Source organism: Molothrus aeneus, chromosome 4, assembly GCF_037042795.1.
Source record: "Molothrus aeneus isolate 106 chromosome 4, BPBGC_Maene_1.0, whole genome shotgun sequence".
NCBI classification, from domain to species: domain Eukaryota; kingdom Metazoa; phylum Chordata; class Aves; order Passeriformes; family Icteridae; genus Molothrus; species Molothrus aeneus.
This window is the reverse complement of record NC_089649.1, coordinates 13,321,133-13,391,332: the sequence shown is the minus strand read 5'-3', so window position 1 is coordinate 13,391,332 and position 70,200 is coordinate 13,321,133. Positions and strand designations below refer to the sequence as shown.

The 70,200-nt window shown below is 40.5% G+C and overlaps 5 protein-coding genes across 8 annotated transcripts in view; 2 read left to right on the top strand and 3 right to left on the bottom strand.

Moving 5' to 3' along the window:
* LOC136555367 (glycerol-3-phosphate acyltransferase 3) overlaps positions 1-10,427 on the bottom strand; it is a 22,134-nt gene extending 11,707 nt beyond the window's left edge. Inside the window, exons 1-2 of the mRNA XM_066547959.1 lie at positions 10,224-10,427; positions 1,037-1,109 (exon numbers count right to left, since the gene is read on the bottom strand). Coding sequence (XP_066404056.1) covers positions 1,037-1,109; positions 10,224-10,364 — 214 coding nt within the window. The 5' untranslated portion in view covers positions 10,365-10,427. The remainder of the gene's footprint in view (positions 1-1,036; positions 1,110-10,223) is intronic.
* A 10,308-nt stretch (positions 10,428-20,735) lies between these two features.
* On the bottom strand, positions 20,736-42,259 carry LOC136555364 (glycerol-3-phosphate acyltransferase 3-like). Of its 3 annotated transcripts, none has more exons than XM_066547955.1 (13): positions 42,153-42,259; positions 41,416-41,591; positions 27,995-28,067; positions 26,218-26,488; positions 25,759-25,833; positions 25,361-25,450; positions 24,945-25,038; positions 24,537-24,652; positions 23,746-23,801; positions 23,316-23,401; positions 22,539-22,667; positions 22,046-22,125; positions 20,736-21,604 (listed from the first exon to the last, which is right to left on the bottom strand). In XM_066547955.1, the coding sequence occupies exons 3-13, from the start codon at positions 28,020-28,022 to the stop codon at positions 21,490-21,492; spliced, it is 1,140 nt and encodes a 379-aa protein (XP_066404052.1). In that variant the 5' UTR covers positions 28,023-28,067; positions 41,416-41,591; positions 42,153-42,259; the 3' UTR covers positions 20,736-21,489. The 3 variants fall into 3 exon arrangements, with proteins under 3 accessions (XP_066404052.1, XP_066404054.1, XP_066404053.1); XM_066547957.1 differs by having other exon boundaries at positions 25,759-25,812; XM_066547956.1 differs by having other exon boundaries at positions 41,416-41,594; positions 42,153-42,208.
* On the top strand, positions 42,080-48,772 carry ABRAXAS1 (abraxas 1, BRCA1 A complex subunit). Of its 2 annotated transcripts, XM_066547953.1 has the most exons (9): positions 42,080-42,183; positions 43,250-43,340; positions 44,229-44,265; positions 44,702-44,768; positions 45,420-45,613; positions 46,203-46,322; positions 46,634-46,718; positions 47,190-47,298; positions 47,449-48,772. In XM_066547953.1, exons 1-9 carry the CDS (start codon positions 42,097-42,099, stop codon positions 47,874-47,876), a joined length of 1,218 nt encoding a protein of 405 aa, XP_066404050.1. In that variant the 5' UTR covers positions 42,080-42,096; the 3' UTR covers positions 47,877-48,772. The 2 variants fall into 2 exon arrangements, with proteins under 2 accessions (XP_066404050.1, XP_066404051.1); XM_066547954.1 differs by lacking the exons at positions 42,080-42,183; positions 43,250-43,340 and having other exon boundaries at positions 44,249-44,265; positions 44,702-44,760.
* Positions 48,547-50,989, bottom strand: MRPS18C (mitochondrial ribosomal protein S18C). The gene is made up of 6 exons (XM_066547958.1): positions 50,907-50,989; positions 50,741-50,802; positions 49,609-49,692; positions 49,120-49,177; positions 48,748-48,807; positions 48,547-48,666 (listed from the first exon to the last, which is right to left on the bottom strand). Exons 1-6 carry the CDS (start codon positions 50,956-50,958, stop codon positions 48,590-48,592), a joined length of 393 nt encoding a protein of 130 aa, XP_066404055.1. The 5' UTR covers positions 50,959-50,989; the 3' UTR covers positions 48,547-48,589.
* Positions 50,990-51,188: 199 nt separating this feature from the next.
* On the top strand, positions 51,189-65,677 carry HELQ (helicase, POLQ like). Its single transcript, XM_066547952.1, has 18 exons — positions 51,189-51,356; positions 51,725-52,463; positions 52,813-52,991; positions 53,537-53,737; positions 54,768-54,840; positions 55,356-55,453; positions 56,023-56,121; positions 56,795-56,940; positions 57,616-57,855; positions 58,546-58,687; positions 58,989-59,093; positions 59,604-59,823; positions 60,551-60,708; positions 61,081-61,179; positions 61,466-61,639; positions 62,167-62,280; positions 63,940-64,074; positions 65,478-65,677. The coding sequence occupies exons 1-18, from the start codon at positions 51,204-51,206 to the stop codon at positions 65,562-65,564; spliced, it is 3,162 nt and encodes a 1,053-aa protein (XP_066404049.1). The 5' UTR covers positions 51,189-51,203; the 3' UTR covers positions 65,565-65,677.
* Positions 65,678-70,200: the final 4,523 nt, after the last annotated feature.

The following is a 70,200-nucleotide window of genomic DNA, read 5'->3' as shown; positions in this document are numbered from 1 at the left end:
AGCACTGAGCTTGGGAAAGAAAGGTGCTGTCCAACAAACACTTAGACCTCTTCAGAGAATATTTAAGTGCACTCTAATGCTGTTAGGACTGAGATAGCTTGCCAGCAACCCTAGAAGCATCAGGGTAAAGACAAATTTCAAGAGGAAAACAAACCTCATATTTAAACACAAAAATTTCCATCAACTAGGAACAGTCTCCATCTTAAGCTCTACTTTGTTTTGTTAAATTTCATGTTGTTTCATGCCCTTCATTTCCTCATCCCCTAATTTTTTAAAGACTCAGTATGAGCCAGTAAAGGCAGCATTTTATACTGCAGGAACTGTTTGCTAGCCAGTAGCACTGCAAAACAATTAGATATGTAAGTGTGCTGGTTTTCAGTGGGGTAGAGTCAATTTTATTCAGAGTAGCTGGTATGGGACTGTGTTATGGATTTGTGCTGAAGACACAGTTGATAATATAGGGATGTTTTTGTTATTACTGAGCAGGATTTACAGAGCCAGGGGCTTTCCTGTTTTTCCTACAACCAGGCCGATGAGGAAGCTGGGGGTGGCTTGGGAGAGTGGGAGGAGACACAGCTCAGACAGGTGACCCAAAGCAACCTTCCAGACCATATGGCATCATGCTCAGAATATAAAGTGGGAGGAAGGAGGCATGCAGGACACTGATGGTGTTTGTCTTCCCAAGTCACTGTTACCCATGATGGGGCCCTGCTCTCTGGCCTGCCCATGGGAAAGCAGGGAATTCATTCCTTGTTTTGCTTTGCTTGTGTGTGTGACTTTTGCTTTCCCTGTTAAATTGTCTTTATCTCAACCCATGGATTTTCAGGCTTTTATCCTTGCAATCCTCTCCCCAGTCCCACTGGGGCAGTGAGTGAGCAGCTGCCTGAGGATATACCATGACTTTCAGTGAGCATGTAACACCCACCTCTTCTCAGATTATCTCATGCACACATCTAACTGCTTCATTTGAGAAGGCCTCAGTACTCCAACATCACAACATTAGTCTCATCAATGTGACTTCACCCCAAGCTCTCACCATTGGCAGTAGGAGTCCGTGGCACCTGCGGCTGCGGCTTTTTGGCGCCTTTTTGTAACCGGATAGTGGCCCACTGTTGAACAGAATGAAAATATTATTTCACAAATGCAGTATTCACTTAAGGAAAAAAGTCACCAAAAAAAACCCCAACAGTTAGTCAAAGACACATTGTGATTTTCAAAGAATATCTTCATCAGGTAATCATCATTCATCCTCCTCAGATGTGTCCACAAACCCCAACCCATACACAGTTCTTATGAAGAAGCTCAGAGTAATTAATAATAATTAAAAAAACCAAACCAAAACACTCAGTGCTAGTCAGTACTTCTCAGCTCTGCTCTCAGTCTTCAGAGAGCCACACCTATTTCAGTTCCAGTTCATAGCCACCAAGAGCCTGAAAGGCCTTACTCAGCCTTACTACTGCCACAGCAGCCACTGAGTCCAGGCCACATGGAAAGCCCCAGAAGCTGAGCTAGACCCAGGACACACACAGTACGTGTTTACAAAGCTGACAGACATATCACAACCCAGACTGTCTACTTTCAGAATTTCATCATACTGAAGCAAAAAAAAAAAAAAAAAAAAAAACAAAAAAAAACAAACCAAAAAGTCCTAACTAGCTTAAGTGAAACTGAAGCCTGCACACAGCTGATTTCACTCAAAACCAAAATCAGCATTTTCAGTCATAAGAAATTTCAATTAAATTCAGACTCAACCCAAAAAGGATAGCACCCAAGAACTTCCCAAGCTGAACAAACCTGACATTTCCCTTGACTCTGCAATTGCTTGTTTCTTGGCATCTTCACAGAATCATAGACTGGTTTGAGTTAGAAGAAATCTTAGAGATCACCTAGTTCCAACCCCCTTCCATGGAAAGGAACACCTTCTACCAGATCAGGTTGCTCAGAGCCCCATCCAGCCAGGTCTTGAACACCTCTAGGGATGGAGAGTCCACAGCTTCTCTGGTCAATGAGTTCCAGGTGCCTTCTCCAGGCTGAACAACCCCAGCTCTCTCAGCTCTCATTTTGAAGCTCTGAGCAGCAGGAAAACAGGCCAATTCACCAGCTTTGGGGTGAGCTACACATAGCCCCTTCCTTCTCAGTTCTGCTGCTGCTGAGGCAATAGCTCTTCCAGGAATTAATTTTAACTGGATACATATTGAAGCTGCTCCCCTGACATTTGTTGCCTCCTCACTCCTGGAGATACAGCTGCCACAGTCCCTGAGTTTGTTGGACTTGCCCATGCCTCCTGTGCAGCAAACAGTAGGAATAACTCAGTTTTTCTGTGGTACTCAAGTACTTTCAGTAACCTTCTGGCTACATTCTTATCAGTATTGTGACCATAAAAGTTCTGGGAAATACCAAACCAAAACAATGTTCAAGGACAAACCTATTCAGAGCACTGTCATTTTACATTTTGTCTATGGAATGGATTTGGGGGTACAGAAGGACCAGCAAATACATTCACGCAATCATTTCTGACCAGACTTGAATCACTGCATTCAACAAATTAATATCTCCACAAACAGCTAAGTCACTTATAAGTCACATAGAAGAACAAGAGCATATTTGGCTAATGGTCTCAGCCATACACAGCAGCAGAAAAAAAAAGTTTTCATCTTCCAAATCCTCTCAAAGGGATAATTAAAACCTGGAAGAACACTTTGGTGCTCAGAAAGAGAATGCAACACTACCTTCAGAAAGCTCTTGCTACAGAAGTCCTGCAGTTATGGATTCATTCTAGACTGTGTCAAAGCTTGAGCCTCAGTACAAATCACGAGGACACATGTTATTGAGACAGGCCTTTGTAATGCGCAAAAGCTTGCAATACCCCCTATACTGCAGTATCTTGACATTTTGCTATGCAAAGGAGGCAGTGCAATCTTCCCAAAGCAGAGAAATTGCAGGGTCACGTAACTCAAGTCAGTTTCTACATTTATCAACCCTATTCAGAAAAGCCCATTTCTTCTTCCGAAGTGGTCTGACCTTTGCTCCTCATGTCCATCTAACTCCAGAAAGGTGCAGCAACCCACCTAGGGGATGGAGGAACAGTGGCAAAGAGAAAGCCTGGAGAGGACAGTCCCCTTTGCACTCTACCTGTGCCTTCCCAGGAGATGGGAGCACTGGCACAAGCCTGACAGGAGCATAGCATCATGTACAAGGGTTGCACAGTGTATTCCAGAGGACAACTGACTTGTGCCCCACAAGTCAGTGGCTGAGGCATTTTTACATTCCATGCCAGGTCTCTTAGGGGATTTAAGCACACTTAATAAAATAAGCAATGATGAGACCAGCTCTCCCTCTTAGTCAGGAGCATTTGGGCATTTCTAAGGACCCACATCTATCAGATGACACAGCAAACAAGTTTTAAGTTCTCTGTCAGCTTTCTTCTTACCAATCCACCATATTTCCAAAAACTATCTATGTTCCAGCAACCAAGGAGTAAGAAATTAGAAATTTTTAGTTAACATCTCATTCTTTCACATATTCTCAGGCACCTGAATTAAAGGCACTACCATCAAAACCAGAATCTCAACTTTGATCAAGTGAAAAGCTTGTTTATATCCAGGCTGGGAAACAAAAGAGACACCACCCGCACTAATGTGAGTAATTCTCCTTCCTTCCTGCTAATCGGGGATATGTGCCATCCATCGCTGGTTCCTCTGCTGAAGGACAACAAGGTTATGCTATAAAGAGCTATCACAATGTCAGCTGATCCATCCCACAGAGGGGAAAACAACGTGTTTGTGTATTAGAGATCAAAGCATGAAACAATTACAAGCCATAGTCTCCCTTCTACTCAGGAAATGAGCAAAAAGCAGACTGGCAAGGCTTTTGGATCTCTCAGTAACACTGGCACAAATATAAGTGGCTTCTTCCAGCTGGTGCTGAGCTGGCAGTACCAAGGACCTTGGTTCAGACCTGTGTTTTTAGTAGGGTTTCTTGAGGCAGCTTTGGGGAATAAGTATAAAACACCAGGCTCCTGAACAGATTAAAAATAGTTCTACAGTGGGGCTACCCAATGGACTGAAAATGTAAAGTTAGAAACAGCATGATCCCAGAACTACAAGCATCACCACAAGTCTAATTTTGAAACTTTAGTATCATAACTGCTAATAAGAAAGTAGCTTGAATGCCTTAATTACACAATGCACAATCTGAAGATACCACACTTCACTAGGCAAGGAAAACATCAACTTTTCAGGGGAAAGTTCTCCCTCCTTATCCTCCTAGAAAAGTCCTCTAATTTACCAGCACCTTTAAAATAAAATCTAAAGTGGCCAAAAGATCAAATTCACTTACACATCACTAAGCAACTGCCACATATAGAGGACCTGTGCAGTACTTGAGAAAGATATTTAGCAACTGTCTTATCTGGAGTTAGGAAGGGTTTTGGATATCTCTTGTGAATGTGTGATTTTTGCCTCTGAGGTCTGACTATGTCCAAAGCCAAGCCTGACATGTCATTTCATGAAAGCACATCTAGACATTTTTTGCTGGGATCAAAATACAAACCATTAGGAACACCTCAAAGTGTTGCCTCTCCCCCTAAGGAATGGGGCTCAGCCTTTCACCTCATTTACCACCTTTACACTACTTCTGACTTAACAATGTTCAACAATTTCTTGGAAGGGAGAGATGACTGAAATCTGCAATCACATAGAGACAGACCACTGGGGTTCCTCTTTTAAAAGCACCGCTGGATCAGAGCCAAAAGTTTATGTGTAAGTTTAGGTGAGCACTCCTCCTTGGAATCTCTCCAAACCTCAGTAACAACAGAAAGATTGCAGAGCACATCCCATGCAATGCCACCTTGTTTAACACAGCAAGATCTGCATGCCAGTTACTGAGTTGTTCTGTGTGAGGAAAGAACACCAACACCACCAAGAGGAGCAATCATTTCCGAGTCAGGGCAAAACGTCCTCTCTCATCTCCCATGCACTTCTTATTCTGATGGGACACCCTGGCACCGCCTCCAAGGAGCTTTCCAAATTCTTCCACACACAGGAGTTGCATAGCAAGTCCTTCCTGGTGGACAGGTATCCAATGAGCAATTAAGAGTCCACCAATGGCATCAGCAAAAGGAATGCCAAGCAACTTCTTTTACAGCAGCTTCACAAACTCCTACTTCAAGGCAAGCTCTGAATAGAGCTGCTGTTATTTCTTTTAACAGCATTTGATTATTAACAGTGCTCACATGCTGTAAAATTGAGAGCAGTTTCAGACAAGAGCTGTTGATCTGGAATATGGCGCATTAATTACTGATGCAACTACAGCGAAGGGCCACCCTCAGCTCTGCCAATCTTACTGATATACAAGGACTCTTGATTTTTAGATCTGTGGTAAACATATATAAAGGCCTTCAAAGGACTGAGGTCTACATTAATACAGGCCAAGGATTTACTTCAAGATTCTGCACAAAATTTGCTAAAATATTATTCCAAAAGTCAGCATGAGCCCTTGTTTACAGGGTGCATCATTCACACCAGGCATGTCTCCAAGACATGCTTCTCATTACCATCTGAGCTGGCAGCTTTCAGAGCTCTCTCAGATTCTCCTCTGCCCAGCAGTCCTTGAAGGATATCAATTACACAGACAGAGGCCTTCACTGACTCTGTGCAACGACATTAGTCAGCAAAGTTTGCTGCTGAGGCCAGTGAGTTACACAAGCAGCAGTCAAAGCCCACAATGATTCATCTATTTATCAGCTTCCATCCTCTTCTTCTCCATTCCCTACCCTCACGCCCAGCACCACACAGAATCCTGATGGTGACTTATGGGAAGAAGCTGCAGCCTTGCATACCTAGGACAAGAGTATCAGTCCATCCCACCGGCCCTGCACAGCTGCAATCTCCAGTTTGACCAGAGGCACTGAGAGTCCTTTTTTCATCATATCTAGGTCCATTCATATTGCCAAGGTCATCTGCAACACAAGGAACTTGGGCTTAGCCTCCAGCTACAGAATAATACTACACTCTTGTCCAGCAAAAATATATTCTCTACAGGCAGCATAATACAGTATCAGAAATTGCTTCTGTTACAAGGGGCTGCTGTTAAACCCTGTTGGGTCAGTTCTAGGACTCGAACAACACCTATAAGTGCAGCATCTGCTGTGCATTACAGCCAGCAAAACCAGCCACACAAGAATCACTCTCTCTGCTCACCACAAGCCCCCACAAAAAGCCTCGAGAGACTGGGAAGGGGAGTGCACAAAAAGTGCTTGCAGTCATCAACAAACCATTAGTCCAGAAATGGACAATAATGTGATGTTAGTTAATAGCCAAGTTGTTTGTTTCCTGACTCAAATGTGACCTGAACACCTCACTTCCCTCAGGCTTTCTTGTTTCTTCATGTTTCGCAACCACACAGTTTTAAAAACACATGAATTTTTCCCATTAGAAAGGGCAAGAAGGGCAGTCTTTACAAAGTGCTGCTGACAACTTTACTGTCTCAGACAGCAAGGCACACCCCAAAAAAACCCCATCAGACTGGAAAAAAAAAAACCCAGTATTTAACAAGGTGAGCTGCAATCCATCCAAGCAGAGATCATCACTGGGGGGGGTGCACTGCTACTGCCAAATATATAGACACACTGTCCAAACTAGTCCTCCAGATTTTCTACAATCTGATGGAATTAGACAAACTGATCCTATGCGACAGTGACTGCTCTATGGGCCTCAATGAAAGACAAAGGACTTGCTGAAAGGCTGCATTCTCCAGTACTCAGCAAGACACCTCCAATGGCATGTTTGCAGGGGCCTCGGCAGCCCCAAATCATACTAAGAGTTCACAAGAGGAATGGATTAAGACAGAGCATAAATGAGACCAAGAGGTAAAAATGCACTAAATTTAAAATTGGAAGCAATCTTTTGATGTTGAAAAACAAACAGGGAGCAATACAGCATGCTGTGATGACTGCAAGAGACAGTCCCCAGCATTTCAGCAGTAGAGAATATTTCTGTGGCAAGAGACTTGACAAGCATCAGGACAGCAGGTGCCTAGTCCAGACTAGCTCCTCATAAGGTCAAACAGCTGCTAGAGATCTTTCTGCAGCAGTACTCCCACATTTAAAAAAACTATATTAACATGGTGCCAGAAATCCTTCTATTAACACTGGAAGGAAAGCCACAGACAAAAATGAGCAAACTCCTAAAATTTTGTTGTGTTTGGTAAGGCAATTCAGAAGCAAGTTTTCAGGAAAACCCACATGATGGGAGAAGCAGGCTTTCAAATAGCAAGTGCTGCCTGCTGTACTTCTTCAGCACAACTTTCTACACATTTTACCTTATCACGTGGAAAGAAATACAATCACATAGGAAAAAATATATCCATATAAGGCTGGTAATCCCTAATGCAGTACTTAAGGGTCAAATGCAACCCAAGAGCAGCACATCCTCATCTGTACATGCTGTGTTTTCTTAGCAGCAGGTGCTTGCTGAGGCAGCTCAGCAGAGAGAAAAATCTATTGTGCACCAACTGATGTCCCTTGTCAGAAATGTCAGATGGTCAAAGTACAAAAACACTTTGTTCCTAAAAGGAGCTTCCCCCTCCCTTTTCTCAGATCATGCTTGCAGCACCAAGAACAAGCTTCTGCCCTCCTGAAACAAGCAGAAAAAGATATTTTTTTTAATTGGCGGGAAAAAATTCAAGCACAAGCCCCCATCATCTTAACTTGCTCCATCCCACAGCCTACACAACTGAACACCACAGACTCATACTTGGATGTTTTGTTTTGTCTGATATGACCTGAAGAATCACAGCAAACTCTAGAATTGTCTCTGAACTGTGGACAGACTTGGACCCTCAAAACAGACTGACTTGAATAAAGCAGACGCTGTAACCTGACAACACAGGCCATGTAGGAAACAAACCACAGTCACTGTGTCCTTCCACTACAGCAAGACATGGGATATAAACAGGCAAAGCCAGGGTATCCCCTGGGATGCACAAACAGCCACCACTTTTCAGACAGTTCCTGTAATCCAGCCTATTAAAGAGGCACCAAAAGCAGCAGCATCTTGACTGAACACTGTGCAGGTGCAAGCACCCACCCTCCTCCTTGAAAAGAGGGGAAAAGGCCTGAGGAGATCCAGGGCTGGGAGTGGAAGAGGAAGCTATTAAGTTAACACTGCTGAAAAAGGCCTCAGCCATCAGAGACTTCAGCATCCTGTGACTTCACAGAGCCAAAAAGCTCTTCTCAGGAGAAAATGTGCACACTCAATTCAACATCCCAGGGAGTCTCAGACACTCAGCTAGCAGCACATTTCACTGTTAACACGATAGCTATTAATAACTAACCCCTATAAAAGAAATACACCTTCCCAAATTATTTAAACAACCTACTTCTTAAAAGTCTGACATGCAAGGATACAGTACTTTTCCCAATATTACTCTGATTTATTTCCACAGTTTAGGTATTATACATCAGGCCCTCTTGCAGGTGCTGCTCCAACCTGGCTGCAGACAGTCATCCTCTGTCGGGCTTCTAACCAAGACAGACCTGTGAGCAAATGAAGAGGAAACATCCCACAGCAAACCACTTCCTTTCAGGGATTATCCCCATGCAAGTATTCTGAGGACAAAGAATTCATAGGCAAAGCAAGGCCAAGTTGAGATAAGCTGAATACCTGGGTGGATTGAGCTTCTTCACTCTCCCATAGCAAGTCAAATTTAGCTGACTCTTCTCAGAATACTTTCCAATTTTTCATTGCCTTTTCTTTATGGATACATTATTTAAATCATATCTATGTCCAATATAATTATGTATTAATAAAATTTTTAATATATTGAGCAGCATGCAACTCCAGAAAGTATTTAATGCAAAAGTAATGGTAACTCGCAAGGTAAGTCATTATTTCCTCCCTTAGGCAATAGGAGAGCTCTCACAATCAACCACCATCAATATGCTGCCAGATACTTCTCCACAATTTTGCCCAAAACATTTTGAGTCACCTCTTGTTGCAACATTTGATGACACTAAAAAATAATGATTAATGATCTACTAATAAAGAATGTAAATTGTGGTTATTCAAAGGTGAAGGCAAGTCATCCAAACAAGACTATCTCACTAGGCCATCTGAATTGCTCCCTGAGGCCAGGGTAATCTTTACCTCCTCAGCTCCTGCTATTCAAATCTTTACTCCACTAACAATTGCATCTTCTCTCCTCAACATTTATCCTGATACCATTCACAGTCCCAGAAATTACTTAGGGCAGATTCATTCTCACCCAAAAGCCTAAAAACATTTTGCCTTAAGATGTATTTAACAAAGGCTGATTTAATAGATGGATTTTTTTAGCCAGGCACTGAAGTACACAAACAAGACTTGCCTAAAAACCTCGAAGAACAAGATGAAATTAGACAAAATCTACTTTCCATAGTCACATAGTGATGCACATTGCATAGCCACTGACTGTACTGTGAGTCATTTAATTTTTCCTCCTTACAGCTGTTTCCGTGGTTTGGGTACCCCTCCTCCTTGGAAAAAGCATAGTAAAGATTCAAATCTGATCACGTCCAGCAACAATTTAAAAACACCCTTGCTCACCACTACCATTAGCTTCAGAAGGAGGGTTTTCACACACATACTAAATATGTCCCATGCAGAAAGCAGTTCCTCTGCGAGAAACTGGCTATCCCTGAGAGAGAGAGAGAGAGAGGCAGATGGCAACTAAAGCGTTGGACATGCTCAACTTGGATGGGAGTCCGCGTTTCTGAGCATCAGCCCTTCTGGCATCAGACCTTTACACCCTCCGAGAGCATGACCCGGCATCATTTTCCCCAGGTGGAGCACAGCTGCCACAGCGACAGCCTCGCCCAGGCCATGGTACAGCCTTAGGTAACAAGGTTTATTCCGCTCTCCTGCGGGTCCAGGGACAGCACTCCAGAGCCTACACAACCAGAAATTTAACCAGATCTCCAGTTTTACTTGAGGGCTTTAAGCCCGAAGCTACAGCCGGGCAGAGCTGATGCCAGTCAGGACGTGACCCACCCGCTCTCCTCTCAGGAGGACACGATGGGACCGGAGCGCTCAGACGCCCCTCCGGGATATCCACCCCCGCACACGCCCCGGCCGGAGGGAGCCGTGCCCAGCCCGCCTCGGCCCGGGGGCAGCGAGCGAGGCGCAGCCCCGCGGGGAACGCAGCGCCAGGGACACCCCCCCTTCCCCTCCAGAGCTCCCGCCTACCTCCAGCGTCTTCACCAGCACCCACATATAGGCTTCAGAGATGCCCAGCGAGATGCCCAGCGCCGAGGGCAGCACGATGAGCCCGAGCACCACCGCCAGCCACACGGCGCCCACCTGCCCCACGGCCCACACGACCTCCATGGCGCGCAGGGCCAAGCGACTCCAGCGCCGGCAGCGGGGCCCGGACAGCGCCGCCTCCCGCCGGCCCTAAAGGCCCGCGGCCGCCCCGGCCCGCCTCGCCCCGCCTCGCCCCGCCCTGCAGGGCACCGTGCGCCCGGCGGCCGCTCGGGAGCGGCTGGGCCGGCTGGTGCAGGTTCGGAAGCTGTGCGCCTCGGGAGAGGGCGCCCGCGGAGCGGGAAGCTGCCAAACCCGGGGTTAGCGGACGGCTCGGAAGGCTCCTGGTGTAGGAAAAATGGCTCCAACGGGTGCGGGCGGGAGCGCGGCGGCGCTGCTGTGGCCAGCCGGGGGCCTCGAGGCAGCAGCGTGGGCTGAAAAGCCGTAGGAAGGCCGAAACGAGCAGCTCGGAGGGCAAAAATGAAAAGGAAAACTGGGGAAAGCTCGTGGGTGTGTGAATATCAAAGAGGACAAGGGAAAGTAAAGAAAGGAAAAGGGGCAAGATCTGCACTCGTCCACCTGTGCTTTTTTCCTGACTTGAGCAGGGAAGATGGATTCACTTGGAGTCCGGCTCCCACCCCGGCGTTAGGCCCTCTCCAAGAGAAAGGAAACTTAGTGGCAACTGCCTGGAGGAGGGTTTGCCTGCCCCGGCCTGCGCACAGCCCGTCCCACAGCACTTGGCGTGACACAATCCAAGAAAGCGGTGTTAGCAGAAAACGGCTGAAGAGGGATGTCAGCCCAAAGCATCCCGGGGAAAGGGAATAACACAGTCCTCCTAGAAAAAGGCAGTCAGCTTATTTTCTGTGTGCGTCTTTCATAACTGCTTCAACAGAAATGGGATGTTTGGTGTGCCTCTCCACATTTGAGTGATCAGAAATATATCTGAGAGCCAAGTGCTTAGGATTCAATGAAAAACCTGAACTGGAGTCCAAGGAGAGTTCCAGAAGAGTCATGTGGACAAGGGCATTGCTTTCTGGCTCCTATTTTTGGCCCTGGTGTCTCTCCTCCTACTCTTTGCCTCATCTGGTTAAATAATTTCTCTGAGGCAGAAGCAGGATGATCCGTGGTGAAGCCTCTAGACACAACAACCACAATTGTCCAGCTAGATCTGACATTGCCAAACAGCACTTCAATGTCTTCATTATTCTAAGTGTTTAGGTATGATCATGCCCAAAAGGCCCAATAAGGATCAAGGCCATACCTGTCAGTGCCATACACAGGATAATAAAGAATTCTTACTATCTGCACTACAAGTGCTTTTTAAATATTACAAAGATGTGTGGATTCAAGTCAATTAAAAGTGCCCAAAGCCCGGAACAGAAACAAATCAAAAGAATATTACTTTCCAGACTGACTGATATTTATAACATACACATGGGTAAGATATTTTAATTTTGTATTTTGTCTGTTGCTTCCCAAGCAGAAAGTGATATAGGTTTTTTAGTACTTGCTTGTGAATTTTCATCTGGGGTGCAAATGACAGAGGCCAAAGTCTTGGTTAGTTTGTTTTCATCTGGTGTTAAGGAACAAAATGCTTCATCCACAGGACAGATGTAGCCCAAGCAGCAACAGTAGATGTTGTCTAGATCCTGAAGAAAACAGTACAGTTCACAGTAATGGGTCATACAGTTTTGTATCTCCCTGACATTTCAGTACCTTTATTTAGACAGCAACTAATGGCATCTAATATTGCCATCTGAAGCAGGAATTGCAATACAGATAATCCTGTGCAAGGCAAAGTATTGCCTTGTGGGTTTGTTGAGAAAACAAACCTTGAAAACTGAAAATAGTTTGACTTAGTCTATGTGCTTGTTAACCTCTGCTTTAGTGAAATGGCACACCATATGTCAAATTTGATGGCATGTGGCAAATTCCTGAGTCTCAGAAGGCTGGAATCCATCAGTGTATCTGGAGAAACAAAAGAAGATTCTGGAGACCTCTCCTTGTAATATTCATCACATGGAATTAAGGCATTGCTTTTTTTTGCTGCAATAGCCTGGCTATTGGACCTGCTGGCACTGTCCTCAGGCTCCGTAAACAAAGAGTAGGAAGGGAGCAGTCTGTACCAACATTTGTGTTTTAAGAGCAGGGGAAGGTGGCTGGGTTGACCCCTGCTCTCACTATGCAACAGTGGGGAAAAACACTGTGAAAATGTATCATGACAGGAGGCAGTTTTAGGCACAGGCAGCCATCCTGTGTGAGCTAAACAGACCAAGACGGGCGAGGCTCGCACATAAGCACGTACTCTTATTTATTGCATTCAGGCTTCCCCTCCATGCTTGCATGAATAATTCACAAAATCATTAATGTTAAATGGGAAGAAAAAAAAAATCAATTCTGTTATTGAGTTGCTTGAAAAACGACCTTCTCCGCCTGGGACAGCAGGAAGGAAACATGCCTGCTCATCCAGTCGCCTCCTGGTGACAGTGCTGCTACCAAAGTCCTGTCATAACCATGCTGAAGTTTGGCCTTTGCACAAATCTTGCACTCCCATTGAAGAATAGTTGGCTGTTAACTGCAAAAACTGTTGACTTATTTTAAAAAAGCAACAAACCTACTTGCTCTCTTTACTAAGTGGCCTTTGCCTTTTAAAGATAAAGCTGTTAAAAACTGCTGATCACTTATCTACTGACAATTTCATTTCAAATTGATTACATCATTACATTTTATTTGTTTGCACTGTAATCTGTGAGGGCATAAAATTTCTCTGCCTCACTTTTACTAGTAAGCCTGTTTTCCTAAGAGAGAAGGGATTATTTTTTGTTCAAGCACTAAGACCATACTTTCAGTATGGGTAAAACAGTATGATATACATTGAAGACACAGAAAAAGTGCCAGTTTTAAAAATTTTCCATGCTTTAATTTTTTCAAGGCCTATTTCATGTAGAAAGGCTACAGTTAGTCATGTTTCTAATGGAGTATTTTTCAAAAAGAAACCCATGAGAATATATATATCCCATGAGAATATACCAGTGTTGCTATACTTGGAAGAAAACATTTTCATATATCCTTATTTTTCAATTTATTTGACCTAGTACAGTGCATACCAAAAAAGTTGTGGTTGAAGTGATATGCTTCAAGTTTACCTAAATCAGGTGCTCCAAATGGATGCAAAAATTTTTGTTGGTTTTTTTCCTTTAACTTTGTGAGAAGTTTCTGAGATTCTTAATTTTTGTCCTATTAATACTAGCAATAGTGTATTTTTATGTCTGTAGCAAAAGTATGTTTATTGTCCAAATAAACATGACTCTCTGATGTAACACATGCTTTTAATGGATTGGATTGATTGGATTGGATTGAATCAAAGACAGAGGAAAAGGATCAGTCTTATCACAATGCTTTTCTGAATTTTTTGTTGTTTTTTTTGTTTTGTTTTGTTTTGTTTTTTTGGTTGTTGTTGTTTGTTTGTTTGGCCACACTTATTTTATCCCCCCTAATTATGAACACCTCTCAAGTTTTGGTGGTATGGAACATGGCTACAAACTTGTTTTCCAAGATGGGGGAAATATTGTTAACCAACCCGGGAAGAGAGCCTGTACTTTATGAGACAGTCTCAGACTCCCTTTGCTAAGTTATTACATGTGTTACTGGCTTCTGGTAGGTCAGATCTAATAAAAAGTAGCATTTCATTTGTCTCTTGTCGCTGGAGCTGGGCAGCTTCAGAATATCAAACAGTTTCATCTCATGTAAATATCAGTTTTTTACTGCAAGTAAATAGGGTCAGGGTGGTTATCCCAGTGCTTGTTTTTATCTTGTGCTGTTGAGGAATGGCAGGTAGCCAGCAAACCACTCGGGGGAATTCTGCACTCTCTCGTCTGTCTTCTGGCTGCAGGCAGGGCATGCTTTCTCTCTACCACTGTATTTGCTATAACTCACTGTAAAAATTGATACCTTTTATAAAAGGAGTCAGATGTTTTCAGCTTCACTTTGTATCCTAAGTGGAATTTTACTGTCTGCTGTCATGAACTTCCAATTCTTATTACACTGAAAATAAATAGAAGTAGTTTGGCTTCCACACAGCCTTTGAGCCTGGCAATGTGCACTGATGGAGCTGCAGCCTTCTGTGTTGTCTCCAGCAACAGCAAGGGCTTATAAGCACTGTGTGCTTCATGAACACAGTACCCAGGCGTGCCCCACCTCAAATAATTTAATTTCCATAGTTTAGAAATTTAGATTTCTAGGAATTAATCAATCCAACTCAATTAAAACCAACTGACCCAGCAGACATGATAGAATTTGTGACACCAATACAAACAAGGAGCAGGTCACAAGGATGGTACCTCCTTTGGCTGTTGAGCATGACCTGGCAGCCTGGATTTCCACTGCACTGGGAGAGAGGAAACAGTGAATGAAAAAAACATGGAAGTATTAGTCCAGAACTCCATGATCTCCTTAATGACCAAAACTTCCACAGCAATAAAATTAACCTCTTAAAAAGAAATTTTTTCCATTCACAGCAGGATTTTAAGGAAGGACAAAACATGCTGATAGGCAGTAAATTATCTTTACATCTTGGTTTGTTTGCTTTCTTGTTCGTTTTTTTTTTTTTTTCCTTGAGTGATATTATAGCTTGCAGTTCCCAAAGAAGCATTAATGAGGCTGTAGTCCTCATGGCAGCTCAGACACACACACAGGGGTGCCACTTCCTAGGGCTGCTGCGCAGTATAATCCTTGGGCTCGATGCAACCGCCAGATCCTGTGTCACACAGATACTGCAACGTGCAAAGAATAACTTAAAAGCCCAAATGTTTTAAGACAGCATCTGGATAAAAATCAGCCTCAGCTCAAATCTAACAAGAATGTTAATCCTTCTAATCCCTTTTAGGTGGATTTCAGAAAATTATATTAATAAAACACTGGACAGAGTGGTTATTTGAAGTGTAACAAACTTCAATTATTATTTCATTGAATGCATATATATACATCTTATTAAAAGTCATAAATTATATGAGAAAAGGAAGCTGTCCATAGCCACCATACGATGAGCATTTTAGGAAAAAAAAATCAATTATATAATTGATAAATGCAGTATTTTATGTATGAACTAATGAATGCTTATGAAAAAGGCTGTTTAACAGATGACTGTATAAACTTAAAAGGTAGTTATTAGTAGCTATCCCTTATAAAAAGAAATATGCCTTTTCAAATTATTTAATAACCTACTTTTTAAAAGTTTGATATGCAAGGATATAGTACTTTCCCCAATTATACTCTAATTAATAGCCACAGTTTAGATGTGGCCACAGTTTACACGTCTTTCATCACACGCATTTTTCATATTGTCAAATAGAAATACTAGGGGACATCAACTGATATCAATAATCCACAACTGCACACAAATCATGGCTACTGATCAGTAAAGCAATTATCATATTAAAAGAGTTCAACAGGGCTCAACATACTGTAAAATTAGAAATCCGTCAATACCACAGCCATTATATAGAATAGCATTGATTGGATGTACTAAACGTGAGCCTTGATGACAATTGATCACAATGAACTCTGCTCACAGAGGAGTCTGGTACACTAATTGAGGAGCCATCCTTAAATAGAATAATAAATAGAAGAGGAGGGGAGAGGAGAAATGGCTACAGAGCTAAGATGCTGCCTGTCTGTGCAATGAAACAATAAAAAAACAAAGAACCAGGAAGGCCTCTGTGTGCTGGATGTCCTCTAACTTCCAAGCCTCCTTTTCAAACACCAAATGAACCTGTGAACTCCTCACAGGTCATCTCCACAATGTGTGCCACAGCTGGGAAACCTGCTCAAAAGAGTCTGAACAACACCTCAGAAGGAACATTTCCAAAAGCAAATCCCACAAAGAGGCCATAAACCCCAGAAGTCTCATCTGTGACCAACCTCCATTGGTCAGCTTGAAACCAAGCCTCAGACTGCATGTGTAACCAAAATTTGTTCTTTAGAGTGAGGAGCTGCCCAGGCTGCTTTTCTTGGTTTTGTTCACGGCAAGCTGCACATGGAAGAGTTTGAAACTGTTATTAAATTTGGCACTAACTAGTTTGTAGTTCTCTCAACAGCACAAGGAAATGCATGCTGGTAGAAAACAAGTTCTGAACATCCTCATTATCCTGAAAACTTATTCTGAAAGTATCCCCAGCCTCAGATCAAGATCAAACAGCATCAAGGTGCTGAAGAAACTCATCCCAGCAAATGCAAATGTTGTACTGCATCCAGGAACATCCCAGGTTTGTCACCTCTACAGAGTGTTAAAATACAAAAAAAAAAAAAAAAAAAAAAGCTCAGGGGTTAGACCCCTACCTGATTTTGAATGAGCTAAAGGAAAGAAGCAGTTCTGATTTTGGTTTGTGACATGGAAGAGATGGTCTGGAGAAACCTCACACAGCAAAGCCTGCTGAAACTTCAAGCAAGCACAAGTTTTGCGGGTAGTAAACCACTATCAGTGTTTGAAAATGCAGTGTTCAGAGTATGCAACGTTATTTCTACGTTTTCGTGGTTTCCTGGAAATGGGAGAGCCGGCTGTGCGAGGCAGTTTGCTGCCAATGACTGGACGCCACCAGGTGGCCCCCGTTGCATATCTCCTCTAACGCTCAGCCATGCACCTTGAACAGCCAGCCGACGGGAAAAGTCAGAGATGAGCATTTAAACGTTCCCAAATGTAAGACAGCAGTAGAAAAAGACATTTGGAGCCAAGGGAAAAAAGGATTTGAGCTACACTAATCAGTTTTGCAGGTATGTTACAGGAACAATCATTATAAAAATGAGCACACTGCCCAAGTTTCACTAAAGGAGAACTTTTTAAAATAGATCTGGTTTTCTAACCACACAGCTGTTAAGACAGTGATATCTTCAAGAATTAGAAGCAGCAGCTATTTTTGTTCTCTACCCCACCCACATAGCAGGAGAGAGTTATTTTATTCACTCATTCCAACCTACATTTATTTTCAACTCATGGCTCATTTCCTTAGGCAGCTCAAGTTTGGGATGAATGCACCCTGGACTACTGTGGTTTGTTTCAGTTTCCTGATGTATTAGTGCCACAGCAACAGTTAACATCCCTCACGTGCTTCATACAGAGGTACCAGCTAGCAGCACCAAATTAAAAACCAGGCTACCTAGGATGTAGGTCTTCCCTGCACTTATTAGCTGTATCATATTTAATTTGGGGATTAGGTCATCCAGTCAATTAAAAGAACAAGGCTCCTTGGTTAAGGTTAAATATATTAAATGGTAAACAGTAGAGGAAATCTGTGCTCTGGAGGAAGACAGTGTTCACAGGCTTGTCCAAGATGATGATACATCTCATCTATGTTGTTTGCACAGCTATCAGATAATAAATACATTAAAAATATAACAAGAGAAAACATTACTTACACTGACAGGGTTTGTCCTAGGTTGACTGTATGATGCTTTTATCTCCAATTGTCACGTTCTGCTTATGCTGAATAATAAGTTTTGCACCTTTAAGACTTGTTCCAGAGAGTGAAGCGGGGAGAGAAGCAGCAGCAGTTTGTTTTCAGACACTGCACTCACTCCTCCACATTCCTGCTCCTGGACTGTGTCGTCTGCAGATAGACAGACAGCAGGAGGTTGCTCTCCTTTGCTTTTAGTTAGCTTAGCTAGCTGAGGCAAAGAAGTTCCCTGGACTGTGGGATTTTTTTTTTCCTTTTTCTTTGGACCTGTTCAAACCTGCTCTGGACTGAACACCCAGAAGAGCACTGGCAGCTCACACCTGTGGCCCACCGGGCCAGGCCTGGGCCACGACATTTCCAGCACTGGAGGGACTGATAAGAGCCTGTGTGAGCTGAACTGCAACCGAGGGAGGGGACTTTCTCAGTTGATCATCTCTTTTGGAGCAGCAAGGGGTTTTATTATTTAATAAACAGGTTTTTTCCACTTTTCTCCAAGGAGGTATTTTCTCCCAGACTGGTTGGGGAGAAGGGCCAATTGAATCTGCTTTCCTAGAGGAGCCCCTCTGGTGGTTCTCTCCAAAATTTGCCCAGAGCCAGGACAGAGCTTTTTGGTTTTTTTTCTTTGATTTGGTTTTGTTTTGAGCATTAATTTCCTGGTCCACCCAAATACTCCACTTGCTTCCAGTTTAGCCTATCATTTCCCACAAATGAGCACAAGACCATGCTGCATTTCATCCTGCAAAGGTACATGGTAAAAAAGAGGAGCTCTAATGATATAGTATTTCCTCTAGCCAGGTCTTATGTGCTCTCCCAGAAACATCACACCTGAGATAGCCCAGCTACCTCAGATGGCATAAAAGCAGAAGAATGGCTTCTGAGGTAGTGTTGGAAACAGAAAAGTTTTAATAAAAGGCAAAATAACAAAGCTCTTTACAGAGAAAAACCGACCCATGTCCAAGAGGCTCTTGCTCCTGGTATAAACACCCCACAAAAGCGATGACTTCCTTTGCTCTCTTCTTTTTCTAGTGAATTGCTTAGGTGGGACCTTTTGGCTTCTGTCCAATTGGGTATCCTTAGCTTTGAGGTGAAGTCCTCAAGGTCCTATGAGGTGTCTTTTACCAAATGGAGGAGAGAAACTTCTGGGCTTTTTTTCCTTTTTAAGGAGACAAAGGAGCATTTGTTCATTCTATCAACAGGGGGCACATTCCTACACTCTAATAGTTTAGAAACCTGGTTCCTGCAAGACCAGTGAAAGATAAGAGGAGTAACACAAGTGCAAGATCCTTGATTGTGAAAAATAAGCTGTTTGTCAGCTTCCCACTCATGTTGTTGTCATAAGAACATGTTCTTTTTTACTGTCACCATGCCCTCCTAGTAGAGGAGGAAAACATACTTATCTGTGGAGACCTTTTGGATAATAACCAATTCCTCCATAACCTTAGCAGTCTAAGGGCAATATACAATTTCAGGTAAAAGCAGTTGCCAAGGCCTCTGCTGATATATTCTGTATTTCATTTGCATTTCAAGAGAAAAGAAAGGAGGAGGTGGAATGTAAGTAGAGAAAATAGCACCAAAAATCAGAAACACTTACTCAAAGCAGGGCAAGACAAAGTAGTCTCAATTTCAAGTCAGACTGGCATTTTTACCAGCGGGTAACAAAGTACACTCCACTTGTAATTGGCAAGTTCTTGGGTTCATCACTTGGTTTTATTTCCCCATTCTATATGTAAGTACCCACTTCACAGAGTTTTCAGCTTGCTTTGCTAAGACAGCCAAAAAATGACTGAGAAAATACTGACAATCCCACCATCCTCTCACAAATGTTACATAATACTCATACATACAGAGGTCTGAGCTTTACTTTTACACAACTTGGAGTCATAACCATAATGAGGATCACACATTCCAAGCTCCTCTTGATGAGCTGGAGAAGTGTTGCAGGACAGGAAAAAAAGGCATATCAATCTCCTAATTTCTAACAGAAGCAGAAAATTTCTCTTCCAGCAGTTATTTTTTATCTCCCCATATTTTCCTGTGTCTGGCCCCTCTTTTTGCCCATTCAGTCTCCAATTTTACCTCTGAGAACAAAGAAAGTACAGAGAAGTGCAGGAAGAATGCTCTCAACACTTCTCTTACTGCAGTTTCTGTTAGCAACTCTCAGAAATCAGTCACACAGACTGTTTTAAACTCTGGCACACTGAAAACATTTGAGAGTTATCAGGATTTTCAATCACATTTCTTCATATTTTTATACCTAGAAAATAAATCAACAGCTTAAACAGCCATGGAAGCACATCTTACTATAGTTGGGAGTAGGTAGACCTGTTTCAAATCAGGAGAGCCTGAGGCAATTTTCCTTACTGCCTGGTGGCTTTCCTTTTAGCCTGTGTGGCTAAAAGCTGTGCAAAAGGGCAGATTCTCCTACTGCTTACCCATGACACCAACACTTAGATTGACTGATCCACCAAAGAAATTCACACACCTGTAGCAATGCCAGGCCTGGCCAGAGAAGAGGAGAGCTCAGTTCTGTGCTACTGTTAGCCCCTCCATGGGAGATTGTTTTTCTAGGCTCTCTAGGGCTAGGTAGAGTTGTATCTGTGTATCTGTCCCTCTGTAGGATGTATTTGTGCTCACCTACACTGATCCTCTGTCTTTTCTGAGACTTCAGCCAATGGGCTGCTGTCATGTAAACATTATTAACTGTTCTTACCAAGGTCTGTCTTTAGAGCACCTTGGCCAAAACAGGAGCTATTTGTGTGTTTCATTAGGGACATTCAGATGGTTAAAGAAGACTGATCCTTTGATATGAGAGCTACTTACTAGGAGAGCAAATATTTTATACCAATAAATGCTATAGGAGACAGAAATATTCCCACTGCATACTCTTTAAGTGCACTTGCTCTATTCCTGGAGGGTGCGCTTGTCAGAGGCCAAATCCTCAGCCTTCACATCCAGTGCTAACACAAGCAAGTAGCTATGTAGAAATAACAACAGCAGAGGACACTGGATGTCACATCATAGGCTTTCTTTAATTTGTGTAATGCATACAAACAGACTCAAAAAGGGATCTAACAAAACCACAAGATATGATTTAAAAACACAGGATATTTTCTATTACATTTGTATCCTTGGCTGTGATTAATTTACCTCAGCTTCACATGCCCAGGCATCAGTACATGATGCCCTGGACACAGTTCTGCTCTTTGTCATAACAGAAAATATTCTACAATGCCATCCCTGGTCTTGTGACATGGAGGAGAAAGTCAGCATCTGCTTTTTCCCTCTGACATACAACACTTCCTCTCCAACATGTAATTCAGAAAACATATTTTGGTGAAATGCTTCATGTCTTTTGACATCAGGAGATCTATCTCTAGAGCAACATGGTGACTGTGGCTCACAGGAGTATTGCTAGTCTTAGTCACTGAGAGAGTCTAGCAGTACAGAAGTGATTTATTATAAGTAACCATTTAAGTCCTCAAGGTATTGCAAATATTTTAAAGTCATACTTTAATGAACATAATTAATTTTACTGTAGATTCTTCTCAGCATCAGGGAGAACTTTATTAGCATATTTTATGTTTTCCTATTTATAAAATTATAGTACTTCACTTTAAATAAGGATATTTCTTTATTGTTTCCCTGCTGTGTCACATGCAAAATATCTTATGGGAACAGAAGGAAAACATGTTGGGCTTAATATAAAGCCAGTCTATTTTCTGGTAGTGATAAGTCATGGAAAAATGAGATAAAATAAATAGCATTTAACAAACATTTCCGTTTCCCACAGATCCATTTTCTATTACTATCTGGCAATATTTTTTCTGTTGCTCTTCCTTGAAAGACTCTTTGACCTTTTTCCTTTTCAGTCCTCCATCCCTGAAAGATACAGAAAAGAAACAGCCTTAAACTCACTTCAGGGTCAAGGCAGAAAAACATTACTATATTTAGACTATGTAGTCAAAGCAGTTTGCACTCTTAATGTTGACATCTTTAAGACAATGCTAAGTGATTTATACTGCCAAGATTTACAACACCACAATGCCCTTCTTTTAACCCAGCATTTAACAGGCAAGTAATTAATTTTCACCTAATACTGCCTGCTGTCTAGATCCACCTGTCAGCTCTGTTTCTCTCTATCTACTATATTATTCTAATTATTCTAATGTAATTGTTCAAGTAATAAAGTAACATTTTCTGAATCAGAGTCAGTAAGGGCGGTGGACTACAGTGTAAAAAAGCAGGTTTTAAAGGATTCCATGCTAATATTTCAGAATACAGAGCACCTTTAAAAACAATTCTAGAGGTGTTGCTTCTTACCAAGGAAGCACAGACATTCCTGCCCGAGCAGCAATGACAGCCTTGACTCTGTCAGCAAAGTGAACAGCATCTTCTTCTTCCTGAAAAAAAAAAAAAAAGCATTAATTGCTTTACAAGAGACATGTTCTCTGTGCCTCACTTAAAAAGACAGGTTTTGTCAGACAGCAGGCAGTAGGATTTATGCCTGACTCATGAGCCAAATGTAAGCAGTTCCAGCTGATTGTGTTTTGCCACTATTTGGTGCGGAAAAGAACTACATGGGAGGCTTTCTGGTTTCTGGGACAGCCTCAAACAACACACAGCCTGAAGTCCCAGGTCTGGCCAGAGCAGGGAATGCAACCTAGATAAATCCAGGACTTGTAATGTAGTGTTGCTTCCTAGCCTCTGTCCATTAAGTTATCAATAAGGATTCAGAGCACCTTGTGTAGTAATGCAGACCTCCTTCCAGACAGCATTTCACAAGCACTTTCAAAACATACAAAAGTGTAAGAACCTCTTTGACCATTGGTGGCAGGTACCACACATTGCAGACAATAGCCCAGCTGGTTAACACATTAAAAGCATAGGTCATCATGGAATGCTTTGTGCTGTTCCAGAAGGCATCTCCAAAGCGGGGGTCATACTGGAAGACAAGAAGAATAAACTGCCTTGGTTTAAATCACATAAAGGGCTTTTTTTTTTTTTTTGCCACAAAGTCACAATTCAACTTATTAAATAACAGGCAAATCTAATTACACCTCCTGAAGGCATCAGTAAATTCAGAGTAAAGTTCCAAAATTTATTACAAGTTTCTAACAGTTAGCATTTACAAGCAATGCATGACGTCAAACCGTAACAGACCTGCAACACAACTATAGCAAAAGATTTATTCAAAACGTAAAAACTTGTCATCTACATATATGCCGACTACAAAGGTTTCCTTGACAATGCTCACACCAGTTTTAAGAACTTCCATAAGAACAGGTAACATTATAGTGTCAGAACAAGTAACTAATATTTCCAGATCTAGAGTGACCTGGCTAAAGCTACTCAGAAAGACTTGAAAGTGCCAAGAAAACTGCCCTTATCCTCAGAGCATGTAAGAGCCAGGACAGAAATTACATGTTTCCCATACTGCTTAAAACCACAAGTTTCTGTCTCTCAGGGCTTATTCAGTACTTTATGCACACCAAACATATCCCTTTTCAAGGCTTACACATGAACAGCTTCCCTGACATGAGAAGCATTTGCAACCAATCCTTCCATGTTCAGAAAAGTGCAGTTACAGTACCTTGATTGCTACTGGATGGATGGTTCCTCCTACCTCAAAGCTTCCCTTCTTAAACATCATTACCGATGTGTTGTTAATGCAGGTGCCTGGTCAGAATTAAAATAGATGAAGGGCTTAATCCACTCTGAGAAAAGTATCAGGAAATTAATCCTAAACTGTCTTAAGGAGACTTGGTTCTTAAAGAAGAAAGTAAGCTTTAGTTCTGGAACATAATCCCATAGCCTTGTATGTCTTCATTCTCTTATATGCTAAAGCTAATAAACTGTCATAAAACTGTTGTAAAATACTAGAACCTGACCTTTAATATCTCACAAGAACGAATTAATTCTACAAACTAAAAACAACCACAGTTCTAAAGACTAGATATAATAAACTGCACTCAAGGGCAAGAAGTGAGAAGAGTAAAAAAATCAATACAGCTGCTTCTTACCTTCTGGGAAAATTAAAATGGGTAACTTGGCCTTATTTGCAATGTGTTCTCTAATTCTGTGGAGAGAAAATAAAATTTCAATGTATACTTCATATTTGTTTTGTCCAAGATTCTAAACATTCATTACCTCTCACATAGGACAAGAAAAGCTCTTGCCCAATTGCCTTTCACCCAGTCAGTTGCCTTATCTGGAATATGTTCTGGTTTCAGGCTTTTATCTCAGTATCTCTTGAATTAAAAAAGTAGATTTTCTACAAAGATGTATGAAGTTCCATTTTAACCAGAGAATGGTGGTTCTTGAAGCATGTGAAAATAACTTCCCAGATTCCAGCCATGAATGCAGTCAAACTTTTTTTAGACTGAAATATATTCCAAATTTCTAGTTTTCATGCTTTCTAGGTTTCCAACATCAGCTTTACATGTATCTAAGGATTCTCCACGTTTAGTTAAGTGACAGGTCACTATCTTACTACATTTGCTGCATCACTTAAAACCACAAATATCACCACTAAGCAGATTACTGACACTAAGATCGGTCATTTTCCAAGACAACTGTCTTTCCTACAACTCAAAAGCATGGAGCTCCTCTTTGCCCTGCATTAAAGGACAAAATCAAAACACCATACATTAAAAAAAACCAAAAAACAAAACACAAAACAAAGCAAAACAAAACCAAACCAAACAAACCCAACAATAACAACAACAAAAAAAGACGATGACAAAAAATGTCAACACTGATGACAAATTACCACACCTGACCAGACAATGAAGCAAACACCTCACTACCTTACTTTTTCCTCACCAGGTGACGGTCTTTCATTTCTGAGCGTTCAAACAAGACATGCTGAGAGGTTCGCATGCAGGATTTTTGAATAAGTCCCAAAAGCCCTCCATGTACCTGGCCAACCTGCAAGTCCAAAAGAAACTTGTTACAAAGCAAACACACACACAGACACACACTTAAATGATTAAATTCTAAACACAGATGCAACCATTTCTAAGCTTATTTACAAATTATAACAATCCCCTTGGTCATACATGTGCACACACCTGCTTGCATCTAGATTTTTGCAGTTCAGAATGTGAGTTTAAATGCTGTCAAATCCCAAATGTTCTATGAGGAGGTTCATCCTTTTACCCAATGCTACATCTATGGACATCTCAACCTTACTGATATTTACCAACTGTCTTGTTCATACCAAGGAATAGCATCCATCACTGGCCAGGATTAGGACATCCAATGGAGATGTGTGGTTGGCTACACAGATGCCTCCTTCCTGTGGTTTGTTTTCCCTGCAATGATGACCATAAAAGTAATTAATGTTTATTTTCCAGACTACAATCCCAATCAGGTGGCAAGCACCGAATAATATCTACGTGTCTGAAGAGTACTACATCATCTACACACACCCTGCCAATACACAGCAGGAAACACAGGAGGGCATGTGAACATCCTGAGAGAGTCTGGATGATCCAAACAGCTTTTTGGATCAAGTTGTACCATCACCAAGTATCCCAGCAGTAATGGAATAAGTATCCTGCTCCAAAACTTGAGATGTTAAATACTGCAAGGAACAAATTCCAGACTAATAAAGGGCAAGGTGGCAGCACTCACCTGTTATGGAAATGAACAAGGCCACTCAGACATCGGATACCTAAGGTGGCACATATCATCTGGACCTGGTTGCTCAGCCAGCCTTTAACTCTAAAAGAAATGAAGCCAAAGATAGATACATTTCTAGTTCTGTGGAGCCACATATGCAATATAAACTCTCTGAGTTATCCCAAATTGCTGTTACTACAAAGACCATTCTAAGGTTCACACTGCATGTCTGCTTTCAGATGCCATTGCCATAACTTTCTCTCAAAACACTTTGTAATTTTACAGGAGAGAAAAAGTCACCCCATGATAGTCCACATCAATCCTCTGGACTTCAGCAGACTGTTCCAACTGCTAGTTCAAATCCTTAAAGAAATACAGAAGAATTGAAAGAGCCCTCAGCAAATACCTACCTGCCATTTGGAAACCGTCCCACTACAGTAGTGGCCAACACCAGCAACAGGATGCTGAAAACAGACAAGCAGATGCTACAAAGTAAAATAATCTTAATTAAACGGCAAGAAGCAAAACTGGAGGAGTAAGCAAGAAGGTTTTCTTACTTGGCTCTTTAATCCACTTCACAATGCTTCCTTCCAGCATTTAATAGCATCTAACTAGCAACAAACTACTTAGCTAACCAGCACACAAACCATTTCATCCAGCTTTGCTGGATTTTAAAAGCAAATTAATTACTAATTAAGCATATGGAAAGTGAGAAATTTACTTTTTTTTTAAGGGATATTTGAGTTTAGATGGCTTCTTGGAAAGGTCATGCCAGATTCTCCTTCCTCCACTAGCCAATAGCATACTATTTCACCCCTTCTGTAAAAAGTACCATGAAATAGGATCCCAGCAAACCCTGTCTGGCTCACCGGAAAGGCAGCAGGAGGCAATACCGAATTAGGATGCCAGTGACCCACACAGCAGCCAGTTTCCAGCTGACATGGTGCAGGTTGGCATTGGTTCTGCTGAGGAGATTCCAGGACAGCAGCTCCTCAGAGGAGAACCGTCGAGTGACTTCATCCTCCGCAACTGCCTCACAGCCCTTCTTGGAGAAGTACATGACATCAGCAAGGCTGAAACATCCTTGGCATTGGCCAACAACCTCCTTTTCCATGGGAGTCTCATCTCTCTGGATGATCCCTGCATGAGGAAATGAGCCTTCCTTCCACAAGGTGAAATAAACAACATGGATTCCAAAAAGAATATCAAGAAATACATATGCTTTTTAGAAACAGCTCTCCTATTCAAGCACAATAATTCACTGCTATGCCTCATTTACATACTGACAGTTCATTCCACAAGTTACTTCTCTAATCCTATGCCATATTATGCCCCTAAGTTGCTGAGGAAGGAGAAAAGGATTCTGATCAAGCTGCAAATAAAACCTTGAGCACAGCACCTACTTCATTATTGTTTACCAAACAACATAGGCACTTGCACCTAGAAATGTCACATATACACTGCCAAGACAGCAGATCCCTCCTGGTGCCTTGACTCAAATTCAGGCAGAGTTTGTATGATTGTTCTTGCTGATGTTGATTAGCTTTATTGTTTCCCAGCTGTAAAAAACACCTTCCTCTGCATTTTTTTTTCCTTGGAACCTTCTATCTCCCCCCATCCCTTCTCTGTTAAGAGTCACTTCCCTACCAAAAAACTTGAAAGTGCCTGGGTTTCTCCCCTCCCAGACATACAAAGCATTACATAGACACATTGTGCAGGAAGAATGACAACACATTCTTGCTCTGCTATTTGTAAAATTACACCCCATAGGACAGCAATGCAGCAAGTCTGCTGAGGTCACTCTGGGACCAGATTCTTATCTGGCTGGTTACAGTGACTAAAATTCTGTTGGTTCATACCAGCTAACACTTAGCTTTTTTGTTTGCCTCCCTCACCTCTTTTTTTTTTCTTTTTGATGGGGCATATTGGATGACATTAAGTATGCATTATAAAAATACATTAATTTATCTTGATCAACCTACCTCCCCCTGATCAGAATCACAAAGTTTTCCTCCATCGGCACTTCAGTAAAACCTTCAACTCCCAGGAAATCATCAGACCAGAAAATTATTAGCTGACAAACCAAGCAGCCTACATGACTAATCACTAAAAATGGCACTACAAGTAAAAGGATAACTATGAGAACTTAACTCTTTGATCAAAGAAGGAAGGAAAAATAGTTGGGGAAAAAATTATTTTGATTTTATCCTCACGTCTAGAAAAGAGTACAAATTCTATCTGTGATCCATGGGATGCTGTAAATCTTTTATTTGAGAGCCTGGATTTTTTTAGGTGCTAGGAGTTACAAGAAGCAAAAGATAACTATGCAGAGCCATGTCAAGCACAAAGAACACTAATTTATCCCAATCCTGTAAAGAGAGAGCTGATGGAGCCCAAAAGCAAAAAACACTTATGAAAACAGTGATGCTTCCCAAATGTTTATCAGCAATGTCTTTCTATTCCCACACTAGTCTCTAATTCCTTTTATGCACAAAACTCAGGGATTATCTTTTTTATAACATGCTTATGTAGGTTTATAGCTTCAATGGATATTTGCTCATCAAACTCCTTTCCAAGTAAGATTGTTAAATAGCTGCCTTTTTACATGATAAATAGTGCTGTGTCCCCTTCATCCAGAGATCTTACCAGTGGAGATTAAATTTTCAAGTGCCATCGCCTTCTGCTTTTTTACTCCCTCCTCAATCTGCAGGGTGGCCCACTGTTCCCAAAACAAGAAAAGTAGATGTTGATGGTTTTCATTTCATCATTTCCAGACATTCTGCAATTACCTCAGGTGAATTGTCTGAGCCTCTTTTGCCCCTGCCAGGTCTAGGATTTTCATTTTTCAAATTCAGCCTGAAGGGTGCCCTGCAGACCTCCCATTTCATTTGTTACATAGACTACCTTTTGCCATTTCCAGGAAAATTTGTTTGGCTCAACCTTCTTTTCAGGACACAGGCAGTTGGTTTGTTTTTTTTCTGGGGGTCCAACAAATTACTGAGATACCTATGAGACTCTATAAGATCCAATGTACCCAAAACTCTCTCTTCTCTAGTTAGCTTCAGGCGATAAGATTATACAAAATAATATCACTGACATTAGAGGTGTGCCAGAAAAATAGAACTAAAAATGTTATTTTAAAGAATAAAAGAGGTTAATTCATTTTGAGGGCATTCAAGTGGTTTCTGTTGACAGGAAACAGAGCTGACAACATTGTGTATCGATAATATTTCAGAAGGTAGCAGCTGTGGTAAGGAGCTTTCACCCTTCCCTGTATTCATTTTTTTGGGCTAAACCGTTTCTTCTCCTTGCATAGAGCATCATAAAACTCTCCATTAGCAAAATCAAATATACAATTATGCCTGATTTTTGAAGTTTTCCTAGTTTTGAATGTTTTCATCATACATACATAGACATATAAATTGTAGCTCCCATGAGTACTAAAATCTGGCTGTATTTCTGTCAAGGTACCTGCCCTAACAAAGAGCATAGGATGCTTGAGTGTAGGCTCTGCTCATTATTAAAGGCTCAGTGACCCACTCAGTTTATGCCTTCACCTGCTATTAAGGGTTCCCATCTACAATAGATAAGGACAATCTGTTTCATATAAACTCTTGCTAAACAGTGTCTTTCCCTCTAGCTGACATGTGCAGCCACACAAGTCACCACAAAGCTGATCTCAAACAGCCTTCACTACATTACAACATGTCTCATGTGCAAACATCAACCAGTTTTTTGCCACCCTTAAGTTTCGCATGCTCTTTCTGTAGCTATCAAAGTTAAGTCAGTAACAAAATGGACGCTTTGCCTTGACATAACAAGGATATTTTAGTTACCCGTAGCTGACCTTTTTTTATCAGCCATCATAAAAGAAAAGAAAAAAGTGAAGGCAGAATAGGCTTTAATGTAGTATTTTAAACTCCATACAAACCTTCTTTAGTAACACCATAAAGCAAACAACCTCCCCAAAAAAGAAATTAAAAAACCTGCACCACAGAGCATCATCTTGTCTATACTTCCTGATTATTCTCCTGAAAAGGCCAACAGGTACATCATCTCTCCATCTTTTGCAACACATGGAGAGTCATTCTGAATAGTGGAGCCAGGTGGAACCAAGGGATGTCATGAAAACAGCAGCCCACACACTGAGAAATGAAAGAACATACAGAACAGGTACAGGAACGTTGCAAAAGAGAGTAAGGGAGACATGGCAAATTTAACCTCTTTACAAAATACTGCTGGTCCTCATCTCTTCCCCAACATCCTTTAGGATAGTTGCATGGCATGAGAGAGGAAAAAATATAAAACAAAATATTTTGAGACTGACAAATAAAGCCTTCTGCCTTATTCTCTGCTTTCCCGTTTCCTGTCTACCACCCTTATCTTGCCTATCATTGTCCTCCTACATAAAAAGCACCTGTCAGCTGGCCAGGACTGCCAGAAATGAGCTTGTTCATACTGTCCTGAAGGATCTGGAATACCTCCAGGAGGCTGACTTTTGATTCCCAGATAGAAAAAGGATGACAGTCACCGACCAAGCTGACTCCAAAAATACATGTTAACTAATCTAAATGAGCAAGACAAGTCAAAACCCACAAAAATTAATAAAGCTTATTAGTAAATTATAAAATCTTGCCTCCTAGCACAGAGAAAGAGTGAGGCAAAAGTGGCAGACCTAAACTAAATAGTCAAGGCTACAAAGGCAGTGTCCCAGAAAGATAAAGAAGAGCTTAGCTTTCAAAGGCTGAACAGTTACACAGGGCTCATTAGCTTGGGAAAGAGCTGGCTGAGATGGCTGAGACAGGCATCTACAAAGTCCGGACTGGCACAGAGCAGTTGCTTAAGGAGCAGTTATCTATTTTCTCTTCTACTACAAGAACTGAGGTTTACCATGGGAAAGATTTGGGCAGAGTATGTGAGCAAGAAAAAAGGCAATATATTTCCACAAACCATCATGGGACATGAAATTCTCCTAACTCATGGCTTGACATGGGAGACTGAAGAACAAGCAGTGAGGAGGGAATACAGCTGTAGAGTCACCCAGGTCTTAGGCTTTCAGTCCAGCCATTGAATTGACACCTGTCAAAGCCATCTGTCTGGGTCAAACTCTGGACTGACTAACTCTTCAGTGGCTGCTGTGTTGTTCTGCCTTTGGTAGCATCTGTACATAGAATTTGTTTTCCAAAATGAAATAAGGCTTTGTGATCACCTTTGTATTGCACAGTATTGAGACAGAGCTGTCACGCTGGTCTCTGTTGCAAAACAGTAATGAAAGGATGTTTTAAATACCTTACAAAAAAACCTACAGATGTTGCAACTAAGACAGAATTTAAGTATTAAATGTAGCAACTTCATTCCTACATCTGCTGACTGAATGAGAACTCAGATGTTGTGCTTTCCCTCACTCCCATTTCTGAAGTGATGAGGATACTAGAAGTCCAAACACCTAATGGTTGATCCCACCTGAAATACTGAATACTTGACAGCTTAAGTCAACAGTCATTTGTTTGAGCTTCCTGTAATTACATTCTAAATAAAATGAGGGTGCCCAATACTGCTTTATGTTAATTACTGTCTTCACAGGACATGACATGAAAGACAATGTGAAATGTTCATTTCCTGAAATCTCATATCTTGCACAATTTTTCCTCCCTTTTCGCTTTTGTATTGAGTACAGCTCAATACTCCATCTTTCCATACTAAGTAATAATTCAGTTTTGCCTCTCTTCCCATATTTTACTACCTCTTCTCCCATATTCTCACAAAAAGTTTTTCTAATCACTCATTACATGAGCTTTTCTCAATCTTTTCCTCATGCACGACAAAAGCTTTGGGGCAATGTAAAGTTGCTCCTCCATGTAAAGTCTTCCACTACAGTGTCAAAGAGAAGTTTGGTAAGTTTTCAGCATGAACTAAAATCACCATCTAAGATCAAGCACTTGTGCCCTCTTCACTCAACAGTGGTTTCTGCCTGGCATTATTTCCCCTTGCCCATTACAAACATGAACACAGATCAAATAGTGTGAGTGTTACACTCAGTGTCTGAGAAGATGTGACTGTCCACCCTCAGGCTACGAAAAGGACTCACAAATCTCCTGGCTGCTCCATGGGGACTAATGAAATGGGTTGAGAATGGGCTGTTTGGGATAAAAGCACAGATATAATTTGTTTGGGGTTTGATGGAGAGGCCAGCTAAGGATAGCCATGTATTTAAAAGCACAGCAGTGCAATTTTTCACCAGCTGAAGTGTCAGCAACATCTGCCATACTCCAGTAGGAGTGCACAGCAAACGAGCTACCTCCATGTACAAGTGAGCTCTCAATGCAAAAACTACTCACAATTTTTAGATGGCTGATTTCTTTTTCTCTAGAAGCAACAATGCTCCAATTTCATACAGAAGTTCAGATCTTGTAGAACTCCAGAACATTTCTTGGCAAATAGAGCTACAGCTGTTTAATGTGTTTCTTGGACTCTTCACAGGGCTCTGAGAACATGGCATAGATTTCATCCTAGCAAATGCATCTTCTTTTGCAATCACTAGAGTAACATTCCTGGAACAGCTTTGCTAATATCCTCATTTCCAACAAACTCCAGGATGGACAAAGCTCAGAGAAAAGACATTATTTACAAATAAAAGTTTACAAGCATATGTGAAAGAATAACCCTAACAACACCCAAACCACGTTCACCCTTATAATTTCTAGAAATACTTGAAGGATAATTTAAGGGTAATAATAAGAAGAATATATATGCAATTGAGAAATTACTGTATTGGAGGTCTTTTGCTATTATATTATCCATATGTCCTAAAAAAGAAAAACAACAACAAAATCCAAACAAAAACCCAACCACAAAAAGCACCTGCAAACAAAAACAGTCACCCCAAATTTTCAAACCTTGAATCTTGCTTTTATAAAATGATTTATTATCTTTCTAAAATAACAAGTATCTAGATTCCTTGATGGAAAAGCAGCAGAAGGTAAAAATTTTTTCCATGCATGATTACGTTTTCCCCATTTATTCCAATCACCACTCACAGTGCTATAACACTTCAGTGAAGTCAAGAAATCAAAGTGACTTATCTCATCATATGCCACCATTGCTCATTACTTAGTGATAGATCTGAAAACTTGAGTTCTATTCTGAAACACCTTTTTTGCTCCCAACAAATTAAGTAAGGTCTAAAGATACATTTTCTTTGAAAACAAAATTTTTAACTTTTTTTTTTTTTTACTTTGAAGTCCTTGATTTCAGTCTCCACTCCTATTTTTCTCAAGTTGCCAAACATGGAGGAAAATAAAACATACTTTTCCTCTGCTCAGCTGTAAGAAACAGATATAAAGAAACTCCTCAGATGAGAAGGTTTCTATTAATTTTGCTGGTCTACATAACGAACTAAGTCAAATGCAACACAATGGAGTGACCAGCCATAGTGCTCAAGGTTGGATTTTTGCTGAAGCATCACCCAGTTCTTTGGCACTTCCTCGAGCAGTGATATTCCTGCAATATAGACAGCAGTGTGCTAATGTGTGACTAAGCATCTTCAGCATTTCCAGCTCAGCTCTCTGGGAAGGCATCCTGTTGCACCATTCCAGGGGACAACAGGAACCACAGATGGTCTCTGTGCATTATCCCGTTAGCAATATCGCAGGAACACAACACCACAGCTAGAAACCAGCCAACACCTCTCCAGGGTTTCAATGTCAGGTTTTTCATATCTCAGACAAGCCTGCCTTAAAGCTGACTTATCCCAAGCTGCAATTTTAGCTGTATTCTGGTGAAAAAGCCCCAGGACTCCAAGAATAGGCTCAGCAGTTCCATGCACAAGCTTTAACCCAGAGTTTTCCAGTCCTATCCTTTCTTCCTAAGAGCCTAGTGGACCACATTACAAGCAAAGGGGACCTAACAGCCCCTCCATTCTTTCTCCCTCCCATTTTCCACCAAGATAGCTCTTACCTACTTTTGTGGCACAATGAGAAGCATTTGACAATACTTCAAAGAAAACCGTTGGAATTAATTGTAAGATGAAAACAGCAGAAACTCCTTTTTTGCCCACAGGACAATTAGGGAACAATTTTGAACAAAACAAAATGAGCCAACCTAAATAGCAGTGCATGGAGTTGTGCTGTTCCTGTTATTAGCTGCTGTGGCAACAGGAAACTAGACACAAAAGGCTATAGCTGATCACATAACAATTAACTTATTTATTTTTCAGCACATTGATCCTCCACATTGTGAGCATGGAATTATCACTAATAACCTGTTACAAAAACTGTGGAGAGAAAAATACTTCAAGTGCTTTACCAAAGAGAAGTACCTTCCTACATAGAACACACACTGAGTGGGTCAAACATCTCTTGGAGTTGGGAAATGCACAGGGAAAAAAGAAACCCAGAAATTATTTTGATGCCCACCAACTGCAGCAGCAAAGTTGCCTAAAAACAGGTTTGATATTAGAGTAGCTCTTAATTAGGGATTTAATTAGCATACCACTGTCTGATTAAAAAATATTTCACATATAAAGGCCAATATTACATACAGCCACCACAGGCAGTCATTGCCCACTGACATCAGTGTCTGAAGAAAATAAGTAACCCCTAAATTTTGCAGTCATCTGCACTATCCTAAATGATGTTCATACAGCTGAAGACAGATACTGCTCAAGAGCTCCTAATCAGTACTAAAACAAACAAACAACCCCCCAAACAACAAACAAAAGAGAATATAAGAAGGATAAAAGACAGAACTGGCAAGGTAAGATGGTCATGATATTAACTGTATCACACTGTTACAGACATGTTCTACTGCAAAATTACTGCAGATTACTCCAAGGGCTTAATAATAATAGCAAAAATAATAGTAACATGTTTTCTGCCACAAGTAGAAAGTATATTCACAGAAAGCAGGTTTACACCAGAAGCACAAAGTCAATCTACTGGAAAATGGAAATGTTTACTGTTCAATATGATGAAATCACAGCATCTTCTTCTGGCTAATAATGGATATGAAACACCAAACTTGAAAAACTAAATGGGATTCTGGCTTACAAAAAGCCCCAGAAACCTTTTTATTGATAGAAGCAGGATCAGAATCTTAGCCATTATCTGTTTATCTCTAGAAAAATTCCACTTTTAGAAGGTTGCACACAGATTTCTTTAAGTCTTGTACAGCAGAACTTGTAACTGCTGGATCCCCCAGATTTATAACTGGGTGAAGCAAACACACAGAATCAGTGTTCTTACCTGGAATATTAATTCCATGCAATTAATCCAAACAAAACCACTGAAACTTATATACATCAAAAATACACGTTTTTATTACTTACCAGCTCCACAAACTAATAGATCTTTTTCTTTATACTTGACTTGTCATGAGTATTCTACTTGCATGAAGCATTCTAACAAGCATGAACTAGAAGAAAATACCATGGAATCTCTACTTTAACCCCAAAAAACCTCAAACCAGTCGCAGATGATAAGCAGCACATAACTAGATATCATTAAAGATACCCCTCAAAAGATTATCATATAAAATAAAGCTGCAAATAACACATGCAAGTTAATGGATTTTGTTTTCTTCTGACTTTTATGGCATTTATATCAAATGCCATAAAAGTCAGAAGAAAAGGTATGTGTTTGCTACAGGACATGTTTAATAAAAAATAAAAATATTATTTTTATTTTTTCTTACACATGTCCTCTAGCAAACACATATCTTTTGAACTCACTTCTCAACTTACCTCTAACATTTTAATTACAATTTTCACATAGAAATGAGAAATCCCCAGTGACACTCGAAATATCGAAGGCAACAAAACTAATGCCACAAACAAAATCATCCAGACAGACAAAATCTTGCCTCCTGCAAGGCCATGACCTTCTCTATTTTCTTCCATGTTTGCCCCTCCAAAATGACAATCAGCTGCCTTTCTGAGAATATATGCTCATCTGCAGTGGAGAATCTAGCAAGCTTCAAGAGACAGAGGCAAAGAAAAATTACACATTCTGTCTCTAGGAGAAGGCTATTGCTCACTGAAGACTGACACTACTGATACTCTCAATGATAAAAGTAATTTCTGCCCTTTGTCCCGCCCTAACTCCACCCACTTCCTTGTAATTGATAAGCATTTGCTCACCAGGGGAGAAGAAAGAAAAAAACATGATAAGTAATAATATATGTTAGGTAATTAGATGCTGCCAATAAGGAACCTTGTCAATGTGACAACTGGTTTTCACAGGGTGTCCTGCCAATAAATTACAATACAGAACTAGGTGGGTGTGTTTTTCAGACTGCCTAAAATCTTCTCTTATTAATACACATGAAGCATTTCTCCAACTGATGTTTGCACAAATCTGTGACTTATTCACTCAGATTTTCTATTTCATGGTGAGATAACTGGCTTGTTTTGGTATTTGAGCAAATGAATGAAAGAGAAGCTTGACATGCAAGTCAGGCTTTTTCTATTTTATTTTATTTTTTAATAACACATTTGAAATGAAGATGCAAGTTTCATCAGGCAAGGACTGATGACAAGACAATAAACCTGCTCCCTCCACTCTATCAGAAATTCACCAAAAAAGCCTGTATTACAGGGTTACAAAATACACTGTGGTGAAGTAACAAGCCATCTATCTTCGCACATATTCAACTACAGAATTGAAATGCAATAGATAATCCTGTTTCTCCTTCTAGCCTATCAAATTTCAATAATTTAATTCAGTATTTTTTAGAAAATACCCAGCTCAACCCCTTACAGCCACCCTTCTCCTGCCTTTTTGCATGTATCACAGATGATATAAAGGTAAATAACTCTAGAACCTCAGGGGAGCCCACCAGCTTCTGGTTTACAATCTTCCCACAGAACAAATTAACCAGCCTTGGTGGAAGGAGGATTTAGGGCACTTCCAAGACAGTGACATGCTGGTCCACAAAAGATTTTCCCTTTACCAATACATTGGTGTGTTTGTCTGAAGCCGGGGCTGTCCTTTTAAAATATTCACATCCCCAAGTACCGTTGCTTGGTTTGTGTTGTGAAGCAGGTAGATTCCTTATAAATGGAAGCAGATGCAAAGATCCTGTGAAAAATGTGCATCCAACACTGTCCAGGCAGTAAGAGAAGCAGAGATGTCAGAGGGGGCTGCACCACCTCTAATTTACACCACACACCCAGGCACCAGACTCCTGACACAAGCCCATGTGAATCCATGGCACGCTTCTTGTACCACATAGTGAGTCAAGTAGCTTCTGTACCTTCAGATTTGCTGCTGCATGGCATCCCTCAGGTCTTTCAAATTACATTGCAATCTTTTCCAGCAATATAACTTCTCTTTTGCATCTTTTAATTACTTAGCTTCCTCACCTTTCTCTCCCCTTGCTGGCCACCTTCTGAGCCCTCTGTATCCTCTACAAAACCTCACTGGTTTGTTTTTTAAGTGTTTCTGCCTTCCCAATGCTCTTTCTCCCAGTGACAACGTTAAGCCCCTCACTCTCCACCCTGCTGCTGCCAGGTACACCATTAACCACTATTTCTTACCTGCCCTGCCAAAAGGCTTCTCTAGGAACAATGCTCCATTGTAAAACAGCTTCGGTCACCCATTTCTCTTTAGCTACTATTCCTTATTCTCCTTTCTGGTCTCTTCCTCAAGTGGCTTGCCCACCTAATGCACATTCCCTAGCGGGGCCTGTGGAGAGCTGGAGGAGAGGGCGTTGATCCACCTGGCAGCACTTGTGAATAGCTGCCATCAGCCTCGGCACAGGGGATCGGTATGCACAGAGTCTAGGTGCTAAAAACCCCGTGGGCGGGAGGGTGGAGGTAATTTCTGGGACCTGATTTGAAGCAGGAAAGGGGGGCAAAATGAAGTATTGCAAGGAACAGGAAGATGTGACGACTCACTTGGTGGGATGCCTCAGCAGCAGGTTTAGGCACACATAAGACAGATAATTTCTTAAAAGCATAGAGGGAAAGACGGACTTGCCTAGCCTGGGTGGGAGGAAGAAATTTCCCCTCCTGGATAAGGTAGAGTTGTTTTTCATTCTGTGAAACCATACAAAGAAAGAACTGAAGAGTTTCTATTTGCCTCTCTATTGAGGTGGACAAACCATCCAGCCCAAAGGTACTACAAGATGCATACGGCCAAGACTCTTCTTTCAATTACTCTTTGCTTTATCCACTTTGTACCTCCTGAAATACTAAAAACCATTTTGATGTTCTTACTACTCTGTTACCATTGATGTCACATGGTTTGGAGAGAAAAAGAAGCAAACACACAAACAAAAAACCTGCACCTCAACCACCCAAATTGGGAATGATACCAAAATCAAGGAGATTCTGCATGTCTACCTAGTAACAGTATGGAATAAAAATTGTAATTCAATGGAAAATTATCCCAAAACCCACTACAGAATAAATCTGAGTACTAGAACTTGTCCAATCATGACCAAGGAGTTTAATTTTGTTAAATTTCTGCCAAAAATGGCTGCTGAAGCTTCTAAAGCATCCTTCTGCTCTTGAGACCATAAGCATAAAATCAACTGAGACATGATGGTCTAAGCACTGTATGTCTTAATCCAAAAAACTTGAGACTGCTATAGAAGTGAATATGGATTTGAATTTTATCTCTTTCCTGAATTAAGGTAATGAACTTGGTCACGATGTGAAGAAGAAAGGAAATTCTTTATTTCTTCAGGCAATTCATAACATAGTTTCCTATTTTTGGTCAGAAATTTGGCATAGCTTTTTGCACCCCATCACAATAATTGATGATGATGATGATGATTTTTTTTTTTTTTTCAGAAGAGCCATGAAATGTCATTTTTATCAAATTCCAATGTGAATAGATATGGATCCAACACTAAGCTGAATAACCACAGTTTGTAATGTGGCTACATAAATTTCCTCAGCAAAATGATTTCTTTCAGAATTAGTTCTGCCATCCACTGACTAAACAGAGATTCTGCATGTCATTCTTCTGCCCTTTTTATCCCTCTTACCAAGAGCTAGCTTGCTGCAAGCACATCAGTTTAGAAGCTGTGAGAGAGGCTTTATCCAGAAGAGGGAAAGTATTGCAAATAATGAAATAAACATGCAGCAACAGAATGTAGCACTGATTTGTAAGGTCCGGGAAATAACAGGTGATGAATTTATACCAAATAACCACAAGCGCTTTTTTATTATGAAGTACCCCATATGTTAGGAAAAGCCACCAGAAAACATGCAAAACTCTCTGTCCATTTGGAAGAATGAAACCCAGCTTAGAAGAAAGTAATGTAGGTGACACAGGAAGAATCCAAGAGCAAAGCTCCCTTTAATTTAATGAATCTCAAATTGACACCCACAAGCATAACAAATTCACTTGAAATGATTTCTGGTCTCCTAGGGAAATGACAAGGAGATGGAATGGGCATCAGCTGACTACTCCAGGTTCTAGATCCTTTGAGGTCATTCTGCTAATTTCATATTGCAAAACATTGCCTATTGCCTAATGGCCAATTGTTGGAGGGAACTGGAATTATGACCCATTTATTTTTCCAGTGCAAGTAGAAGCAAACACAGCACTGACCTGTGTCTATTTGTAGTGCCTCACATGGAAGGGTTAAATCAGGTATAAACAGCCCTTTTCCTGCACAGCAGTCAGCTTTTAAGCAGGCTCAAATATACTGTGAACAGATTAAAAACTGCAGTGGGAAGCGATAGCTTTCAAGGAGTGCTACTATGGTTTTGCCTTCCCTCTGATACACAAGGGTTATTTATAATAACCCTTGTGTATCAGCCTGGAAATAACACTTGCCATGGTCTTCAAAAAGAAGGAATCACATAGTCACATAAATTTTGGCAACCACTCTTTCCACTTCCTTCCTGTCCAACACTAACCATTCCAGTGACTCCAAAGGGATGTCAGGGGAGAGTTTTCAGCCTGCCTTTCTTGTAACGCCTTTCTTATCAGACCAGCCAAACATCACATGTCCCCAGCAGATACTGCTCCAAAGCAGCACTGGCACATTAGCTTCAGCCAGGTGGTGCTTCAGATGCTGAAGTAACACACTCCCTAAAGATTAACAAAGAGGTATTTGTACCTGAGGCAAATGACAATGATCATGACTGTCAATCAAGGTCAACCTTCTATCACTTGATCCTTTTTTTTTAGGAAATATGCAGGGTATAATTTTTACCGTTTGGAGCCCAGTCCAAAGCTGCTTGCAGCCAGTAGACAGAAGTACATCCTGACATTGCCATTAGGCACGGAAAGATGGCAATATTGCTAAAATTATTCTTCTGACACCAGTTGTAGGGCTCCCTGGTATTTCTCTGTGAGTTTTGCCATGCTACAAAGCAGACTGATCTATTTAGAAAAGCCTTGTAAGTCGATGACACAGAGTCAGACAGCAAACCTGGGCTGATTTACCAGCATCACTTAACATCCAAGGATACCAGGATCATGTTTTTCAGGATAAGAAAATGTTCAAACAGGACTGATCAGAACATTGTACACCCTAGTAATTCTGCTGAGTGTACTCAGAATGAAAACTACTAAGAACATCTCTTTTTTCAACTAAGCTTTAACCAGCTATAACAACAACAAAAAGCATTTATTAGTTTTGCTTATGTCTTCTCAATGTTTCAACCCCACATTCATCAAACTCCTTACCTGATTGCTACTCAAGGGTGAAATAATCTCTGGAAGTTTTGTTTTGATATTTATCAAGACTGAAGTTCATACATTACATGTGGAAAATTCTCCAAAAGGCCAGAATAACCTTAGAGGTAACCTATTGCATAGGAAGCAGTGTCAGGTGCAATATTTATTAATGGAAAACACACTGTCTTCTTGCACTGAAGTGCAAATATGTGCTCTTCTGCATTCTCACTCTGATCTATGTCTGCTACTCTTTAGTCTCTATAGATTCCATCTATGCCACCAAACAGGAGCATGTTTATATCTGACCACAGTAATGCTAGTTATGCTTCATCTTTGGCCATCAACAAACAAATTATGAAAACACTGAAGAAGTATCTTTAAGTACTGTATAACTCACACTAGGATGACTGTACCAAATTTAGCTCTGTCTACAGAAGCATTATTGTTTCCATACAAGATAAATTCAACAATTACAGAAAGTAATTGTATCCTGTGGCTTACAACAGGCTTGAGTCTTTGCATCTCAAAACAGGGAAATCCACTACTGTTCTGATTACATTTGTATGCCTCAACAATGTATAAATACCCACAGATGTGTAGGCACTGCATGGCTATCAACACCTATCTCACGTATTGTCCATTTAAATCTTGGATGTGGTTTGTGTTTAATTGACACTGAATGCAATAAATTAATTTGTCAATGCCTAAAACTTATTGTACTGATTAAATGCATACAATTTTCTCCCAGCTCTGGCTTAGGAGTGACAGCAAGCACAACACAGGGTCCTTTGGGAGAATTCCTGAACTGAGTGAGCATTTTGCGTCCACTTTCAATGTTTTCTCCCCAAACAGCTATAGAAGTTTGTTGTATCATCTGTTCTTGTTGCCTCTACCACAGCAACATGGTCTATAATGGAATCTTTTGTTGTAATATCTCTGTTTAGATGTGTTGTACTTGTTACCCATTTGTTTAATGCCACATGGTCTGCATTGCAAGAAATGCTTGCTAGCTCTTCCCCATCAACCTTGCCCATCATTCTGTACTATCTAGGGACTTGTCATCCCCTTATTCAGAGATCTAGATCATTTATGACTGTGCTGAGAAATGAAAGTCTTACCTGGTCCCTCTCCCTACTGTAACAATAGTTAAGAATCATAACAGTTTTCCCTTCTAAATACTAGCATCATTCACATATATTTCAAATAATACTTAAAGAATTTTATTTAAATATAAATATGCCAGAACTCCTTCTAAATCCTGCAAAAAAAATTAAGGGAAAAGAAACTGCACTGAAAATATTAATTTTATAGGCAACAAAAAAATATGTGTGAGACCTAAAAAGCATGGAAATACCTCTTGAAAGACCACAGGTCCATACATCCTATTTCAAGAGTCAGGAAATTAACATCTAAGGCTAAGATTGTGCTTACTTATAGTCCTGATGATTGATGAAATCAAATACTTGCTCTCCTGAAGTATAGGAGTAAAACCCCTGCAGCCTTTAGACCAGATCTCTGATCACATTTCAAAGAATGTTGTCACAAGTAACTCTCTCTTCCTGAAATTGTTTTCTAGGCCTTTCTTCTGGCTGATATGTCAGGAACACCTGCTATAATGGGAAAAAAAATGTTAGTACGAGTATTAAAATAAGTAAAATGTGACAACTCAAAAAATACAAAGCATGCATTCTGCAAACAGTCTACATCTGAGGAAGAAGTGGTACAATTTACTGCTGTCAGATCATTATTTAGCATTATCATTTTATTACCTCCTTATCACATTTTATTAGGTCATTAACTCAGAAGATTCTCCCCACGTTCTCAAAGAACGCAGTGCATACAGCTGTATGTCCTGTTTCGAAAGGCACAGCCTTCGTATTAAATCTCCCTTCTTGTTGACTAAGCTTGAAAGCAGACAAAGATCAAACCTCAGAGACCATCTTCTCTTAAGAACATTTTTCCAAACTCCCCATTTTGCAGCTGAGGAGGGATCCCGCGCTCCCTGCGGCTCGGGGTGCAGCGGGCCGGGCCCGGGCCCGGGCGCGGCGCTGCCGCCGGCGGCCGCTGAGGGCGCCCGCTCGCCCGCCAGCGGCCCGTCCCGCCATTGCTGGCATGGAAGGCGAGAGCACCTCGGCCCTGCTCTCGGGCTTCGTGTTCGGCGCCCTCACCTTCCAGCACCTCAGCACCGACTCGGACACGGTGGGTGCCGAGGGAGGGCCGGTCCGGGTCGGTGGGAGAGGAGGGAGGGGCGGGCCGCCCCCGCCGCGCTGCCGCCGGGCCTCCCCCGCCCGGCCCAGCCGGGAGAGCGCCCGGCGGTCTTTTTGTGTGCGAGCGGCGGAAAGCGTGGGTGTTCCGTGCTCGAACGAGGCGAGTGGCGGCCGCAGCGCCATGGCCGCCTCGGGCCGAGCGCAGCGCTGGCCGGGCCGCCCGGCCCCAGCCTCGGCGGGCAGCCCCGCAGCCGCGGGCTGCTCGGGATCGGCGAACACGGGAGTAACCGCAAACCGACCAAGACACAGGACTGCCTCGCTGAGGATTTTTTCCTAACTGCGGGCCAGTATTGAAAAATGAGCGAGAACCCACTGTATTAAAACTAAAAAATAGAAAAAAGTTCGTTTTGACAGCATTTTTCCTCTCATGAAGACAGCACTCACACTTGGTATTAAAGAAAATGATGATAGAATATGCTGAGTTGGAAGGGACCTACAAAGATCATGTAATCCAACTTTTGGCCCTGCACAGGACACTGAGAATCCCACCACATGCCTGTGAGAGTGGTGTCCAAATGCTTCTGGAATTCTGCTAGGCTTTGGTGCTGTGATCGTTTCCCTTGGGAGCCCGTTCCACTGCTCAAACACCTTCCGGGGGAAAAGCCTTTTTCTGATATCCAACCTAAACCTCCCCCAACTCAGCTTCATACCGTTCCCTCGCGTCCTGTCACCGTCGACAGAGGGAAGAAATCGGTGTCTGAAGCTCCACTTCTCCTCTTGAGGCAGCTGTAGAATGCAATGAGGTCTCCCCCCACTCTTCTCCAGGCTGAACACACTACGTGACCTCAGCCACTCCTGCTCTGGCTTCCCCTCTGGACCCTCCGCTATCTTTGCAGCCCTCCCTTGGACACTTTCTAATAGCTTTGCATTTTTCTTACATTGTGGCACCCAAAACTGCATACAGGACAGGGGGTGAGGCCACACCAGCACCAAGAGCAAGAGTGTCTGTCCAGTGCTACTGTTAATGTGGTTTTTTTTCTCTCTCTTCCCCGCTAAAGGAAGGTTTTCTCCTTGGAGATGTGAAAGGTGAAGCCAAGAACAGCATCACAGACTCACAAATGGATGATGTTGAAGTTGTTTATACAATCGGTTAGTGTGTCCACATTTTTCATAGCCTGCTTGGTTTTGGGCAGTAAATGACAGCTTTCAGTTTTGAGGGACAGCAGTCTACAGCAAGATCAAAGCTCCAAGATCCTACATGCTTCGCTGATATATAAAAGAAGACCAAAAAAAAAACCCAAACCAAAAACACATGGAAGGGTTATTTTGTAACATTTTAACTACTAAAAAGATTACAATTTTACTGCAGAAAACACAGTAATTTAAAAGAAATAATAGGTCCTAGTTCCTTGGATGGCTACTCTTTGCCAAGTATCTTCTCACATTAAACATAACTTAGGGTTTACACCCTTGTCTTGGCTACATCACAAACTCTCCTGGATTACAGTTGCCCTTTTCCCAAAGGAAAAGCTTTGTCTATCAGTGGTGTGAACTGTAATGTATTAGCATCTATTACCTCATTTGGAGCTTATAAAATTATGTGTGTGAAGGCTGCAAGCTCTTTAATAATTTCATTAAGCAGATGTCAGATCTATTTTTTGGTATCATCTTGATGTGATTGGTGTTGATGTGCATTGAATAACTCAAGTGAAATCCTTCATACTACATATTTCTCCTTCACTCAGTAGAAGGAGAAAAATACAAAGCACCCAGCTTGATTTTTCAGTTGACATAATAGAAAAGTATACCAAAAATGCAGTTTATATAAGTGGGTCCCTATACTTTTGACAAAATTAATTAGAATATATTTTTAAAAATTTCCTTTTTTCACCTTATTTAATGTTAAGGCATTCCATTTTAAGAAATCATGTAAAATTATTTCTTGGTCCTTCTATGAGTTTCATGCTGATCATAGCATGCAAAAGAATATACATCTTGAGCTGATGAACCCAGAGTAATGTTACTTTCTCTTTCCAGACATACAGAAGCATATTCCATGCTACCAGTTGTTCAGGTAAGAATCTCAAGGAAATAGATATTGAAAAGTTAAAATTACCCCAAACCTGAACTCTTAAAGTGTTAAACTTACATTGTCTAAGAAAATCACCCAGTTGTAACTATAGTAGCCATATCAACCTCTTGGAATTACAGATGCAAAATGCCTTATGCTATTCCTATTTTGGTTCTTTGTGTCTTTTTTTTTTTTTTTTAATGTTTGTCTATGCATATGGAAATAGAGATAAAGCATATTGCACCTTCTGGTGACCTATGGTACCATATAAACTACAGAACAATGTCAACACACTGAAAAAAAAGCATTCCATACATTCTAATCCCTCACCCTTAATAGTAATAATTTTTTTTTTTTTAAAGCAAGATGATTCTCAGCATGCTAAAGTTATTTTTCCAGTCTAATTTCTTCCCCTCTAATTGTCCTAATTTTCTTACAGCTTTTATAATTCTGCAGGAGAACTGAATGAACTTGCCCTGAAGAAAATACTATCAGGCTGTAAGAAGGTATTTTATTCTTAAATCTAAACCATACTGAGGAGCTTACTCAAATTTTGGAGGTTGTTCTGGATACCTCTTGCATCAAGGTTTTTTCTTTTCTCATTTTAAGCCTTTTTTAGTTGCTCATGCTGCTGGTCAGGGCAGCAACATCCTTTCCCTCCATTAAAAAAACAGTTTAGCTTATCTTTGACTAGGATTTGCCTACGTATGTGTCACAACTTTATTTTGAATTATTAATTTCTCAAGTGAACACTTCAAGGATCCCAAAGCAATTGCACCAGTTTCCACCTTAAGATCAGTTGAGGTCAGCTCACAAGTGGTTAAGATCATCAAAAAGAACTAAATTTTTTTCCATAGAACAAAGTTTTGTTTTACAAGCGGAAAGTAGAAGCTGAAAAGAAACAGCAAAACAGAAGAAAGCTTGCGGTTTCAGCTTGAACACAGGCTAAGAAACAGACCAATTCAACACATGGTTTTGAAGGAAAGAAGATGGGAAATAGGCTTAGAAGTTTTAAAGGTTTCAAGTTAACTAATTGCTTGACTATGCACCTACTAGCAAACAATTCAGACATGACTTTGCACTGGATGAAACTTGCTTCAGTGACATACAGGGACATCATGATTCAACAGTAACTGTGAATTTTCTTCTGCCTGCAGAGTGTAATAGGATGGTACAAATTCAGACGTAACACAGACCAGACCATGACATTCCGGGAAAGAGTTCTTCATAAAAACCTGCAGTCACACCTATCAAATCAGGGGCTTGTATTCCTCCTTTTAACCTCTAGTGTGATGACAGAAAGTTGTTCTACTTACAGACTGGAACATGCTCTACATCGGCCTCAGGAAGGGTAATGTCTACAGCATGTGCTAAAACTTGAAGGTTTCTCTACTTTGTTGCAATTGAATCAGTAACACTGTATATTTTATCTTTGAAACTTAAACTTTTAATAAGATTGTTCCTTATGTTGCCACAGCCCAGTTGAAGGCTTACCCTGGAATTCTGTTCTGGGATTGCCTTTTTTATCTACAGTGCCAGCATCACCAAGCAGACACTGTCAGTTTATTTACACGCATAAGCTACACCTGATCAAATTGCTTTGTGTACAGGACCTCAACCATACATGGTGTTCATCAAAATATTTAAATTGGTGTTAACTTTATCTTCAGAGAGGTTCTGCTCACAGGCTAGGCTTAGCAAGCAAATGTTGAATTAGTGTGTGTTGTAGTCAGAAAGGGGGGCAATTATGGGCATTGCTCATCTTCTGGTTGCTCTTGGAGTTTGCCTTTAGCCTCATCTGTACATGATGTAATACATTTAGCAAGGATTAACCATACTATAACCCTTCCATTGGATCCTGAATGGCCAAAAATATTTAACTTTCAATGAAATATCTTTGGATATTAATAGATCATGTTTTCATACTTATGCATTTTAAGACTTTTCCAGAAAGTTCCTTTGGTGGTTACCAACTTGGGCATGGCAGAACAGCAAGGTTACAGAACAGTGTCCGGTTCCTGTGTATCCTCTGGTTTTGTGAGAGCCATGAGACAACACAGGTACAATACATGTTGTATTTACTGACAGCTGTAGCTTCCCACTACCATAACTACACTTACTTTTTTATAAAACCATTTAAGTGCTTTTGCAAATGTTATAGCCATACCTTGTTTCACTTGACCTGTTTTCTACAATTACTTACCATTCCAGCATACTAGGAAATTGATTCAGTCCCATATTTTGCCAGGAGCTGTCTCAACACAGGCATCTGGCATTGAAGCACAAAATGCTTCTTTACTCACTAAAGCTCCTACTAAGTAAGCACTGGAATCACTAGCTTGCAATTATGCTTTTCTACTCCTGGTCACAGGTCTGAATTCTTCCATGAAGATGGGTCCCTACAAGAGGTTCATAAGATAAATGAGATGTACGCCACCTTGCAGGAGGAACTGAAGGTAAGCCAGGCAGGCCTGCCTACCTTCATCAGTTCTACAAAACCAAGGCAGCCAAGGGCTACATTTTGCACTGCATGAGAAAACAAAGCCATAACCTGAAAGGTCAGCAAGTTCTACTTACTGTGCTGCACACTACATTCTCAAAGCTGAGGATTTAAGTTCCCATTTGATTATAGTACAATCATTAATCTTCAAGTCCATGAAAAAATTCTCACAAGAGGATTATTTTGAAGGAGTACTCTCTGTAGTTTGTTAGATCCCCTTTGCCTAGATGGGATCAAATAAAACATCTTGCACCTGGTTCAACACAAGGTTTAAATTATCTGACAGATTCACCTCTAAATCATTACTTAAGCTTTTTACTACTCTATGTCCAACTTAACCATGAGTACCTTCAAGGATTTTTGAACAATTTTAAAGTCAGCTCCTGTGAATACTGTTAGTCTGATCAACATGCTCTTCTCCTTGCAGAAAATATGCATTACAGTAGAAGTCAGTGAACGATCTGTAGAGAAACTCTTATCAGAGGTGAGCCAATTAAAAGAAGAAATAAAGAGGAAAAAGCAACAAAATTGTTCAGGTAAGTCAACCAAATGTGATTCAAGCCTTGCCCTTCCAAGTTGACTCAAGTGGCAGAAGCAGAACACACTTCTGAACCTGAGGCAGCCAAAACAGCAAAGGTGCAAGAGGTTCTGCAACTCTGACTTTGATTTTTTTTTTTTTTCCTCAGGAGAAGACAAAAACCATCCAGCAGAGCCAAAGGAGAATGTTCTCCTTTGCCAGGCACTACAAACATTTTTCCCCAATTCCAGACTTCAGACATGCATTGTTTCTTTCAAAGGCCAACAGATATCCAAGAACTGCTGTAACACAGACCATCATATTAATGTCATGGACAAACTGACTCTTATGGTAGAGGAAAGAGACTTCACTGAAGCTGAAACAAGGCATCTAAACAAGCGTAAGGTCAGGGAGACCACATCAGTTTCAAAGTCATTCAAGAAGTCCAGATCATTGCAGCTTCACCAAGAACCACTTCAAGACCAAGAGGACAGTGACCAGGAAAGGAAGCTTACACTGAGTAGCACTGAAACAGATGAGGATGTGTTTGAAAAAAACAGAGATGCAAAGGAATACCCACACTCTCCTACTTTCTGATCTGTCAGGTGACTTCATGCCAAAACCTACTGCTGGTGTATTCCAGTGATGTATCATTTTCTAGCACTGCAAGGATGTATGTAACAGGGCATTTTTGCAGGTCGTTTTTTGTATTTGTTTTTTTTTTTCCCCAGTGCATGAATCCTGTTCAGCATAAAGATAAATCCAAGATGACATTCCCTCACTTTGCCTTCCAGAGTTGCACCTGTCTTCTGTCTCTCAGGGTTCAAAGCCTATGCTACAGGATGCTATCAGTGAGATAAGCATGTCATATGCTGCCTCAAAGTGATACAACTTCAAGCTGCTGGTGAAGAAACAGTGCTACCTACGCTCCTGATGCAGGGAGCATCAAATGAACACATTACAGAATTAGCTGTCTACATGAACTGCCACAATTTAAATACATTAATTTATCCTCAGGAAACCAGTGCTTGTTTACCTCTCCACATCTTACAACCCAGCAAGGGGAAAAACAGCCACCTGAGCTTTAGCAAGAATGGTGAGCAGAGGAAGGGGTCCATAGAGCTGCCACTTTCTATTATTGCTTTAATCTTCCTTCAGACAATAACTTTCAGAGACTTCATGAAGAAAAATAAAAGAATGACTGACATCCACCCCTCAGTCAACCACCCATTTTGCTAGCAAACCACATTTCCAACAAACAAGTACATAAACATGAAAAACAGTTTTATTGTTTATTTCTGTACAGTATATCACTCTGGATACTTGATGTTACATAGCTTGGGGTCTGTGAGAAATTGTGGGTTCTTAAACATAACTGGCATAAATCCTGTTAAAAAAAAAAGATGGAGGTGTTCTTAGTAGAAAAGTAGTCTTGAGTTAGAAAATTCAAAAGCAAAATCATACTTACCAAATACATGAGCTCTTTTAATGGCTTTTGTAATTTCCTTCTGCTTCTTGTTGCACAAGCCTAAAGAGATGAATTATTTTCAACACTAAGCAAGTCATTAGAGTGTGAAAGGCATGTTACTGACAATTCCCTCTAACTTTGATTAAGTCCTTCTAGAAAAATGCATGTGTGCTTTTACTGTTAAATATAAAATGCATACAATTAAAGGATATTTTAATTCCTTTATGCAGGCTACTAAGTCAGGGAAATACTCTTAAAAATATATGGAATTGGGACTGGTTACTTTCAGAAAGACTGCTGATGCACAGTTACTTAGACTCACAAAAATATTATTATTGCCCTGTATATGATTTAATTTAATACTTCACATACCTGTGATATGCCTGCCATAAATGGAGCCCGTATATGGAGAAACAAACTGGGAAAGAAGCTAGTTAAATTAAGAAAAATCAAAGTCAGTTTAAGAACTTTTTTTTTTGGAGCTTTATGTTACCATTTGTACTCTATTTTTCATTGTTTCATCTGTTTTTTCAAAATTCAGTTCTACCTGAAGAAAAAAGTACAGCTTGAAGCTAGACAGTATTTTCTATGCTTCCATGCTTTGTGGCAGCTGAATTGTAACTAAGGACTCTATTTGTTAAACAGCAAAGCTGTCACACATAGTTAGTAGATTAAGCATCTTAGCATGATTATATTATTTGGCCCTTGACCTACACACATTCTTACTCATAAGTTTTAAACCCCTCCACATATGAATGGATTTTATAATTAATTTTTTTAATCACTTCGGACTTACTATACACACATTTAAAAACAGTAAACCAGTTCCCTTCATCCAAGGACAGCAATTTTAAAACTCACCTGCACATTCTTATAGTCCACATTTATTCCACATAGGACACATCTCTTTGGAGGGTCTTTGTAGGGGTTCTCCATTTGTATGGGCTGAAATCAGAGAATGATTAACATTTGTAAGCTTCACAAGAAAACAAAGAACATTTGTTACTTTTAATCCTTTAATCAATATTTGTCTTGAAACCAGAAGAGATATTTAGTGCACCACTGAACTTTTCAATAACTTTATTAACTCACTTCTTGGTACCTCACAACTTCAAAGTCTTCTCACAAGTAAACAGTCTTTTATATTTTAGTAACAACGACACTAGCAACTCCATTAAATCATTCAGTAAGACAGTGCTTACACCTCTACTTGAAGTCAAAATCTGCAGAAGCTGGTAAAAATGTAGTTCTGTCTGACAAGTCACAAGAATCTTTTTTCAAAACATAATTTCATGGCAAATGGCCTGAGGAAGTTTCCAAGTGCTCACACACATTTTAAAGAGAGAGATTCAGAAGTATCTCCCAAGGAGCCTCCTTGGGAGGTATTTCTGAATAGCCTCCTCAGGCTTCAGAATACACCCAGCACTAAATTCTTACAAGATATGAAAGGTGATTTTTCACTTTGCACAGAATCACAGAACAGTCAGTGTTGGAAGGGACCTGTGGAGATCATCCGGTCCAACCCCCTGCCAAGGCAGGGTCACCCGGAGCAGGTGACACAGGAACACGTCCAGGTGGGGTTGGAATGTGTCCATAGAGAGAGACCGTGACCTCAGTCGGCAGCCTGTTCCAGGGCTCTGCTGCCCTTAGTGTAGAGAAGGGCAGCATGCTGCCCTTTTCCTCATGCTGAGGTGAAACTTCTTGTGTTTTTAGTCATGGCCACTGGTCCTTGTCCTGGCGCTGGCTCCACGTCCGAGCTACTGAGATATCAGGTTTAACAGGCTGTCATTAAGATATTGAAATACAGATTCGTGGGGCCTGAACTTCCAGAGCCTGATAACCTCCCTCAGCGCTGCGCTCCCCACAATGCATTCGGGGTCTGACGAGCCCCGAGCTACACAGCGACCAGAGCAAAGCGTTTCCAGCCACCGCTGGTGTCTTGCGGAGGGGGAGCAGCGGGACAGCAGGGCGGGACAGGTCGAGGAAGCCTCACCTGGTCCGAGCGCTCAGGCTGCCCTTCATGCTGGAGGCGGCGCGGCCGCGCCCACAGCTCCGCTGCAAGGGAGAGCGACAAGGTTAGCGACGGCGCGGCGCGACAGCCCGCACACGTGAACGCCCCCGCGGCCTCTAGAGGCAGAGGGGGAGCGGGAGGGACGCACCGAGAACCAGGCGCGGCCAGAGCCTCCGCGCCGCCACGGCCTGCGCCGCCATGACACCCGCACCGCGCACCGCCACTTCCGCCCGCGCGTCACTGCCCCGGCCCCCCGCTGGCCAATAGCAGCGCGGTCTTCCCGACTCGGGGCAGGCGATTGGCAGCAGCCCGGCCACGTGCTTCCCCCGGCGGGTTGCTGCCCGGAGTCCCCGCTCCCGCCATGGTGGCCGCGCCTCCGCGGGGCGGCCCGGCGGTCCCGCTCCGTGCCCTGCCGCGGCCGTGACGGTCCCGCGCAGCCCTGGCCATGGAGGAGCCTGGGCTCGCCGTGCGGAGGAAGAGCCGCTCCAGATCAGAGCGCAAGCGGAGCCGGGCCCCAGTGCAGCCCGTTGCCGCTAGCTCGCCGGTGGCTCGCAAGAGACCGAGCTCTGGCGGCGAGGGACCCGCGGCGGAGGCCCTGGTAGGGGATGGCGGGATCCTGGGGCTGGTGTCGAGGCGGGGCAGATCCGCTGGGAGGATGGTGTGTGTCGGGAAGGGTCATATTTTGTATAAGAGGGTATGCTGCTGTTTGGCTTTATCTTTAAAAAAATCATCTCTATCATCTCTCTGCACCTATTCTCCTACTTGTAGGTTATCTGCTTCGCTTAGTTAAGACATTTCTTCAGAACCTAAGCTGGGTTTTCCTCACAGACGACATCACACAAAATGCTTTTGTGTTAAGCTGGGGCAGACTTAAGCGACTTGGCTCTGATGTTTGCGCTCTGCATGTTATTCTGCCTTCCGTGGCGTTGCCTCAGGGTGTCGATAACTCCTGTTTCGTTTTTGCAGTGCAGTAATGATAGCGAGGAGGATATGTTTGGTGGCTATGACAGCTTTTATGGAAACGATTCCTTGATCGCTCAAGTGGATGATGTTGAGCACAAATACCTGCAGGATAAAAATATGGATGTGAAAGCAGCTGGAGAGATTGTACTTGGGAACCTTCAGTCAGGAGTTCACCAGAAAGAGCAAGACCACTTCTCTGCTTCACAAAATGCGGTTGTTCTTAGAAGTGACGATGAGGGTGCCTGCCAAGTGCATGACAGTGACCCAGCTGATGGCAATCAAAAATTAACTGAGTCTATTTTAGATGACTTGCCATCGTCGCAACTCCTGTATTTTGAAAAAATGGATGAACTTTCTTCTGCTTCTAGAACATCTCCACTCTCAAAAGGGAGAGATGAACGTATGAATTCTTTCTCAGACAAAATCAGAGACCCACTGTCTTTTTATGCTGGTGCTGAACACAGGAACAGACCTATTGATTCTTCCTCACACTCCAAGTGTGTTTTATTTAAATCTGAGAGTCTCAAAGATCACCTGAAAAGTGCTATGACTGGAAATGCCAGAGCCCAGACTCTGCAGGTCTCCAAGACCAAGCAGCTCAAAGAAGCTGTTTTATCTGAAGAGATTTTTGTGGCTAGGAAAGCTATTGAATCTTCTTCTCTTGATATAGGCCCTTTTTATGGATTACCTAGCAAGGTTAAAGATTTATTCAGACAACTTCGAGGGATTGAAACACTTTATGGTAGTGTAACCAATGGTCTGTTGGAAAAAAAAAAGAACTGCTAGTGGAGTATTGTCTGTTTCACCCATTATACTGTAAAAATATTTAAGGTAATGCTTAACATAAACCACATTGGAAAGTAGTTGTCCTGTTTTAGGAAGTGGCTATTTTGGTGTTTTAGATGGATGGATGGATGGTATCCATCTGGATTACAGAATAGTTAGAAGTCACCATCACTGAAAGCTTTAAGTGCTTTTTTGAGGAAAAGCTCTCAAAGGCTGAGCTCAGAGTGTTCTGAATGAAACACAGGCATTTTCACATTAACTAACATTCCCCTGGGGTTGCTGATAGTTCAATTTATATTTTGCAGAGTGGCAGCATGATTGCCTAATGTTAGAATCCCTACAGCAAAGGAAGAACTTGATATACTCATTGCCAACTGGTGGTGGAAAAACTCTTGTAGCTGAAATAATAATTCTCCAAGAATTACTCTGCAGGCAGAAGGATGTTCTGATGATCCTGCCATATGTTGCCATTGTCCAAGAAAAGGTCTGGATACAGTGTTTCTGGTACTGCTGTTCTTGATATAAGTCTTTCATGATACGCTTTGTTTACTTGCTCGTGTGCCTGGTTTGCAGTAAGGTTTTTATGAATATACGGTGGGAAGTGAGTGACCTCTTCTAAATGCTGCTCTGAGGGTCAGTAATTTTGGAATGGAACAGACACAAATTATGAGGTGAAGATATTGAGTTATGAAGTAAAGGGTGCTGAATTTTGAAATAATGGCTTTTTGGGATGTTTTCTTTAATTGTGCAGCCTGAGAACTGTGCTGCCCATCTTGCTAAGTAAGTGATCTTGAAATAAAAACGTATTTTGGTATAAAGGGAAAGTTAGTTTTAAAGAACAGATGGAACCCAGCTATAATATGTGCAGACAGTTCAATTTTGTAGCTGAAGTAGATAATCTTAGCTAATATGTTTCACTCATTCAAGCAGCTGATTGTGGTATGGGTTGATTTTCTGTTGAGTTATTGAGGCAGATCTGCAATCCAAAATGAGCATGAATTTGTTCTCTAACTGATTTTTCTTTTACAGATTAGGGGTTTATCGAGTTTTGGGATAGAATTGGGTTTCCTGGTTGAAGAATATGCAGGAAGTAAAGGAAGATTTCCACCAATCAAAAGGAGAGTAAAGAAATCTCTTTATATTGCTACTATAGAAAAAGGACATGCTCTGGTGAACTCCTTAATTGAAACAGAAAGAATCGATGACCTGGGCCTGGTTGTGGTGGATGAGGTAGGCCACAAGATCCAGCATATCAGGTGCAAGTTCTTTTAGGGTTCTAATAAGCAATTATTTAGGAAGGAGCAGTTCTTTTCCTGTTTGGTTTTGCTTAGAGTATTCGTCATGAAAATTACTTTTATTTTCTGTGTTCTGAATTGGCCCATAATTCTCTAATTTGAAAGTTGTTGTTTGTTCTTTTTTTTAATGAAGCATTTATCACTTTTTCAGAGTAATAGATTTATATTGAGAAATCTACTGTGGTAGTGGTTGATGGTGAATTCCTGCATAACTACTTGTCATTTAGAAGTCTCTAATGGGTTGATATAAAGCATAAATAATTCTAATGTTATGGAATGTACTTTATGAAGCCTAGACCTTAACTCGTAGATGTGAAGCCATGCAACTTTGTGTCTGGTAGCAATGACCCAGTGAAACACTGACAAAAATGAAAAATACCAAGTAACATTTGGCTGTGAGAATTGCCTGTTGCAGTGGTGGGGCTGAATTGCACTACCAAAGGTTTATTGTGAGGTTGAGTAACGTGTATAATGTCTAATGGGGATTTTAATTCCTGGAATTCTTCAGGCTGACTGACCATACTTTAGCACTGTAGCTTCTAAACAGAGGGCAGCTGAAGCACTACTGTTTTTTCTAGAAGCTGGCTGCTAGGAATGTTTTTACTTTAAGTGTTGCTTAAACCACATTTAGTTTAAAGTTGCCTCAGACTGGCAAATACAAAAATCTCCACCCTGACTGTTTACTGTCAGGAGTTAACTGTGTCAGTTGTGGTCTAATTAAATGGAAGGTAAATCTTGTTGTCTACATTTGCCCATGAGTCTTGTTCTGTGATTCTTAAATGCTTTTTGAGTGAGGTAATACATCTGAGCTTAACAGTGCAAATTTAAACAAGGGATATCTTTAGGAAGTCCAAGAAAAACATTTCTGTAGTATTTCTTTATATTATATATTTTGGTGGGTTTTTTTCAGAAATACTCTCAACTCATTAGCATTCTTGCCTTTTCTTTTTCCCTTCTGTCCACAGCTGCATATGCTCGGGATGGGAAGTCGTGGAGCAGTACTGGAAATTACTCTGGCGAAAATTCTTTACACCAGTAGTAAGACATGGCTACAGTTAATGTCATTAACATTTTGTAGTTGTGGCCTCTGAGAGAAGTCACTCTCACTTTCTGGGTTTGTGCTGTTTTGGCTGCTTTTGAAAAACATGGCATAACTCCATGTATTAACAGCATTTACTCATTGAAGCGTTAATTGACCCTCTAACGATGTTAGGGTGTTTTTGAAGCTCTTTTGATACTTCTCTGTGAAATGCTAGGTGTTGTCAAATGTCTTCCATTTATTTGTAGGAGCCCTTTCCAATTAAATGTTTCTTTTTTTACATTTAAGTCTCAGTTACTATTTTGTAACTTAATATTATTTCTTAGTTAGTTAGTTAGTTAGTTAGTTAGTGGCCTTTAGTGGCCTTAGTTTAGTAGTGGCCTTTCCCTTCAAACCTGCTACTTTGGCATTTTGGAAAGATTGATGGTGAAGGAGTCTTGTGACTTAGATACTGAACAGAAGTGTTAAAAATTGGCAATGTGACAATAAAATCATTTCAACTTCTGTTTTACAGAAAAGACACAGATCATTGGCATGAGTGCAACGTTAAATAATGTTGGAGACCTGCAGAAGTTCCTGCAAGCAGAGTACTACACTAATAATTTTAGACCGGTCTGTATACAAGATATCAGGAACTAGTAAAGAAGATATTTGCCTTTAAAATCATAGTAAATCTGTTTAGAATTGTATCACACCTTTTGTGCTTAATTGTACAGTATAATATAAGGCCTGCCATTGCTCTCTAATTGCTAACAATACAGTAAATAGCACCATGCACTTCTAAATACACAAATGCAATAACCTTTGTAATGCTGTGCTAAGGCATTTGCTTCTTTTTAGGTTAAGCAATTCCTAAATTACAGCAACTGTGCTGAGTCACTGTAGTCCATTTGGTACAACTAGAATATGTAGATGCTGGTTCTTGTATGCTGTCAGGACAACATGGTTTATAAATAGTTCATGGGATGCAATTTTGGCATTCTTCATTATAATTCCATGGTTTATCAAGGCAAATAATCAAAACAATTAAGTTCTCTTAAAAATTCTAAAGTGCGTGCTTATGTGCAAGTATGTATAGGACGTGATGTTTAGAGAAAAGCTGTATCTGTACATCAGTAATAGCTTTAGAGAGCACTGAGTAATTTAACTAAAGTTTCTCTTTGTGGTTTCTACCTTGCTAGGTAGAATTAAAGGAGTACATAAAGATACGAGACGCCATTTATGCAGTTGACAGCAAAACAGAAAATGGCTTTGCTTTTTCACATCTCCTTAATTTCAAGGTAAAAACAAAGTGCTTATAGTTTCTTAGAACTGTTGTGAAATGCATTATTTTACACTGATATGCTTACAGGCCTTTTACTAGAAAAATTACTTAAACATGATAATTCAGTTGTAGTACCCATGAGAAAGAAGGGGTAGGCTTTGGGAATGAAAAAAACAGCCTTAAAATATTGAATGCTTAACTTGATTTGCACTTCTTTTTGACTCTTCAAGGTAGAGGTTTCTTCAGTATTTTGACCTGCAAAAAGTAATATGTTTGAGTATTCCAGATACTCAGTGTTTTTTGTTGGGGGGTAGAGTGGATCACTCTTGGACAAAACTAAAAGAAGATACCTTTTGGGGGTTTTGCCAGCTTACTACTGCCTTGTAAGGATTCTTTCAACCTTTACAAAGGAAAATGTGTCTAATGGTAGACTGTATCTCAAGCATTGCTAAAAGAAAATGAAGTATTAAGGGAAAAAGCAAAGAATTTGACTTGTGTATCCATGCATCCCTCAAGTTAGATGTCTTTCATATGAGGATTGGGAGAAAAGTTTATCCTACAACTTCTTGGAATTACGTCACATTAAATCCAATGGGAGTATTCAAGCAATGGTTGAGAACAAGTGTTGAATGTTTAGGTTACAACTTAATTCCTAGGTTTAAATATTTGTCAATCTGTGCTTATTACAGTATTCTAGTAATCTGGAGAAAGCAGATCCTGACCACATCATTGCCCTCGTTACTGAAGTTATTCCTAAATATTCCTGTCTAATCTTTTGTCCCACTAAAAAGAATTGTGAAAATGTGGCTTCAATGGTGTGCAAGTACCTCAAGAAGTAAGTTTCTATATATATTTTTTTTAATTATATGTGAAATAATTGCTTACAACTTAGGGTTTATTGTCATCTATCTTGCAAGTGGTTTTCCTTGGTGATTAGAAGTAAATGCTTTGAACATGGAGTCATGTAATGTTGCTACCTGCATAAGTGATAGCAAACTGCAAAAGGCTTATTAAATAAATTTTTTTTTAAGTTCTTACTTTTGTACCAAAACAGTTAAAAAAGACGATTGCCAGAGGAAAAAAACTAAAGAAAAGAAGGAAAAACATACCAAATTAATCTAACTTTGTCCCTTTGGCATTGGTTTCTGGAAGCTTAGAAAACAAACATTTTTCTCTTGGAAAACAAACATTTGGTATTTAGTCATGTATTTGGTAGTCAGTTGAATATCTCTATTCCCATACCCACTTTGGAAATCTGAGTTGTAAAATCTAAAGCAGCCAGTATTTGATCTCTTCTGTTCCTGTGTTTCCAAACAAGGAAGGCTCTATTGCAACTAAATCAGCCTCTTGTGTATTGCTGGAAAGTTACTGGAAATAACTATTTCTTCAACTTACATGTTAGAGAAATGAATGACGAACAGAATGAGGCAGTAAGCATGTCTCTTGGTTTTTATTTTCTTTTTGCTTAATGATTGGTCAAAATCTAAAGAAATGCTTTTCCTCCTCCAAGAGAATTTAGAGTTCACAAGGAGAAAGAAAAACAAGATCTCATCAAGAACCTAAAGAGTATTGGAAATGGAACTGTCTGTCCTGTTTTGAAGCAAACAATCCCTTTTGGTATTGCCTATCACCATGGTGGCCTTACAAATGATGAAAGAAAAAGCATAGAGGAAGCTTATTCTGCAGGTGTCTTGTGTCTGCTTGCTTGCACAGCCACTTTAGCTGCTGGAGTGAACCTACCAGCTAGAAGGTTAGTAGCCAAAAGATTTAAGTTTTGCATTGATTTTTGCTTTGTAAAAAAAAAATTCTTTAGTAAGTTGGAAATCTTAGTGCTATTTAAAGTGTGTTTGTGCTTTTGCCAGCAAATTGGAAATATAAAGGATGTTGTGGTCAGTTTGGGACACAAGCCTGCAGCAATCATGTAGGAAATGTGAATCAGTAGGAAGTACCTCAGAGTATATCACTGAAGAGCACTTATGTAAATGGATTAAGGAAGTTTTAATAAATTGAAAAATGTTTTCATGTTTTTAGTAATGTTATTCAAAAGAAGAGTGATTTCTTTAGATACTCTCCTAGGAGCAGTGTTTAAATGGTAAAATAAACCTTTTCTGAGGATTTGCAGTTGGAATATGTTTTAAAACAAAAATGTGTTATCTTTTCATATGCAAGTTCTGATGATAGGGCTGCTGTACTCTGTGTGACCAAAGATTGCTTGGCGAGGTGGACTGGCTAAGAATCCACTTCTGTGTGCACATTTAATACACCTTAAATAGTTTAAGGCTTTACAATTGATTTACTCATCTGTCCAAAGAGGTACATTTGAATTTTATTAGTTATGAGGTAAGGGGCCTATATAAACAGTGAATTTGAATTTATAACATTTTATTGCTGCTTTAGTAATTTGAATATAAAGCATAACTTATTCAAGATGTCTTTGCAGGGTGATTCTCAGAGCTCCTTATGTTGGTAATGACTTCCTGAAGAAGAACCAGTATAAGCAAATGATTGGCAGAGCTGGTCGAGCTGGTATTGACAGTGCTGGAGAAAGTATTCTCATAGTGCAAGAAAAAGACAAACACTTGGTAATTTTTACAAAGCTGTTAGTAATTTAAATTGCTGAGTTAAGATGGTGGAATAAACAGGAGGAGACAAGCTGCCTAGCTTAATTTTTGTTCACCTCTTAAAGTTGTAAGTATTTGATTTATGTAATAATACCTTTACACTTCCTTTATGTGGCTTGTTTTCAGATGGGAACTGTAAACTTTTGATGTTTACCATTATTTTCTTTATAAGGTGAATCATGCATGTCAGTTTGATTTTTTGAAAGTATAAAATTAATGCATGAATATTCCTCTGTACTAATATCTTCCTTGCCCGTTTTAGGTTCAGGATTTAGTTCACAGTCCTTTGGAGAACTGCCACAGCAATCTTCTGCTGGAGTTGACCAAGGGAATCCAGAGCCTGTTGTTATCTTTGGTTGGACTGAAGGTATCAGTTAACTCTTCTATGTGAGTAACTTAACTGCTTGGAAATGCTAAGAAAATGTCACCTGTTGATCCTGTAGGAAAAGACAGACTGCTTAAACATTCAGGCTTGCAAGTTCAGAAAAGCTTTAATCAAATTTTTGTCCTTATCTGATTAGATCTTCTCATTTAACTCAATAAGTAATCATCTAACACAACGATTACCTTATGTGTAAAAGCAAAAATTATATCTATCTTATTATACAATAGAATATCAATATTTCTATTTCTGATACTTGATTCAAAATACAAATAGAAGCAGTGGAAGCAAGTTAACATGATGCAGTTGCTAGAATAATAGAACAGATGGAGAGCAGTCCATCAGATCCACCACCGAGAATCTATCATTCTATTTGTTGGGATATATTCTATAGAAACACAAGCTCTTTCTTTATTCAGTATTTTTTTCTTATGTCTTATTAAATATGTGAAATTATAACTTTAAATATGCTAATCATTTCCCAAACTGGTGCAGATAGCAGTTACCTGTGAGGAAGTGGACAATTTTATGTGCTGTACATTGCTGGGTGTTCAGCAGCAGCTGCTGTGTAAAGAGAAGAGCCTCTCAGAGATAATTAAAGATGGGCTGGAAAATCTAATAGAAAAAGGACTCCTAAAAGGAAGAATATCTGAGAAAGACCACAATTCCAAATCTACACTGACAATCACACCCTTGGGTAAAGCTGCATTTAAGGGTATGGACTTTTTTATTGTTATTATTAAACTGCAATGAAAAATAAGTTTTCAAGAAAGAGTTTTGCTACATGATGTAGACTGAAAATGGGAGTGAAGTAGCACATGACTGAAAGTGATGTGAATGAAGTGTGATAATATTGATCCCACTGGGAAAAAAACCGGAACTGTACCCCTAAAAGAATCACTTAAATAATTCATTTAGTGTTGTAATTGAAGTGGCTCAGGGCCTTGTTTTACAATTAATTGTTATGAACAGGTTATTGTAAACAGAAGGATTCCTTGGAAAGCTTAAGAGGGAAAGGGAGCATATGACATGTAGACCAATTGTAATAAAAATAAATATATCAGGAAGTTCTGTTTTCCTATCGTATCATAAATATTTTGGGCTGTGGAATGTAGTTGAAATAGGATGAATCTGAAAGGTTCCTTCAATCTACAGAATTATTGTAGGACTTCAGTAAAGCCAAGACATTTCACAAGCACTCCAAAACCACACAGAATGAACATACATGGAAATAGGTGATTGCCTTTCCTCAGCTTTGCTTTGCTACTCATGTTAGGTTAGAATAGTAATTCAGGTTGCAGATATTTCTCTCCAGTTCAGATGGCATAACAAGCTTTTGTGGAAGGTAAAGACAATACTATTTCTATGTTAAAATGTACTTTATTTAACTCTTTGTGCCTGTTTATAATTGTCCTTATTCTTACCCTTTGTGCTTATTCTAGGCTCAATAGACTTGGCGTACTGCAATATTCTGTACCGAGAACTGAAAAAGAGTTTGGAGGGGCTGGTTCTCGAGAGCAATCTTCATCTCCTCTATCTGTCAACTCCCTATGATATGACTTCTACTTGTAGCCCAGATTGGATGATATACTTGAGACAGGTGAGAAATTGCTAGCAAACATCCATTGGGGCATTCAGTAATCCTGTGTATTAAATTTGCAGGGGGTTTGTACACATAGGACATGAAGTGGGGTAGCAATCTGATAGCAAATATGCTGGGTTTTTTACTGGGGGTGCACTAAAATCTGTTTAATTCTGTTAAAATGAGGCATTCAGAGATGGACAGTTACAGATAAATCAGACAAGCAGGCAAAGAAGCCTCAGAGCTGCCTGTGACTGGTGACTGTATACTACTCTACTGATTCTCTAGAGATATTGAAAAACGTTGTTGCACTGTGAACAATGTACTTGTGTTTTCTATGATACTAAAAGAATTGAATATCTGAAAATTCTTTATAAAATTTTATTTTAGTTTAACCAGCTAAGTGCAGCAGAGCAAAAAGTAGCAGATATTGTGGGAGTACCTGAAAGCTTTATTACAAAAAAGGCTTCTGGTCAAGCCATCAGAAAGGTAGGTTGGCAATTTCTCATACCCAAGATGACAGTTTAGTGATTTCATTTGATTATTTGCAAATTCCAGATGATTTTTCTGCTAGTGTTATTTATTGCTGTTCTGATTATTAAAGTTCTTTTAATCTCATTGGTTGGTTTTCTTAATGTTTTTCATGTCTTTGTGTGTAGTATAGAAATGTTTTAAAGCTGTGGAGGGAGTAGAGATGAAAAGATTTGCCTTGTAGTACTAACAGAACATCTGCAGTGTGATACTGGCTCTGAATTCTAGTTTGTCTTATTCCTAGAATGTGGACAATGCTGTGGTGAACAGGTTCTACCTGACATTTGTCCTTTATTCACTACTGAAAGAGACCAATATATGGAGTGTTTCAGAGAAATTTAACTTGTCCCGGGGCTATGTGCAGAATCTCCTCAATTCTGCAGCCTCCTTTGCATCCTGCCTTCTACATTTCTGTGAGGTACTGTGTTAAAAAAATGTAAATAAATTCTTTGTGGCTTGGTTTTGCAAAATCTGGAGTTTTGTTATCTTACTTTAGAACTGAATACAGGTGTGGTAATTCACCTTTCCTGTGCAAAAATGTTTCTTCACCCTTCCTGTTCTATGTTATTTTTTCTGTTATTTTTTCTGTTGAGCAAATCTTAACATTGTCATACAATGACATTTCTGATAGTAAAAGCAAGCTTTATGCACTGAGAATGTGAAAATATACAAATTGTACAGGGCATTGGTCACTGCTAGTGCTGTTGGTGAAATAACGAATATAATTTATTGCTTATCCTTCAGAATTGCCCCACCTTTGGGATGTTCAGCTGAAGAATGCTGAATACACCTCTGCAGCTCTCTGAAAGGATGACTTAGAGAAATAATAGTGCTTCCCCTATCTAAAAGACAAATACATACTTTTTGCCTTAGTAGAGTTTTGTCCGTCATATTTCCCAAATACAGAACTTTGGAGCTGATTTTTAGCAATCTTTGTCTCTGTAGGAATTGGAAGAATTCTGGGTTTATAAAGCCTTGCTGACAGAGCTTACCAAGCAGTTGACATACTGTGTTAAGACAGAACTCATCCCTCTGATGGAGGTAGCAGGGGTTCTAGAGGTCAGTAAACCTGCCTTGATGAAACTTTTCAAGTTAACTTGTGTGCTAAATGTTACTGTGTCTTGTAAGTGTCTCTGGAAAACCAAGTAATTTGTTACTGGGAATTCAGCTTAATGCAGATATTCCACAACCGTCTGGAGGTTGGGGGAAAAGTGATCTGTTTAGGAAATGGGAGCTGGGGCCCATGGTTTTCTGCTGGCTTCTGCCACAGCAACTATGAAAATACTTTATTTGGACAATAGTTTAACTGTATACTCACTTGAAAGTCCTCCATTTTGGCCACAATAATCCCCTGCACTCTTATAGGCTGGGAACAGTGTGGCTGGACCGGGCCCAGGCAGAAAGGGACCTGGGGGTACTGGTCAACAATAGACTGAACATGAGCCAGCTCTGAAGGCCAAGGGCATCCTGGTCTGTATCAGGAATAGTGTGGCCAGCAGGAGCAGGGAGATCATTCTTCCTCTGCACTTGGCACTGGTGAGGCCACACCTTGAGTGCTGTGTCCAGTTCTGGGTCCCTCAGTTTAGGAAGGATGTTGACTCACTTGAGCATGTCCAGAGGAGGCAACGAGGCTGGAGAGGGGCTTGGAACACAAACCCTGTGAGGAACAACTGAGGGAGCTGGGGGTGTTTAGCCTGGAGAGCAGGAGACTCAGAGGTGACCTCATCACTCTCTACAACTTCTGAAAGGTGGCTGTAGTCAGCTGGGGGTTGGTCTCTTTCTCCAGGCAGCAACTGATAGAACCAGAGGACACAGTCTCAAACTGCACCAAGGGAAATATAAGTTGGATATTAGGAAGGAGTTTTTTACAGAAAGGGTGATAAAGTTTTGGAATGGTCTGTCCAGGGAGCTGGTGGAGTCACCATCCCTGGATATGTTTAAGAAAAGACTGGATGTGGCACTCAGTGCCATGGTTTAATTGAGGTGTTAAGGCATGGGTTGGATTTTGATGATCTTTAAGGTCTCTTCCAACCTAGTCATTCTGTGAATTCTGTGGAAAACAGAGTCCAGGTTTCTTTTGTGGTAAGTATTCTTCAGTTCCTGGGAGTAAGGAGGAATAAGAATTTACATATTTAAGTTAGAAGATCCTTACAGAAATATGCAAAGTCATGTTGGGACTGCATGTATTTTAAATAAGAAATTTAACTTGTCTCTGAATCAAAGACTCCTATTAAAACAAAAGCTCTTTTGGGACTTCAGTCCAAGGTTCTACTCCTCACAAAATGATTTAACTTACTTATCCAGCATATTGTAGAATCAGTTTGTCAGAAAACCATTGAATTTAGTGGCAGTGAGGTTTTAATCTGAGAAACTAAACAAGACAGACGCCTCCAAAGAATGTGGGACTGTCATTCCTGTCAGTGACAGTGAATGCAGAAAACATGGCAACAAGAGAAGACAGCAGCATTGGTATCATCTAGGCTCAGAGGAAATAAAGGCAAATGGATTCATAAAAGGTGGATAAGATTGCTAGGGTGGTAAATCTTAGTGGCAAACCTGTGCTATTAGGCTATAAAGATTCTCAGTGAGTATTCAGGTTAGAAAAAGAGAATTGGATTGATATGCAAAATGAAATGTTGGAGATTGGTGCAGAGATTGGCACTTACCAGTAATTCCTATTTCCTGTTCTGATAATCTAACACAATTTTGTACTTTCAGGCACGAGCAAAACAGCTTTACAATGCAGGGTACAAAACTTTAGCACACCTGGCTAATGCAAATCTAGAAACTTTGGTGAGGATGATTGAGCACTTATCAAGACGTCAAGCCAAACAAATAATTTCATCTGCAAAGGTGAGTTAGAAACAAAGCTATAAAAACCTGCTTCAGAACTCCAGTATGTCAAAAGTGGAAGTTTGAACGACATTAAAAGGGAAGGATTCAGTTTACTAGTAAAGGCATTAGTGGACATTTGTGATCCAAATGCTGATATGTACTGAGAACAGTCTGTTGTGTACAGCCAAGTGGTGCTGCTTTTCAGAGGGGAAGCAAAGGGCAAGAATGCATGACAGCTTGTCTGATACTTGAAATGCTCTGTTCTGCCAATCTCTCAGGACTTACCTTACAGAAGTTCTAGTGGTAATTGTGAGAAAAGAATAGGATTTGTAGGGTTGTAGAAATAGAAACCAACAAGGTGCAGGATTAACTTCACCTATTTAGGTTGCTTTTGTCATGCCCTTTTATTCTTTCCTGTCTTTTCCATTTTGAATATGCAAGTTCCATAACAAACACTAAGTTGTGTCTAAACAAAACCTGCAGGAAGTACTTTTTCAAGGGATGGTGTTCTCTCCCTATCCCCATTCATCATCTGCTCTTGCAATGGTATTGGCTTCATGTTTGATTCTACTAAAAGAGCAAGCTCGTGGTGAAGTAAGGGAATGTCCAGAATAAAAGGATGGGTGATTGGTGTAAAAATAAGGCAGTCAATTAGAAAGTTTTGGTTTGCACATTCTCATTAAGTAAATACACCAGCTTTGGGGTTTGTGTACTTTAAAGGTCATGTTCAGATAATGTTGTAGGCTTCTTGCTGCCTTTTTTGTTTGCTGCTGTGGGAGCCAAAAGAAAGGGATATATGCAGATTGCTTATCTACATCAAGGACAAGTCTAGCAATCTACCCTACTCTCCTGCTCAGATACTAAATTCATGGAGTTTTCTCTAATTGGGAAGTTAGAAGAGTGCTTGAATGGGGTCCTGTTCCTCTCCATGCCATCAACAAACAGTTCAGGGCAGTGGATTTAACAACTGCTAATATTGGGAGTCCTGTATGTCTGGTGTAAAATGCTGTAGTAAGAAATTTCAAATAAAGGAAGAAGTCAGCTCAGCAGGCACAACTTAAAAATGTTTATTCTAACATGGAAAATGAATGTCTAAAGTTAAAAATGTTCCTTAACAGTTCCAGACAAAACTGTTCATATTCTGTAAAATTGGTGTATTATGTGATGGCAGAATCCAGAAAACCATCTGTGTGCTGTATGAATTTTTGTGTGACTGCTTTCTATATGGGTGTAAACTAATCGACAAAAAAATGCTGGTTCTTTGAGGCAAAGCTGCTGCTGTCCTGGGAGCAGCAGCAGCAGTCTTTTACAGACCCAGGTGCAAGTTTGGAGGGAAACGCTGGTGTTTTAATCTAAGAGTCATAGCTAATACTTGTATTTGTTTTCTAATTTTTGTTTTTCTCTGTGTTTTCTTGTTGTAGATGCTGCTGAGTGAAAAAGCTGAGGCTTTACAGGAAGAAGTCGAAGAACTCTTAAAAGTGCCAACAGATATCCCAGGGACCCACTGATTGTCATGGAAAAAAGTAATGAATCCAAAATTCAGATATTTTTAAAGTTTTTAACTCTCCTGTTTAAAGCTGCTGTAATTTAATAAATATTTAATATCTTTTGTATACCACAATTCTGAGTGATTTCTGAATTCAGAAGTTGACTATTGAAACAAGGTGCCCTGACGAGGGCAGGAGTGATGCATCTGACTCCATCTTATCAGAAGTCTAATTTATTACTTTATTCTACTGTATTATATTAAAGAATACTATACTATACTAAAGATTACAGAAAGGATACTTACTGAATGCTAAAAAGACAATAAAATCTCGTGACTCTTTCCAGAGTCCTGACACAGCTTGGCCCTGATTGGCCAATGAGTCAAAACAACACACACCAGAGTCCAAGCAGGCAATCACCTGTGGGTAAACAATCTCCAAACACATTCCACAGAGCACAGCACAGGAGAAGCAAATGAAATAAGAATTGTTTTCCTTTTCTCTGAGACCTCTCTAGCTGCCTTCCAGCTTCCCAGGAGAAAAACTCTAGGAGAAGGAATTTTTTCAGAGAATGTGAATGCCACAGTTGACTTCATTTGAAGGTTTGGACTGTGAACTTCTTGAGCAATAGGACAGAATAATCTTCATTCCTGGTTTTAGATACAGCCCTAGGAGTGCTTTGGGAATTGGACTGACTGCTTTGTGTGTACTTCTGCTGGGAGCTTATGCTCACAGCTGACTTAAATAATACCTTTAGATATTCCCTTTGGGACACCTGCATTTGAGTGAGCTACCCAGAAATGCCTGCTTGCAGGATTCTCTGTACTCTAGTGTAGCTAATGGCAGGAGCTGCAATTCATAACAAAGAAGTTGTCCCAGAGTTGTGCAAGAGATCATAAATGATGCCTAGTTTAAGCCTTTTTGAAAAATGCAAATATCAAATTCATATTCAGCCTCTGGCAATTCCCTGAGATAATTCTTTCAGGATGCCTTTGAAGCAGTCTTCCAAACAGAAGGTTTACTTTTTTAAAATGTTTTTAATTTCTTGCTTAAATGTGAAGACTAAATAAAGATGAGGTCTTAAAGAACTGATGTTTGAGAAGCCCTGTCAAGTTCTGAGAGTCCATGGGCATGTGTCAGTCACCCTAGTCAGGATTTTTAAAGGCATCTGAACCCAATTTGCTCCAGCAAAAAGTTAAGCTTCATTAAAGTAGTTTTGAACCTACTTTAGAACCTACATCTCCCTGAACCTTCATCAGTTGTGACATGGTAAACTTCTAAGCTGGTGTGTAGCACTTGACAATGTCCTGCACATTAAGACAGACTTGAAAGCTGGGGCAGCCTGATCTGTTAAATTACAGAATCATAGACTGATTTGGGTTGGAAGAAACCTTAAAGATCATCTCATTCCAAACCTTCTGCCATGGGCAGGGACACTTCCACTAGACGAGGTTGTTGAAATCCTCACCCAGCCTGGCCTTGAACACCAGGCATGGGGCATCCACAGGTTTCTTGGGCATCCAGCGTCAGTGCTTCATCACCCTCACAGTAAGGAATTTCTTCCTAATATCCAATCTAAATATCTCTTCTTCTGGTTTAAATCTATTCCATCTTGTCCTATCACTATCTACCCATCTAAAAACTCTCTCTCCCTCATTTATTGTAACACCTGGAGTCTTCTGTGCTGAACAACCCCAGCTCTCTCAGCCTGTGTTCATAGGAGAGGTGCTCCACCCCTATGAGCATCTCCATGGGCTACCTCTGAAAACAGTGTCCATGGCTTTCTTGTGCTGAGAACCCCAGATCTGGATGCAGTGTTCCAGGTGGGGTCTCATGAGGGCATGAAACTATGAGGTCTCATAGTTTTGAATTCTGGTAGCCAGTGTAGCAGCACACCTAAACATGGCATTTCTGTGTAAAATTTGGTCTCTTCTCAGTAAAGGAAAAGTAAGATAAGCCCCCAGTTTAACTAAGGTTTGATAGGTTAATTATGTTGTGGCTCTAGAAATAAACAGAAAGGTTTTTAAATCCAGTGAGGATGTTAGATGTTGAATGCTTGATAGAAAATGGTTATGGTGAAAAACTGTTGAAAATGCTAATATTCTACTGCTCATTCTGTTGTTGCATTAGAGAAATCATAGGTAACAATTGAATAAATTCTTAATAAACCTTTATTTGGCATAAACATGCCTCTGAACCCATACTTGTGGTATTTCATAGTGGCTTGCATGGTTTGGATAAATGCAATATTTGACTGCATTCGGTATTAAACCAGGTCAGGAATTTAGAGCCAGCACTTGTTAGAGGGAATGATTCATTTCCACTGGTACACTGAGTGCCCACAGGGAAATCCTGTTACTGATATTTAAGTGCCTGAGGCACAATTGGATTTGGAAACATGAAAAAATGTGAAGTTGGTCCTCAAGGGCAGAAGAAATATTTGCCATGACTTGTGGGTATATCTAAGTCTATCTCTTAATGCCTTGCCTTTTAATTAAGATCTATTTTTGACCAAATGATAGATAACATTAAATTCTCTATTGGTTTGTGTTACATTCAGAAGAGAGATGATGCTCACTCCAGCATAACAGTGAAGACATATTTAAGCAGGACATGTAGTATCCACATAAGAAAACACAACTATCTTAGAGGTTTATTGGTACTTGATGGTGCTTTTCCAAAGTTTGGTACAGTTTTGTGTGGATTTGATGGGGGAAAGAGCCCTAGGAATTTACTATATAATTATTCACTCTGAGTACTGAGTTACTGCAATAACAGATGTTATGGAAATAATCCATTAATTGCTGCATCTATTACAGAATAGTTAATAAGCCAGTAACATCTGTCACAATTCTTTGCATATTTGTACTTGTGTGCTAATTAAAGTGTACATTTTATGTATTTATATAGCAGAGGGGAACAGCAGTAAAATATTATTCCTGCCACTTGCTAAATGCACCCTCACACTATAGATGACCGTAACACCCAGCACTGATACAAGATCAGGTTTTGATGAGATACATGTTTAGAAAAAAAAGTCAAATATTCCCTACAAATGCCAGAGCTCCTGTGAAAATGGTAGGAAAAGCTGGTTTGAAACAAGAGAGTGGTTTTCAATCTGCATAAAGCTGGTCTGGAAAGAAAAAGAAGTTGGCAATTGTTGTCTCTGCTGTTCTCTTCGCATAGACTGTCCTCAGCCTTGATGGATGAGTGCAATTCCCTTAAGGCTTTATCTATGACCTTTGAGAGGATCAGAAATTAAATGAAGCTGCACTAATTTGCACTGAAACTTTGCTATATGTAGCTTGTCTTATTTTCCTGAAATCAAGCTTATCAGGCAAAGCAGCAGATGTATTTCATACCGCTTGTTTTAATGTGATTAAATACTTTTCACATAAAGCTTTCTTACCTGGGCTTTTCCCCTGGGTGGAGATGGGAGAAGAGAAAAAAGGGAATACAACAGATGCTGCTCATGGTATTTTTGTACTGCCAGATGATGCTCAGTGCTTCAGTGGGCTGATTTATATAGCACTCAGGTATTGGAATCAATATGCATTAGTTTGGTAAATGTCTGTTATGGGTGAATGTGCTATGGGAAAACTTATGCTGAGGATGGATTCAAGATATTTTGGAAAACAAATATTTCTCACTTGCTTCAATGGGATGTTTGTATCCTAAGGCCTGTGTTAGAGGAAAAGAGGCAACATTGATGAATTTATCTTATTTCCATGTGATATAATGGTGGATGCTTCAAAGCTAAGTAGGTCATAAAAATATGCTGTGTTGAATGTTCCTGACAATGTCTTCATAACCCACAGCAAATTGGATGGGAGCTATTGTGTGTGCAAGTCTGTTCAGGTGCAGAGAAATGTTCTGACTTAAAACCTCAGAGCATATTTCTTAGTCTTTATTTCTATTCACTCCACTTTCCAGCTTGCCCACATAGACCAGTTCTTGTGTTTGTGTGATTCCCTTTCTTCCTCTTAGTCATGATTGCGTGAACCTCTGTACATAACTTACTGAAAACTGTCTCCTGGAAGGACTAGTAAGAGTCAGGCTTAGGATAAGGTTTAGCTGTTAATTTTCATTGTGTGAATGCGTTCCTATGTTCTGAAAAGCCATTTCCACATGAGTTAGTCCTGCCTAGCTCTCACTTTTTCTTTCCTTTTAAAGCTTCATTTCATCTCTGTGTGCATATCAAAGAAAACTGCTAAAATCTAGACCCAAGGTGTCATTTCCATCTCTGAATAAACAGGGTGTGCCATCTCAGACTCCCATAACCATCTGGGTTCAGAAATAAAACCAGCAGGGAGTACTGAGAGCGGCATTCTGTGTCAGGACAAGGTCTGGCTGCAGGCTTGGGGCAGGGAGGAAGGATAGCTCACAAAACCACTCTGATAGGCATCTCTGTTTTTACAGTTTCCATGCTTTCTTGGCATCAGCTTAGCCTTAATTTCATCTTCCTGAGGCTTCTTACATAGAAACAGAGCACTATCCTGACACAGGTCAGCTCTGTTCATCTGCCCAAACATCTGTGTCACAAGAATTGTTTGCCTTTTGCAAAGGCAGCTCTTCCCTTCTGAATTCCCTTAATATACACAAGGTAAAGCATTGACATATATATAGATACAGGTATAAATATATCAGTTATTGGTGC

Coding starts and splice junctions, on each gene's coding strand:
- MRPS18C (XM_066547958.1), bottom strand. CDS start 50,958: ATGGCGGCGCAGGCCGTGGCGGCGCGGAGGCTCTGGCCGCGCCTGGTT. Junction 49,693..50,740: donor AGCCTGAGCGCTCGGACCAG/GTGAGGCTTCCT, acceptor CTCTGATTTCAG/CCCATACAAATGGAGAACCC. Junction 48,667..48,747: donor TAAAAGAGCTCATGTATTTG/GTAAGTATGATT, acceptor TTTTTTTAACAG/GATTTATGCCAGTTATGTTT.
- LOC136555364 (XM_066547955.1), bottom strand. CDS start 28,022: ATGGCACTTGAAAATTTAATCTCCACTG. Junction 26,489..27,994: donor TGAAAATTTAATCTCCACTG/GTAAGATCTCTG, acceptor TTCCTCATGCAG/GGATCATCCAGAGAGATGAG. Junction 24,653..24,944: donor GTGATGGATGCTATTCCTTG/GTATGAACAAGA, acceptor TTGGACTTGCAG/GTTGGCCAGGTACATGGAGG.
- ABRAXAS1 (XM_066547953.1), top strand. CDS start 42,097: ATGGAAGGCGAGAGCACCTCGGCCCTGCTCTCGGGCTTCGTGTTCGGC. Junction 42,184..43,249: donor TCAGCACCGACTCGGACACG/GTGGGTGCCGAG, acceptor TCCCCGCTAAAG/GAAGGTTTTCTCCTTGGAGA. Junction 44,769..45,419: donor TACTATCAGGCTGTAAGAAG/GTATTTTATTCT, acceptor TTCTGCCTGCAG/AGTGTAATAGGATGGTACAA.
- HELQ (XM_066547952.1), top strand. CDS start 51,204: ATGGAGGAGCCTGGGCTCGCCGTGCGGAGGAAGAGCCGCTCCAGATCA. Junction 57,856..58,545: donor GTGAACCTACCAGCTAGAAG/GTTAGTAGCCAA, acceptor ATGTCTTTGCAG/GGTGATTCTCAGAGCTCCTT. Junction 64,075..65,477: donor AAATAATTTCATCTGCAAAG/GTGAGTTAGAAA, acceptor TTCTTGTTGTAG/ATGCTGCTGAGTGAAAAAGC.